Here is a 72,089-nt window from a genome sequence, read left to right as displayed (position 1 = left end):
GACCCATGTGAAGCTGCTGGGCAGGTTGAAGGCATCTGCTGTGCTGTTGAAGTGTCCTTGCTTCCTCAGACCTCCGGTCAGACGGGTTGACTGGTGCTTGGGCAAGGTTGAGGCTTGTACGTTACCTTGTTGGCTGAGATAAGGTGTTGATATCGCTCTCAGGTCAAAGTGTTGAGGTGCTTTTGAAGAATGTTGCCTGATTTTTGTTACCAGGCTCACCATCCAGGAATTTCAAATAACCTGTGGGTGGTGGGGCAGTGGCGACAGCCTGGGATGAGGGTGCTTTTCCCACCTAGTAACAATGCTAAAGCTGTCTGAGATGTAGACCACAATCATGCCTTCCGTGGCATCTTTGCAATCCTTTTGTGTTTGATGAAAGTCACTTCTTTATTTTCACCTACAAAAGGTCACAATCTAGACTCCAGAGTTGCAAAGTGCCCCAGAACAACCGTTCAAGACTGAGCTGAAGTTATTTTGACAGTGAAGTTGGTGTAACCACAGCAGTGAAACCATTGCTTTAGAGAGCAGATTTCATCTTCAAGACCTACAACCTGCAACTCAAGCTATAGTAAGTTACACATTCTTTAGTACCTTAGAATGTCCTGTGAATAGCCAGTTGTCATTAAAACCCAAGATACAAAGGCTTAGAACCAAGGCAAATCTGTCTTAAGACAAAATAATTTGATTTTTTTTTTTAAATTGCCTGTAACCTTGTACGTGTCCTTGCTATGCAAATGTTATGATAAGCACACTAGGGCAACTGGGACCCTGTTAGACTGTTAGCTTTACATCCCCAGTAGCCCTGACAGGCAGTATTACTTTTTCTTGTATCAGGTTGGTTTTGTGTTCAGCACTTTTGAAGTTCTCATCAGGCAAACTGTTGTTAAAAAAAAAAAAAAAAAGAACACCCACAAAATTATCAGAAGTAAACTTTTAAACAGAAAGCTGGTGTAATTCCAGGGGGCTGTAATGTAATAAGGAACTGTATTAAAATGTTCCTCTCCTAATTGGTAATAAGCTCATTTACATCAGAACTATGAGACCAGAGTTGCCAGATTGAATGCAATAATGGTCCGATTTCACAACATACTCACCCTGATGTGCACTCTTGCATCTGTTAGATATCTAAGTAGTTATTAAAGAATTTAAGAAGTACAAATATTGCAGGTAGCAGACTTTTCATGCATAAACTACAATATTCATAGCATACCAGCAAAGCCACCTAATGAGTAGTAAAAATGAATCATAGTCCTCTCACAAGACGCATTATGCGCAAGTATTATAATGGCTGTGAAGAGAACCCTGCTAGTCCTGTTATATCTCATGGGCCTCACATACAAGTGACAGTGATAGCAGTTACTAGAAAAAAGGAGGAAAACCAGAAATACATTGATGTAATATTTCCTCTTTTCTGTCATTGGAAATTACTGTAACAGTGAAGCCTGAGTCCTGTGGAAACCGATGGGAGTTCTGCTGTTGACTTCAGTGGGACTAAATTTTGTAGACATCATGATGGTCATAAATGTTTGAATGCTGCAAGAAATTAAATAGACAAAATGTGAACCAAAAGCCTCCTGTACGTAGTTTGCGGCCTCAGTGCACAGGTGAGCTGAGAAATGTCAGATACAGGTAATAGGGAGAACATAACCAGGGATGTGCTAATGGTACTCAACTAGTCATAATTATTAGGTTACAAATAACTCAAAATTAAGCATTATGCCAATAAACAGACAGTGAATGTGAAATACTGTCTGGAATGCTATTTTTGAGTAGTTAAATAAATAGTGGTTCCATACTGAGCCTGTATGTGGCAAACTTGATAAACAGACCGTTATTTTAATAAGCCCTTGGAATATTTCTCTGTGGTAAATCAACCTTGTTTGCAGATGGAAAATGGAGGTGAGGATTTAAGCCAAACTTTCACCTGTAGCATCAAGATTTGATCCCTTGCGTTGTGAGCACCTAACTTCAAAGTTCAAGAATTACCACTCATACGCTGTTGAAATTCCCTTTCAAAATGAAGTGGATAGAAATTCAAGTTGGAATCTGACATGAGAGTTTGTATTTGCATGGTTAATACGAGTGTGGACTGAAATCCCCCTTAAACCCGTACTGCCTGCCCTAATAGGGTACGATGGTGAGCCTACATGGCCCATTCAAATACTGTGTATGTATAGCTGTAGATAAGTTGGCCAGGGTGCGAGGGGCAAGATAAATGCCTTCCATGGCTGGGCAAAGCTCTGCAGGTGTGGAGAACGGGTAGTTGGTGGTCCCCAAGACAGGTCTGGCTTCGGTCAGGCCGAGGCTATGTACCTGTCCACCAGGAGGGTGGTTCTCCCACCTGTAGGATCATCTGGCTTTGGGCTTCCTGTGGGCAACAGTATGGATGGCTTCATCTATTTAGTGTGCACTGCTGGTAGCTCCTGCTCCAGTTTCCCTCATCTTTCACTTCTCTATGGGTACAAAAATACTGCAGAGCAGGTTTTTATCTTTTTTGAGGTTTTCAACCCGATCTTGGAGAATCTGAGCCCTCTGCGAGCACAGGTAGATCATTTTCTCTGAGCTAGCCTGTAGGAGATCCCTAGGTCAGGTGAGCGTGGCCACAGCACAGTCAGTTTTTCGTTGGGTGCAATGTGTGCCGTAAGCCCGGGTCCTGTGTTTTATTGTGCTCCTATTGCATTTGAATGTGCTCTGTAAATGCAGTTGTGTAACCTCTGTAGAAGGAACCTACAACAAGAGTTTGCTTCACCTTGAACAGAACTACAACCACCTCTGGAGGGAAACATGACAGCTCAACAGCACGCAGCAAAACAGCGCAGGAGACAGGGACAGAAAACGTGTGTGGGTTTGTGTACATGTACCTCTGCGAGTAACATAGGAGTCTGCAGGAGCTGATAGCTGTGAGGTCGTTGTATGGCTGTAGAATGCAATTACCCAGAAGAAATTTCCCTTTCTTGGTAATAAGCTCGTAGAGCATTTTGCTGCCTGGCGCAGGCGCAGCAGCAGGCAGCAGGTCCCAGCATCGAGGGGTTAATGAGAACAACTTGCTCTGTTCGTTATCTCTGTTAGCAAAGAAGTGCCAAGAAAGGGACAACTGGCACTTTTATTATTATTATTTTTTGATTTACCTTGGATCGCTAGGTAAATACAGCTGTGTGTTAACTGTGTGTTAATGCTTTGTGGTTTCTGTGGGTCCCTCCCTTCTCCCTGTTCCCCCTGTCCCCTCCGCCCGGCTTTGGCAAGGTGCACAGAGGTGGTGCACTGCTCATATATTTACTGGACGCGGCTTAGAAGAAAAATGCTGAAGCCACTGACCAGCATTATTCATGGGAGACAATTCCCTCCCCTCTGCTCCTGTTCCCCCCTCCCAGTGCCTGCAGAGAGACTGCCGTGCCCAGGGAAGGGTGCTCCAGGCACTAATTGCACTAATTGTCTCAGACTGGGGTGCAGCTGAACTGGAACACGGAGAGAGAAATGGCAGCATCAATACCTCCAACCGGGCTGCTTGTCTGCTGCAGAGCTCCGCAGAGGAAAAATTAAGAAAATGCAAATGAAAATATCACTAATTAGTGTTTTGAAGTCCTGAATTTTTTAAAGACTGTAGGTAATTCGTGAATTGCTGTCCCGTCTAAGGACCCCTGGCTGCCCATTTCAGCTGCTCCAACAAGGGCTGCCCCGTGCTGCGGTGGCTGCGGTGCCCCTGGACAGGGATGGGTCATTCTCATGTCCATCCTGGGGTGGGTAGCCCACCTCTTGGGACAGGCTTCCCTGAGGGAAAATTGCCTTTAAAATAAAAATTATAAATACATATATATTTAAAGAAGCCTGTGCTTTCTGTTCCTTTATGTGGTACAGAAGTTTCATGCAGAGCTGTGAACTAGTAATTAAAAAGAATTCTTTTCTGTTGTGCATTCTTTTTCCAATTTCTATCTTAAGCGTGCTATAAACTTCACTTCCTGGAACATGCGTTTCACCAGCTCCTGCGCAAGCCTGTTTCGGTCACCACTGTGCAAAGGTGACTCCCTGGCAGAGTAGCCCCAAGGCAAACAGTTTTTTCGTTTCATACTGGCCACTGAAACTTGGGGGCGTGTTGCACATGAGCCAGATCAATGATAAACCGCTGATGGGGCAGGAGAAAGAGGCACGTTGTTTGAAAATAGATGTCTATTAAAAAATAGCGGTATAACTTCCAGTCAGGTGGCAGAGGGGAGTGCGGTGGGCAGTGTGCCGCTCACCCAGTGCGGTCACACTAGCCATGCTCTCCATCGCTCTCCCTTTTCCCTCCATTCCCTGCATGCACGCAATGTTCATGCTTCAAGCGAATTATTTTGAGCAGAAGCTAGGGATCGTTCCTCATCCTCGTGGAGGATGCCTGGCATCTGGGGGCCCCCGGGGGTGTGGGTGGCCACCAGCCCTGGGGCATAATGGCCCTGGGCGCTGACTGCAGAGGGGCCAACGGGCTCTGAGGAGCAGGAGGTTTTGGTACCTTTTGGGCTTCCTTGTCACAAAAGAAGCATTATTCGTTGTGCTTTTTAATTATAAGTAAAGTTGTGTGAATATTTACAAGGGAGAGAATGTCTTTTTGCTTTTTATGGAAAAACATATTGCTCTAAACCTTTTCTTTTTTTGTGTGTGTGTGGACTTCTTCAAAAGTTATTTCTAAAAGACTGTTCTCTTTCTTGACTTATATGAGCACAGGCACATATATGAAAGACTGAAATTATTAAGGTTTTCTCTCTAGTGTGAGAATAGTTTGCATATATATATGTGTGTGTTTTTTCAGTGGTTTTGGTGGACCAGGCACCCATAAAATCACTTTGACGCATGCAAGCAACAGTATCTAAAACTAGTGTATTAAAATCTATATTTCAGAAAGACAGCAAATATATTAGTCCAGAGGGAATGCATCATTTTAAGTGAAAAATCTATAAATAACAACATTTGGTGGGTTTTTAATGTTAAAATATGTTCCTTTTTAATTAGTCATTATATGTATTGATTGATGCTTACTGTACTTCTGATGCCTTTCCTTCAGGGCTTTGTGTATTTCATAGATTGTAAGATGTAAAAATACTTTAAATCAAAGCAGTAAAATAAGCGTAGTTAGAGGGAGAACATGAGGGTTTTTTCTTCATTTACATTCATTACATATTATGAGTTTAATTACCTCCCTCAAATAATACCAGTATGAAGGAATGATGCTAAAGAAGGCGTACTTCTATGATGATTTTATTGATTGTGACTGATGGATGGCATCAACATTTCATAGTGAAGAATCATGGTTTTGTTACATCAGGAAAATTAAATTGGGAGAGTTATTTTCTTTCCCAGTGATAGTGGCAGTTAGAATATTTCACCTGTAATGAGATGTGTGCGTTATGTGCCATAGTGAACCACTGCTGAGCCATTAAATATATGTAAATGAAGAGAAACACAAGAGAGCCTGGGCATAATAACGTGCAGAACAGAGAAATGGATCCTGGAAAGTGATTAATTTATTTGATGATGCCTCAAGTGAGGAATTTTAGGTCACAAATGAAGTGACAGAATGACAAATTACCATTTTAAAGAATTTACTGGGCATCATTACTGAACAATTGTCAGGTAGTTTATGGTGGCTGAGAAGATGGTATAAATATAGATCTTTTCCTTATCTGAGATGAATTATTAATCACCTTTTTAAAAATCTTTGTGAGTGATGGTTGGCTGTCTGATTGGAAATAATGTGTTCTACAATTTTAACTAAATTCTAATATGATATGTAACAGGAATCTTTACAATTAAAGTCTCAGTGGAGAGTGGTAGGAGGTTTACAGTCAATTGCAGTTTTAATGTGATAAAAGAGGATGAATTCACTAGCATATTTCAATAGGTTTCCTTAGGTATATTATCCCTGCTGTGATGTTATTCAAATGTTTACAGTTTATTTTCGTTTGAAAAATGGCATTCAGATACTTAAATTGTTTTCCTTGGTTTATTAGTTAATGAAAATGAAATTCTTGTAATTACTATATTTTTGCTGCCTGCCACATTATTTAAAGTGAAGTGACTGGCTTTGTCAGCTGGGTTGTAAATGCCGTCGTCTTGTGTTTTGTTCAGCTTCTGTTTGCTTTATGTATGTCATGTCCCTTCCCTGCCTATATGTCACTGCCTGTGGTACCGGTAACAGCCGGAGTATATAAGGAAAAAAGTAGATATGGGAAATTAAACGGAAAGTAGTAATGCTTTTTTCTAAGTTCATTTCCCCTGTTTGATGAGGAAACCCACTTCAGTTTGTCTTTGAGCTGAAGTTGTGCTTTTGTCCCCGCTGGCAAATTTGTTGAAGCTTCTGACTTGACATATTATCAAGGATTTCTGAATATATGCATGCACACTTTATTGCCTGTTCATTTTTTTTCCCCCTTAATTGTGTACACCTATAAATACTTCTATACTCAGACACAGCCCTAGAGAAAGAGGTGTTTGAGTGTACAATAGGCATTCACAAAAGTGCACTAAAACCTGGTATGTACTCTTTATTTCTCAGTATATATTTGCTCGTTGATCTGCATCTCATATTGTTAAAACTGTGGTTTTGTAATCACCCTCCTTATTCAGAAGTATTGTAAGAATGAACTGCACCCTAATTAAAAATATTTAAGGATTTTCTTCCTTGTAATTTTGTTTGTTCATTTACTGACTGCTTTGCACTCTGGTGAGGTGGTGGGGCTCCACCTCTGCGTAGCTGCAGGGCTTTGGTGGTTAACTTCTGCTTCGGGGGCTCTGCTTAGGTTAAGGAGAGGGGTAGATGTACAGGAGATGGATGCGGGGTTGGGATTAACCCTGGGATCTGCCTGGAAAACTCCCGGCTGGGCTCTGCCTTCCTGGAGAAGGGTGTTGGAGCGGGCAGGGGGAGCTTAGCTGCTGCCAGAGGTCTCAGAGCCCTGATGGCCCAGTTCCCTTTCGTGCTGTCACCAACCCACCCCACAGGTGTTATAAAGCTTCTGAACTCGTGGTGACATTTTTTAAATGTTCATTTTATAATTTAATGCTCAATTTATACTTTTTAAATTTTAGTCACAATAGTAGCTTATTTCATTCTCTTCCCATTGAAAAAGTAACTACAATTAAAAAAAATTTAACTTGCTATCACCACTTAAAGGTGAAGTAAATCCAAGTGAATTCATTCTTATCCACTTCCGAAAATTTTCTCAATTTTTTTCCCCCAACAGAGTATTGAAAATCAGCTGCTTTGCTTATTGCACTTTCCTTTTGTAGCTGATTACCTGCTTAGCATCTCCTGCTGCCACAGCCTTGTTACGTCTGGTTCTCTGGCAGTGTGTGTTTTCGATGAAAAGAACTACTTCTAAGATTCAGAATAAAAAATAGGTGGTGAGGCTGTTTGATTTAGGTTTGTTTGAAAAATAAGTCTTGAATGCATAATTCCACTCTTACTGATGTTTTCTTGGTATTTAGCCTTAACTCACCTGTCTTGAGTTCTACACGAAATAAGTTATAATAACCGAGTCTGTCCTGTATTTAACATTGAGGAGCAGCGTCATCTGTTGAATCGCTGCTTGTCATTGACTGTGCCCACGGGTTTGTGCTTTGCTGCAGCAAGGTCTATTCCAGTGACAAATGTGAGTGTTTTTGATGCTGTTGTATACAGCACCTCTCAGAGACATCGTGAAACGTCTGAGCACTGAAAGTGCTAATTACCTGTTTTGCTTGTGAGATGAGATACCAGAGATCCTCAAAGGACGCTCACTTAGAGTCACATTGAGGAATTCTTTCCCTCTCGTGGATTTTGGATTACTCCCTCTGGTTGCTCAGGTTCATGAGGAAGAGAAAGACCTTTTCGGATTCACACCTCATAATAGCTGTAAATAAAGAAGCAACACGGCTGCTTTGGGTTCCAGGCTGGCTGGGGCATAAAATGGATGTAAATGATCTTGAGTTTCTCTTTTGCAACAATAATTCCTAAAAGAATTGACATTTTGCAGGTAACCTAGCAAGGTGTTAAGTAAGAGGTTTCATTTCTAAGGACACGAAAAGCTTTTTATTTTGTTGCAGCCCACACACCCTCCACACTCCCAGCCCCTTTATGCTTGGAAATGGCTGCTTAAGGGTAAGGCCATGTTAAAGGGGAGTGCAGAACGGGAACTGGAGAATTTCAGGCATGCTCAAAAGTCTCCTTCAAGAACAAAACTTCTTGGGTGGATTAAGTTGCAGTCTAGATCAGCAGAGGGCTGGCTTTGCCCCACTGTCTCTTCGACCATGCTAGCGGGGCTGTTTGTTAAGGATTCCCCCCGGATGCAGAAAGGGCAACTACTAAACTTGGTGTCGCTCACAACAGGCACCTTGCCGCCTGTGGTTTCCAGAAATCCTTGGGAAGACCTGCACACGCGCAGGTGTGCGGAGCTCATGGCGGTGGGTTGGTGGGGTAGTCAAGTGAGTGTTTGTAAACTTTTGTTACAAGGATTGTTGCCATAAATTCATCTTAATTGTTACTTACTGATGGGATAAAAGAAAGTACATGATGGATGCAGCCCAGTGGAGATCTAATGAAATATATAATTTATTCTCATCTACAAATTCTGAGCTCGTAACTTACTGAGACTCGGATCTGACAAACTCCAAATTACATATACCATAGAAAATTTAATATTTAATAAAATCCATTCTCTGCCCTATAATCCTTAATAGACACACTGTATTTTAAGTGGAGAAAATAAGGTAGTAGAAAAAAAATACACAGTGTGTTCTCTGTGAAAGATTCAGTAATCACATACCGGGGCAGGATTTGCTCACACATTATTTATTTCAAAAACATACAGACACCTGAGGTGTTTCAGCACTGCCCAGCGCTGCAACACATCCTGGGATTTGGAAAGCTGCATTTTTTAGGACATAATTCTATTGAGAATTAAGAGTTTTATGTGGCAGACAGTGAATGAACTGAAAGTAAATGCTCTGCCGAGGTGCCATACGTAGTTTGTGATCCGTTGAACTTGTCCTCGCTGAGTCACTGGCGCCGGTGTTTGCAGAGGGCTGTGAGCACGGTGGTGTGCCAGCAGGCTGGGGAGCGGGGCTGGGGTGGGGGCGCTTTGTGATCAAGGGAAGCATAATTGTGCTGAATGGTAAAATGTACTTCTAAATAAAATCCAGATTTGTTGTGAAGTCGCAGCATCAGCAAAAATACCAAAGGGTGTGCTTGTGGATCAATGATTCCTGTAGGCCTTTAATTAAACTGAGGTCCATGCAGCCTGCCCATGCAGGAGAACCACCCTTTTTTGTCAGGGTGATAGGAGGGTGGATGGGTTGCATCACAGTCAATTTAATTTAGGTTTGTGATTTTTTTTGCTTGCTGGATGTGGAGAAAGAGACTCTGTTGTGTAGTGATCGAGCTAACGGCTGCGGTGCCCCTGGGTTCGTTTACAAGCAGCAAAGAGGCGCTCGGGAAGCCAGAGATGAAACTCTAGGGAAAATGAGGTGCTGAGAGGGAGAAACGCTGCTGCAGGAAGCAAGTAGCATTGGGTCATGGTGGGCACCAAGGTAACCGTGAGCCAGCAACGTGCCCTCGCCGCAGAGGAAGTGAACGGTGTCCTGGGCTGCATCAGGAGGAGTGTTGCCAGCAGGTCAAGGGAGGTGGTCCTTCTCCTCTGCTTGGCACTGGTGGGGCCACCCATGGAGTGCTGGGTCCAGTTACGGGCTTCCCAAGACAGACATTCCCAAGAGACACATGGGCGTGCTGGAGAAAGTCCAACAAAGGGCCACAAGATGATTTAGGGACTGGAGCATCTCTCCTGTGAGGAAAAGCTGAGAGCTGGGAGTGCTCAGCCTGGAGAAGAGAAGGCTCGGGGGGAACTCACCGATGGGTGTAAATACCTGCAGGGAGGGTGCCAGGGGGACGGAGCCAGGCAGTTCCCAGAGGTGCCCAGCAACAGGCACAAACTGGAACATAGGAGGATCCCTTTGAACATCACGACAAATTTTTTCCTGTGGGGGTGACTGCGCACTGGCACAGGTTGCCCAGGAAGTCTCTGGAGGCTCCCACCTTGGAGATACCCAGGAGCCATCTCGACATGGTCCTGGGCAGTGGGCTCCGGGTGACCCTGCTTGAGCAGGGGGTTTGGACAAGGTGATCTCCAGAGGCCCCTTCCAACCTCAGCCATTCTGTGAATTAAAACTTTGTTATCTGGCCTTATTCCTAGTGTAAAAGAAAACAGAACTCCAGTTTCTCCTTTGCCATTGCAGAATGGTGGAGGGTTCCCCCTCAGAGTCAGAAAGGAGCAAGTTTGGAGCACCCTGCTCAGGACTGGGTTTCCCCAGCTGTTTTATCAGGGAGAAGACTGTGGTCTGGGAACAGTGAAGGTTGTTCTGCTCAAGCACTTCCCCGAAGCGCACGGAGCTGTTGCAGAGGCTCCGTTTCACTCTCGCCTGTTTCTGTTAGATGTTCTGCTTTTGTTGGCCACAGTTTCTTTTATTCCAAAAAATGTTCTGTACCAGTTTTTCACTTCTGATACATGATACTGTGTTAATTGGTTGAGTTTTGGCTTTTTTTTTTCTCTGTGGGGAAGCCTTGATGAGAAATTATTGCAATTTGTGAAAGCTTTATTTGTGCTGCTGATGACTCAAAAGTTAGTAATGCTGCTTTGCAGTGATTGCTGAGTTTAAAAAAAACGACACAAAAGTGGGACTTTTTGATTTCAGAAAAAGTACTTTGTTCGAGGCAGAGAGTAAAAGTACTTTTTATCATTACCTTTTACTCATTTCAGAAGAGCTGTGCTGGTTAGTAACTTTAAAAGACTCAATGAATCTTAAAAGGATTATTAATCCACTTAGTGCACTTCTAACTGAAATGAATAAGCAGATGCCAAACAAGAAATGTTGGGAGCTTTGGGGAAGGCAGCGAGTTAAAAGCAAACTTAAGGACATGGAAATATGTTAGGTAAAGAAAAGATGCTGTAATCTTCCGGATTGCCTGAGAAGCTGTAACTGAAAGGAATCCGTGCACTGCCTGTCCTCAGCTGAATAAGATCCTTAAGATTTCATTAATATTACCCTTCACAGGCAAAAGCAAAGCTGTTTCACTAAGGCTGCAGGAAATGTTAATGTGTGAAGGGGTTAGCAGAAATATGAGGGCAGTCCCAAAGCCAGATCCCTGTCCCGGACTTCTGAGTGGGGTGTTTTGGAGGGAGTTGGGCAGAGCGCGTGGGTGGCAGGCTTGGAGGTGCAACAGAAAAGTAGAGACCCAGGGGAAAATGTTGCCGATTTCTCTTTCCATTTTTTAATTTTTTTTTTTTTAAGGAGTTTCAAAATGAATCTGGGAAAATTAGAAGGGGAATTTACATGGTATTTGAGGGATTTCCTTTGTTTTACAAATATTTTATCTTTTCTATTAAAAAAACCATTAGGAGGTCTGAAAGAAAGGAGAGAAAAGGTCAAGCTGTGTGCTCATTTGCTCTGGTGTAAGTCCGGACCAATACCTTTAATATCAGTGCAGCCGCTCTGGATTTGTCAAAGCACGGAAGAGCGAGATCCGAGCACGAAAGGTGTCTGTGTGGCTCGGGATAGCTTGCTCTGTGGCGTGAAAGCAGAAAATACGGATGAATGTGGATTTTCTGCAGCATGGTGTACAGCCTGTGGAAGGAAAGGGTGTAAAACACTCTAAGATTTGGAAGGACTGTGGGTTTTGTTGTTGTTGTTGGGTTTTTTTTTTTTTTAACAGTGTGTGATGCAGATAAACAGCCAGATCTCTGGTGTGGCACAGTTGACTCTATGGAGTTGGATGGAGCCAGGGATAAACTTGGTTTGGGGTGTTCATGGTAATGTCCTCACACACGCAGTTTTGGGGGGCCGCTAAATTAAAAATAGCGTTCCTGAGGAAACAGAATAAGGAAAAAACTGCTTCTTGGGTGCTATTTTTAATGTTTGAGGGTTTTTGAAAATGTAAATTGCCTTTGAATTGATACTTTTACATTTTAGCAAATAGACATACTTAGTATATATCTCTTACAAAAAAACTACTCAGGTATGTTGATAGGAGTGTGTGGGGAGGGCATGGGGGGGCCATTTCGGACATGGCCAACGAGCACATCCCAGAGGCTGAGCTGAGTGCTGGCAGCCTCGAGCTCCAGCAGGTCACCCACTGATGGCAGAAAAACACAGTGAGCAAATGGCTCCCTTGGAAAGGGGGGGGGGGGGGGGGGGGGCGCAGAAAAAGTAGTAGGAAGTGGTGTAAGCTGGCAGTGGAGCAGAAGGTGGGTGAGGCTGAGGGTCTGAGGAGCCCAGCTGCCTTCCTGAGGAGCCTGCGCTGGGCTGGACGCAGCATACTCTTGCTTTCTGCCTGTATTTCTCATCCCTGCGCCTACATTTTTAAGGAGTGAGTATTATTTCTATGGAGCAGCAATGTACTGAGATAATTCAGTGTATGCGTCAGTGGTTTCTTTAAAAACATGTTGTGTTTCTATAATTGTTGGTATTATCTTTGTTCATATCAGAGTATCAGAGGGAGTAATTGATAGATTGATAGATTTCTCCTCTTTTTTTTTTTTTTAAGGTAATGGATCTTACACTTGGGCTGTGGGTTTCTTTGTGTTTCTCTAGTTTGGGTTTGAGGGTTTTTTTCTGGTTTTGTTGTTCTTTGTCTCTTTTTTTTTTTTTTTTCCCCAACTGTGTTGTATAAAGCCATGCCTGGTCCAAGGCAGAGAAATAGAAAGCCTACAAGTGACAGCATTTGGTACCACGCTTAGAAGCAGTATCTTAGACTTTTTTGGCAACTAGTTTGTTGCAAATGCAGTTGTTCTTTCCCTTTGTCACTTGCTCAGGGGTGTGTGAATGATGTTTGGGATGTTCCTAGTCACTGACATGCCCTAGCAATTGCAGAATTGACAATGTCTTTCTGGATGGTTCCCTGTTCTCCTTTCCCCATTCTCCCATTTCCTCTGCTCATTTCCATATCCTTGCAACGTTTACCTGTGGCTTCCAACTAAAGAAATGAACTCTGTCTTCTTCAAACATCATTATTACACTGTTGCACAATGTTTTGCCAGTGTAAGCGTTTTTAAGTTGTGATGGGAGCGCGAGGAAGAGCATGGGCAGGAATGCAATGAAGTATTGGGTGAGTTTTCTTGGCAACGTTGAGACTTGGACCATCAAGCTCAGTAAGTGCAAGCGTTAGAACAGAGCGAGCTGCATTTAATAGACTACTTATGCAAATGACAGGAAAAAACATGACAATAAATAAAGGCATTTATTTTTTCTCTCGCATAGGCCATGCTGTGGAAAGGTGTGCAACCAGAGCTCTGGAAATATAATTTGCAAAGGTCAAAGATTGATAGCAGAATTCATAAATGCCCCTACTTAACAGAACTGGCCGATTATTCTTTGTGAGTAACTTACCAACAGTTTTGCATCGTCAGACAAATTATTAGCTATTGGAAAAGCCTTATTCTTATATTTCCAGTCCACTCACTTTCTCAGATTTCTCTGTCTTTGGAAGAGCAAGTTTATAATCTCAAAAGGCTTTTCTTTACAGGATACTTTAAAAATCCTAACCCAGAAGAGGAAATAAGAATGAATAGTGAGGTACTTGGGAACAGAGTTAATTTTCACCCCTTTGTGCAGGAGATGAGGCCAGATAGATGAATTTTGCGCCAGGCGCTGTGCTGGATATATTCCACCATATTGGATATATTCCAATACACATATCCAATACGTATTGGATAAATTCCTGATTTAGAGATGCGGAGGGTACTCACCTATCAAAGCTTTGCTGTTCCTGTCCAGCTTACCAGACTGGCAGAGCTTGTTCCCCACTGCTTGGTGTGTGCAGCCCCTCTGCCAAGCACTGCTTTAGGTCTCACATGCTCCTGTTCTGGAAGCTGTTTGGGAGAAACAAAAGTTTTCCTGTAGGATTTTCTCCCCCTCTCTTTTTATTTCAATAGAAATCTGAAGGACACATCCAGGCCTCAATGTTTCTTCTGCACGTACACTCCTCCAGGCTGGAGCTTTCAGGAGAGCATTTCTTACTGTTGGAAATGCTGAAACGATCTGTGGCCTGGGGGGATGATGAGCATGTGGGGCCGCAGTGAGGGACCAAACTGCGTGCGAAGGTGGTCAACTCCACCTGAGTATTTGCAGCAAGGATGCAAATCTGTCTTCTGTGGGTATTTCTTTGGGTGATCTAGGGAAATCTAGGTCTGAAAAAGAGGAGATGGGACAATTTGAAGTTTAGCGCTCTCATTCAGAGAAGTGTTTAAGCATATCTCAGGATTATTACAGTAGGCAGTGCCTGAGGACATCAGCTGAAAGCAAGCAGTATTAGCAGCTGTTGGGAAAGGGATGGACAGCACAGCCATGCACGCTCGTGTCCCGACTCATGTGTGCTGCTGTGGTCCTCACACCTCCTAAAGACTAGTGGAGCTAGAAGAGGGCCACCAAAATGTGATCAAAGCTGCTTGGCAGCTATGGTGGGGGAAATGACCCAGTGGGTCTGGTCTTCCCAGCTGGCAGGGTGACAGCTGAGGGGCTTTGATGGAGGTCATCTGGGGAAACCCAGGTCTGACTTCCAAGTGGTTTTCAGACATCAACTGCTGGCTGTCTTTCATGCCCTCTGGTTCTTGCACGGGAAAGCTTGCAGAGGCAGGGCTCAAAGCAAACCGGAGCACTCCTCTCATGCAAGAGGTAGTGAAGCTGCGTACCTCCTCAATGCTGGAAGTTTATGGGGGTTCAAATGGCAGCCAAGCAAGACTGTTGATGAGATGAAGGCTGTTAAATATGAAGACCTGACCTCTGGCCCAGGAGATCCCCGAGCTGCAAATAGTCAAATTACTGGGAAATTGTTCTAGGGAAATACCACTGGATGTTCACTCTGTGCTTAAACTCTTCCCTGAGGTAGGTAGGTCTCTGGTCTAAGCCAAGATGGCCACTTGTGTGCTTTGTTCAAGGCTTCTGTATTTGTTCCTGGCAACTGACTTCAGTGGGAGTTAAGCCGAGCTGAAGTGGGCTCCCCATGAGTTCCCCCATTTTTCCTAGATGAGGACAAGTTCTTCCTCTTTTTTACTTTGTATCACTGGACTCTTTTCCGGGTCAGGTCAAACTTCAGCGAGCTCAGTTTCAGAGCGTGAGCCGTACTGCCATAGATGAAGGGCACTATTGAACTGAGTCTAGGCAGAAGATGATGGGAAAGGAAAGAATGCAAGAAGTACTGACAAAATTATATTTATTGAACTTTTGTGTTTATACATCTGGCATGTGTGGCTAAAATACAAGTGAATGTGAGAATATTAGCAAATGAAGAAATTATTTGGATTTTAGTGTTAAGTACTGTAGCTCTATCATCATGTGGCCTGGACCATGAAGTTGAGCATGTCTGGAAGGCAAACCTGTTAAACTGCATTAAGAATGCTTTGCACATAGCCGTCCAGTAGCTTTTGTGGGGAGAGCGGGAGGGAAATCAGCTTTAGGTTGCAGGTAGCTATGATCATGGAAATACCTTGAAAATGGCTCCTCAGCTTTGTCTAATAGGCATAGCCTGAAAATAGTGTTTCTGCATATATTTTGAAAATTCAGTCTAAAGTCTCAACAATTTCCATGTCTTGCCTCAAGAAAAATAGCTGCAGTTGAAAATCAGGAATTGTCGGTGTGCATTGTCAAAACAACTTTATTTTATCAAGTCAAGATAATGTTGAGAGAAGTCTATACCCGCTTTAATTGCTTTGACATTCAATTAGCAAGACATTCTACTCCTCTCCAATAGAGTGAGCTTTTGTGTGGCTCATAGGAAAACACGGCTGGAAAAGCACCAGGGGATGTCACTGGGGCCCTGTTCCCGGCACGGCTCACCTTGCCCATCTCGCTGCTGACAAGGTATACATGCTCCCTACTCTTACAGTGTTAGAAATCCCCCGAGAAACCTATTGCAGTGCTTTACTCACCGATGTTGTTCAATTTATTTCTTCTCCCCTGCCACGAGACCTGAGTCTCCCTTGTGGCAATTTAAATCCCTTATTTTTTTGTCCAATCCACCATAAACGTGGAAAACGGATTTTCCTTCCATCTTTGCTACAGTTGTCGACATACTTGAAAATGGTTATCATGTTCTCTACTAAATGTTCTCTTTTAGGATAAACAACCCCAATTCTTTTAATCTTTCCTCAGATGTCAGGTTTTCCAGACCTCTGATTAATTTCATTGCTTTCCTTGAGATGCATTATGCTCAGTGAATAATGGCTCTTGTCCCCTAGGATAGGTCATTTATACATATAGCTGAATATTTATTCATTTAATCATTTTACAATATGTCAATTGACGTAGCAGCTGAGCACTTGCATAGTTCTTACAAGCATGAGCACAAGACTATGGAGCAGAACCTTAAATAAGTGGTAGCAATTAAATCCAATTAAGATATTCATTGTGCTCTGAAACTTGTTAGACTCTGGCATTAGCAAACTGTTCAAGTGAACCTTAATTCTGATGAGCTGGACTTGTTGCACATGGGCATTCAGGCAAACACCTCTGGAGTTAATGTGGTCCTGCTGCTGGAAATACACCGAGCGTATCCAGGGAGTGGCAAAAATCCTAGCTCATGGAGGGGAAAGAAATGGAGAAGTTTTTAAATTGTTCTGTCTTTGGTATTTAGGCTTGCCTAAGCTTGTGGTACAGGAAACTTTGCTCACCCTGTGAAATTGTGGAGGACTTTAAATGCATTTCGATATAAAATGTGTGTGTGGGGCTGATGTAGGTTTAAGTGACAGCTGACAAAAGGAAATGGATAGGCTTTGTAGATGACTAGAAAGTCGTGAAATGCGCTGTAATTAATGAAAAAGTTATAGACCACCACTATTATTTGGTATTCCTAGTAGTCTTTCAATAAGGATGGAAACCACAGGCTACTAAGTTGCAAATATTTTATGTTCAAAACCCAGTACTAATACATTTTAAATGGTCTGTAATTTTTGCTCTGCTGACCGTGTCAACAGACCTTGTTTCTGTTTGCACTGGCCATACTGAAAGCAACACCCAGTAATGTGTTCCTGGGTTGTACAGTCTTCCTCTCTAAAAAAAAATGGGGGTAACCATATTTTCCTGCTGTAATGTGTTGGGGATTAACTCATCCATTTTTAATTAAACCATTTGAGCTTTCCAATGGGAAGCAGAACAGAGAGGAGGCAGACGGTTGGATGCAGTTTCTTCATTCCATTATGTGGTGTTCTGACAAATGTTTAATTTTAGAAGATTTAATAATTTTATTAGCTTCATGAGAAATTTGATACTCAGGGGGAAAAAAAAATCCCAGGGAGCAGGGTCAACGGCTGAATGTTGTTTTTCCCAAACTGGTAACAACCTGAAAACCAGAGGGAAGGAAGACAGAACAGGAACTGAAATAAAATGGTTGGGTGTGCTTTCCACTCTTCAAAGCTTTCATTTTGAACTAAAATATTTTCTGGACCTAAAGTAAAATACTTAGTTATTTTTTCCCAGTTATATAACTTATTTAAAAACTTTTTTCATCTTCTTTAGAAATGCTTTAGGAAAATTTTCACCAAAAAGGTAATCAAATGAAACTTTGAAAAAAAATTTTTGCTTTGAGTTGACCAAAGTACTTGCAATTCAACAAAAATAATTATCATCTCCTTTTATCCTCTGTATTTTAATAATTTGAAATAATTATTTTTTGTCAAAAGTACTTGTGTATTTCTAGACAAATGTGTCTATTTTGGGGGGGTGGGGTGGGTGTGTGTGTGGTTTGGTTTTTTTTTTTTTTTCCTTCCCCCTTCCTCTTTTGGAAAATATTGGCAGCATGTTGAAAGAATGGACCAGGGTAATGTTACAGGTATGGGCACACTCACCCCAAAGCAGCTGCAGCCCAGGAAGGACTTCAGCGCTGGCATGGCACCACCAACATGTGGGAGGACACCAGTCCCGAGTCAGAATCTCTTCTGCCTGATCACCCCTTCCATGGGCAACTGGCAAAAGGCTTTGTAGCACACTGTTTTCCTGTGCTTTTTTTGCTGAGGTTTGTTCAAGGAAGTGGAGAAGCCAGATCCCTCCCCCAAAAACAAATGGTCAGGGACTCTTTTAACAGTGGGTTTTAGGATACATTTGTCTTATGAAAATATAAGGGAAGCCATAAGGGCTTTCATAAAGGCAGCCAATTTCTGACTTACGCCCCCTGCCCTGCCTTCAGCAGAAGTTCTAAAAACACTAAACAAATCATCTTGCATTAAATTAATCTTCAGTAGAAGAGGCCACAGACCAGATCATTCCAGCTGTGTACCATCACTGATAGAGCATCCCCGCTCAGCAGAGACCTGCCCCTTCCAGTGTTTACTCAAGGGCTCTTACTCTTCCTCCCTTGTTTCTTAGAAATACGTGGGTGTCTGGCTTTCAGAGCGCCTTTTAGGCCAACAACCAGCTCTTTGTGTCGACGTGATAATAACCGCCTTTAACTTCTACACATTTAAGTTATGTTCCTTGATATTATTCAATGCAAAAATCCCTTAGAATTTATTATTTATTTACCTTCATCATGCAAAATGTTCTCTGTTGTTTATATAGTTACAGAAAGAATGATTTGAATTTGGAAATTGCAAGCTTCCTTGGGGAGCTTGTTTCTTTACTCTGTTGATAGGGTAGGCAGCATCCCTACCCTACCCCTGCAAGCAAATAAATGAGCAAAACCAGCACTGGGAACTGCTGGCCTAGCATACTTGGTCAAAACGGCAATAAATTTGAAACACTTCTTAGTATTTTGCATGAGAGGAGTAGAGGGCAAGATTTTTTGAAGGACTTGGGTGGGAATGGTTTGCCTGAGCTTGCTAGTAGAGGCACACTGGGGAAGTCCCTTACTTCTCCCCTGCTTTGTCTTCGTGTCCCTTCTAACATAGTGGCAATGTATATCACTGCTACTATTGCTGGAAGTCAATGTATATCACTGCTACTATTGCTGGAAGTCAATGTTTATAGTGTTGTATTCTGTGCTGGAGCCTCTTTGTCCCTGATGCCCTAGAAACAGGGAACAGAGCCAGCTGACATCCCAACAGCTTTTGGAAAGGTGCTGGCATGGTGTGAACATGCATGGGAAACGTGGACTTGGAAGGTGTTCTCTTTCTGAGCACCAGGGAAAGGCTTTCAGGCAGCAGATCTGTTTTATGCTGAATCCCAAGTTAAATAGCGTATGATAGCCCCTCCTTCATCATCTCGCAGGTGACGGCCCCTTGGCTGCACTGCTCGCTGCGTTCATGCATCCCTTCCTGCATCGCAGCAGTGGTGCACTTTGTCCGGCCCTGCCTAGCCGGGGTCTAATCTGCATCAAATTTTAAAAAGAAAACACGTGTTGTGCATTTCGTATCTGCTCTGAATGATTTGGTAATTTACACTAAATCTTAGCCTGATGTTAATTTACTTAGCTCTTTCGTTACTAGATTGAGAACTACCTATCAAATTTACATGTAATGAATTTTTAATAAACAGGTTAAGTATAATTATGTTTATAACTGGGATTGTTCAGAGGGTGTGGTGGGAAAAGCTGCATCACCAGTGCTTGAGCAGCACAGGAGACCTTGCCACACATGTCAGGAAGGGTCTCCTTGGTGTGCCTGGGGCTTTGCTGAGGAGCTGGTGAGCACAAGTATGTCCTACAACTGGCTGTGAGTTCTCTCTGATTACAGGAGGAATAACTTTTGTGCTGGGTTAGGATTATGTGCTCTGAAAAATGTCAGACAAGGCTGCCAACCGATAGCTCCTTCTGGGAATCTTCATTTTTAATTTTCCCAGCTCAAGTATTTTGGCCCTGATTTTGAGAGGTGCCAAGTGCCTCCATCACGCAATAGTAGAAGGAAAGGGAAGGGAATGCGAGACCTGAACAAACCAAAGCACAAAACTTTCTGGAAAACTAAATTTTCTGTTCTAGGCCTGCATGTGTTGAACATTTGATATTTTGAGTTGGAAAAGCAGAATTTGGAATTTGCAAGTGCGGTTTATACATGTACATATAAAGCATTTGACTGTCTCCAAAACAAACCGGCAGAAAAGTGGTTCTCCAAAGTCTGGAATAAGGCAGTGTGAGAACCATTAGTAGAGCTCTTCAAATTACAAAGTCTCTTCTTTTAACCCATAAATATTTACACTTCACATTTCTTGAAACATCTGTTCTAAATACGCAGACAAGTAGCCTCATAACCATATATATGACACTAATATTTAAACTGATAAAGAGTAATAATTAATGTGAAACTTGCAAGAAATTAACTGGCTAATTTGCATTCTCAGATTGTGCCATATCAGAAAGTGATAAAGTATGGCTTTGGTGTACCTCTGGCCTCCTGGAGTGGGTTGGGAGGTGGTCTTGGAGAGCTTTTCCCTGCAGGTTTCACAGTGTGAAGGTACCCTCAAGACATTTTCCAGGGTTTGAACAGGTTTTGCCTTGAAACCTGTCATTTTGCAAAGCTATTTGAGTGAATATGTTGGGTTTTTTTCCTCCTTTAAAATGTGTAAAGCAAAGAAATTTCTATGATGTAAATTGACTTGTGTGTTGATGGGAGGATGATCTTCCTGTCGGACCAGGTGGTGTGTGTTGTAGCAAGGTAGGGGCTGTACAGGTTTGTTGTACTAAAAAGACATTGTCCTTAATGAATACCAAATTTAATGGGCACATGGCAAATCAGTTACTGTTGCCCTGAGGCAATCCAAACATGTAGATCCTTTTTTTTTTTTTTTTTAATTTGAGACTATTTTAATTTATATGCATACTTGAAATGTTAGGACACGCGATATCCTTTTCTGGCTGGTATTCTCATTTAGTGCCAAGTGCTGAGGTGCAATGAAAAGACAGAGACGTGTGTCGAAGTCTAAATGGCCACAGCGTTTTTCACGCAGCCACAGCATCCGATCACAGCAGCATCGCGGCAGTCCGTTCCCAGTGAAACCCGTGCTGGCTGAGCTATCCTGGACCTCGCCGGGGGTACCTCGCCCCTGGCAGAGCATCACCGCCTCCCCGCCGACAGCCGGTGGCAGCTCTGCAGTCTCAGTTCATCCTCTACATCCAGTTCAGTGTCCTTGTAGCCTTACAGGCTAGATTTAGATTGCAGGCTGCAGACCTGGGATGAAGGACCACCTGTGGGACTGGCTTTGGGAGCAGTCTACTGGAGTCTACTGGGAGGTGTCTCAGCGTGGTGCTGGAGAGCACCACATCTGAGGACAGCTGCTGTGGTGGGTTGACCACCATCCAGAGAAGACATGAGTGAACAGCGCTGTTGATTTGCTTGCTTAAAGTATTCCTGATACCCTACGTGTGTCATAATGCCTCTTGAAAATATGTAAAAAATACAACCGGTGGAAAAGGATGTTGAAATGCCGTCTGATGCTTAACTTGCACTGCTTGTCTTCTCCAAAATCCCCATTACTGTAGAAATGATGCTCTGTGAAACAGATTTTCCAGGTACAGTTGTGTATGATATTCTCCAGGTAAAGGTACAGCTGAGCTGGAACATAGATTACCAGACCTCATCCTATTTATCTTTGATATTTCATGTAACAGCTCAGCTGTACTGTTTTTTTTTTTTTTTTTTTTTTTTTTAATGATAAATTGTGGCTATTGTAAACAGAAGTACTCAAATCATGGTCTCACTGCACATGTCTTTCATGACTGTGCTGCCACAATAATGAGGAATGGGAGATAATGACTTAAGGAAAAAGTGCTGGATTAAGTGGGACAGTAAATTAGGCATTTATCTCTCTCCATTGGAGGCCTGTTTCCAGTTCCCTTCTAGGTCTCAGCTGAGCTCTATTTAAAAGTAAACCACGTCGTATTTCACAAAGCCAACCCACTCCATAGAAATCAGCATATAAGCACTCACATTAAATTACCATATTACCCAGGAGGTCCTGGTTTTCAGGAAGGTCAGAGTTGAGGTGTATTAGCTAGAAAAAATAAGGTTATATCATTCTATCTTTTTACTATGCATCCAGAGTATGGAAAATTCCCACTTACTGTCTCTCTTTCTGTTTTGTTTTTTTTCCTCCTGTGTGTTTTAAATTCTGGTAATTTTTAGACCATAAGAAAACTACTGTGTACAGAAATCGCATGCCTGCAGTTTCCTCTCAAGGGGAAAGGATTGTAATGGTATTAGATTCAATGAAGTGTGTTTGACTATGCATAGGCTGGAGCATTTTATTCGGAAAAGTATGGCAAAGATTATTATTACGGTTGCAAAGTCATAGGACCCTTGCTTTATTTAATTCAGAAGGTTGAGCTACTTAGAGGATGACTCGAGATTGCATAATGGAGAAGTCTGTTCTCTCTTGCCTTATTTGTTGCAAACGTGGAATGGGTTTCTGAGGAGTGAGATCTGGGCAGCTGAAGCTGGTTTTGATGTTTTTGATGCTTTCCCCATGGCTGGGACATATTTGCAGTGTGACTTACAGGGATATAGGATCAGAAAGACGATAATGTTTAGTCTTCTGCTATGTTTTCAAGTAGCTACATCATATAATTGTATTAAAATTCACTAGTCTTCCCCCTTATGAAATGCAGTTTCAGGACTTTACCCTGACTGCAGGAAACAATCATTCATCTTTTAATGAAAATATTTTCATGGGCACATTACACCAACTGGTTACACCAACTGTTCTTCTGACAGCAGTATTTTTAAAGTTGGATAAATGTTCTTACTTCCTAGCTGTTTACTACCACCTAATTTATTTCGTTAACAAAAAGAAAGAAAAAAAGAAATGAGAAATTACATCCCTTTTCAGTCTTCATTTTGTTTATTGAGCTGGCCAAGCTTTTTTACTCCTCTTTCCACAAATAGACTTCTGTTTTCTTTCCTGACCATCTTTGTAGTTCTTCCATTTTGAATTCGTCTTTCTCGAGCACCACACTCCAGAACTAGACGTGCTGTCCCACAAATGCTGTGTGCTCAGTGATGGATAGAAGAATGGTAATGGTGTCCTTATAGGGATTGCCTGATACACAAAGTCATGGTAACTAACTCTTTAACTTTTATGGCTATGTGACTTCCCTCTGCTGTGAAGAAGTGCAGAGCTCTTTACCACAGCTTACATTTATGGGAGCTGCGTTTTGAATAGGGAATTGTAAAAATATGAGCTGTTTATGAGCAGCAGTTCTCAGATTTACCAATCTGTTTCCTACGCTGATTTTTCTGATGAGTATTAGGTCAACTTATCAACATTTTTTTTTCTTTTTTTTTTTTTTTTCTTTTTTTTTTCCTGGTGTGTGGGGGCAGAGTTTGGAAACCCACTGCTATCTAGACAACTAGGTTCATAAAACTGGAAGAACTGGAGAACTTTCTATTGTCTACCATTATGTTGAGTTTGACAGAAATTAGGGGATGTCTGCAAAGTTATTAGGAGGGGACACAAAAAAGAATTTGCTTCCTTGCACGTTCGCTCACAAGAGCGATGTTGGTGGCTTTGCAGGCTAAAAGTGATACACTGTTATGTAACTAAAGACTAAAGCATCTCTGTTACTCAAGTCACTAAGTGTCTCACAGGCAACTCTGGCATTTCAGCTGCGTCCAAGGTGAAAAGGGTACTAAATTCACATGTTTCTGTGTGAATTATAAACCGTTGAGACATGTTTTCAGTTCTAATGGCTCTGCAGCCACCAACCTCTTGATCAGGAAAGATGATTGAAAGTCGCTGAAGTGATGTTCTGACAGTTCCTGTTCCCCCTGTTTCACTGAATTTCCATGAGTTCTTACATTGAAATGCTGACGGGTTTGTAGATGGACTGTATGTTTGTCAGTGTTGATGGAGGATGTTGTTTGGGTTTTTTTGTGTGGTAGCTTTAATCAAGGATCTCTTGAATCTGATGCCAACTGCCATCATGACTTTCTTTTTGAAGGGATCTCAGGGAAAGGCGTTTCTTTTCTCTTCAGGCCTCCCGTGACCAGATGAGCCTTCTGTCCTTGCTTTCAGTGAGTAGCCAAACACTGGCAAGCTTATACCCAGCAGTTTGTGCTGGAAGTTGGTCTCCTAGTTAGTTACCTTGTAGGTCGGAACACCATTAATAAATTGCATTAAGTTTTGAGGCAAAGGTTGGAGATGGCAGAATCCAGATCAGTATTTTACTTGGCTATAATATTTAATTAAAATATGTACGTTTATATATTTCTGCATACATATTTTCTCTTCATGATGTTTTCTAAAACAAATTTCCTTTGACTTACAAAAAGTGATGCAGAAACATTCTCAACATTACAGAATCTACATCTAAACTCAAGCAGGGTCAGAGGGGCAAACTTTTTAGGTGTTAGCACCATGGAAGTTGATAATCAGGAAAAGGAGGCTGATACCATGAAAATATCAATGATTCTAATTGCTGTGAATTCAAGTCCTGACCTTAATTTCTAACAAACTTTGCAGATTAATTCAGACCTGAGATATTTATATAGCATGATCTACAGTTTATAACTTCCAATTTTTCAAGGCGAGAATAATATCTTGAATGAAACTTTGAGAGCAGCTCCTGAACACTGTAGCAGTACCAGGTACCAGGAGGTAAGACTGTCATCTGTGCAAAAGAGAGAGTTAGAATAATGTATAGCCGAAACAATGTGCAAGTCATACACACATGAAGGACTGTAAATGGAGCTTGTTTTCTATTACCCTATGAATGGAAGGAAACTCTGAGGTGTTGGATAGGAACAAGGAAAATGTGATGTATAGTGCATATCATATAAATTACCATAATGCAAGTTTCTCTGAAGTGCTGCCTATTTCCCTGTATCCACCTGGACTGTTGAACCCAGCGTTAGGTTTACCTGCCGATGCTGTTGGTACAGCTGTGTTGTGTGTTGATGACCTGCCCGTGTCAGCAGCACCAGCATGTCCTGGTCGCTGCCGGGACCTGGCTCCTGGTACAAAGTGGGGGTCTGTGAAAGCGCGGGAAAAACCCAAGGGTTCTGTCTCTTAACTAATGTGTGTGATATTAGAATAAATACACCAATTACAGACAATACATGTAATAAAATGTTAAAGTATGTTACGAAGCCAAGGGAGGAAGGTGAGGATAAACCAGGAGGAAGGAGTATCAGCTCTCCAACCTTTTCTTCCAGTTCCTTGCTTGCTTTTCACTGTCCAGGTTTCTACTTTCTTTCTCAAGACATCTTTATCTTAGCAGTTTTATTTGGTTTATTGTAGCAGAATAATGTGGGGGCCTTCCTGCCTATCGCAGTATCTTAGCTTTTCCATGCTGCTGGTAGCACAGCTGAGTATGAGTCCAGCGCAGGGAAGGGATCCTCTGACTGCCTGTGAATGCAGTTGGTTCTGCTACATGTTTTTTTTACTTCATTCCTTAACAAGAACATACAGGGGGTAGACATGGCTTAATTATCAATGTCACATTTCTGTGTATAGCCTTACTGTAGGCACATGTAGACGTGGCACTTAAGGACGTGGTTTAGTGGTGGACTTGGCAGTCCTGTGTTAACAGTTAGACCTTATTATTTAAAGGGTCTTTTCCAACTGAAGTTACCAGAGCTGCACTTCCCAGTCAGTGCAATGCATTCCGTGTTTTCACATTGGTCAATAGAATGCATGTGCCACATCTGACAGTGCAATCCAATACCCTAGCGCGGCACAGCAGGTGACAGAAGCTGCAGCTGAGCTGAACACAACTGGACTACTTCCAAGGTGGTTGGAAAGGTGGGCTGAATTTTGGGATCACAGCACTTGGTCAAATAATGTTAATTGAATCCATGTGTTGGAAGAAGTCTTTCTGTGTCAGCATCTTTGCTTTTACCTATGAGAGGAAGAGTCGTCTTCTTTTCTAGATTTTCCATAGTCTCAAGACTTGACTAGTTGTCCATGTGCACTGAAATTCATAAACTACCTATTTGCCAAGATTTAAATACCTAACCTTTCTGATGGCACTTGGGATTGAACTATGGTTCTTGAGAGAGGTTATTAAGCCACCGTGCCCGTTATGCTTAATTTTTGAGGATAGGAAGTAACGTCTGCACTGTAGCCAGAACTCGTCTCTTTGCCCAGCTCAGCATATTTTTTAATGTCAACAATTAAGAATTGCCATTAAAGAGTGTCACAATCAAAGCATGTCTGCAATCCAGGACAAATTAATGAGATACACTAAAACCTCTACCACGTTTTCTTGTTCTTTGAGATGCTTTTTCCCCCCTCTTCCTTAGAAAATCCACCTGTAGCCATTGAGCTGCTTCTTAATAACTTTAAATGAAATTATCCAGCTATATAATGATAAAAAGTTGGCAGAGGTAATATGCTGGCAATAAGGATATGGATGCATACATTTAGAATATACATGTCCGAAGCTGTTAATTTGGTGGCCACATTATGGGCTTCCCATGTGTGACCTGGACAGAGTGAAGGTCGTTGAATCAGATGAGGCTGATGCTGATGGAGAAGTATGGCCCACAGAAGTAACAGCCCTGGTGCTTACAAGGCTAACAGGCCTTCAGCAATCATAAAATTAAAAACACAGGTGGCATCTAAGGTAAAATGTTGAGTTCAGTGCAATGGTTTTATTAATTTGTATAGAGTCAAGGTTTTGCCCCTCCATAGTCTTCCTAGTTTCTGTACAGATTGGGGTCCCTCTGATCTCATCTGTAGAACCGAATCCGTGAGACTTCTGCCATAATGACAGTTCAGTAACTCAGGTGCAATGCTTAATTCCTATTTTTATTTTAAAAAAATACAAAAGAAAATTATAGATATTTTTTCCATTGTATATGATATTCCTCTAGCTCTGAGCAGCCTTTTCCTGTTGACAAGCAGGATTCAGATCCCGCTCTTTCTGGGAGACTGCTAAAGCAACAGTTTCTACCTTGAAATATTTTTGTTTCAGAGTAAAACTGTGTCAGCAGGAAAAAAAAACAACCCAACCAACCACCAAAAAACAAACAACAACAAAAAACACTGACTGCTTTGCTTGGGAGGTGTGAATAGCATTTTCAAACAGATTTGAAGCCATTTGCTTTTTAAATTCTTGCGTGCACATTTTGCCATGCTTTCTGATTAACACCTTGCAGAGTCTTTCATTTCCTTTCCATTTGCCTTTGTGATGTGCGTTTCTCAGATCGGTGTTTATCCTCTGGGTGAGCATTACTCTCAGGAGTAAATGATCTTAGGCAGGAAAATTTTATTTTCAGAAAAACTCTTCGTTGAATGAATTTATATGAAACTTTGTGGTTTATGCTACTGAATTTCTGGTCAAACGATGATGAGACAGGAGGAGGTGATGCTGGTGGTGAGATCCAGGGGAAGGCTGGACTCTGTTCACCTTCTCTAATGTTTTCACCCTAAGACAGCAACGGGTTAAATTGTAAGAGTGGGCAGTTTTAGCGAATGAATAACATAAATCTCCAACAGCCCCTGAAACCCACTGGGGGATGTGATTCATAGCAGCAAAGAGGAGAAGTGAGCTGCTGTAAGATGAGATGTTCAAATGAACATCCCTCCATTTCCTTACGGAATGCCATGAAACAGCCTGGTGGGGGCATGGACCGAAAAACCCTTGTGAAGCAACGCTTTGATTTGAATAGCTGGGCAATGTTTTGATTTGAAGCAGTGACCAAAGTGTGTAAATGGCACAATTTTGTTTCCAGAGAGCTCTAAAATTAATAAAATAGAATTGAGGATTATTTTTTTTTTTTAAATGAAACATTGGTGACCACAACCCCTGGGGAATTTTGATGCAGAGTGGTGGGAAATGGTTGCAGTCTCATCCCAAAGCTGGCAGAGCTGAAGGCTTTGTTGTGAGATGATGAGATATGTGGCTTTACCATTAAAGGATTTTAGAGGAGAAAGAAAACAAAATTACAAAATTGTACTTCAGGCTTAAAAATTGTGTTTTGTTTCATGTGTGGCCAAAGGAAAGATGTATTCAGGCGCTCTTTTTTTTTTTTTTTTTTTTCTCTCTTCACTCTTCAGAAAGCACTGGCAGCTGGATTGTTCTGATCAATAAAATTATAGCATGGTAACAAGTTGCAGTTTGTCTGCAGGTTCAAATCCAGCTCTAGTGAGGTAATCAATAACTTTGTTTATAATGACATCTAGCTGGCAATGTGTGGCTGTTGCTGAAAAGCCTTATAAAAAAGAAGTTGGACCAAGTAGTAGTGATATTTGAATTACTGTATGAGACTGGGCATGGTCTTTTCCCATGCAGATTAAGACAAAGTACGAAGGCAGAAAGGGAAGAAACACAGGTATGATGACTTCCTTTCTTGCTTGAAAAAAAGGGTTTAATTTTGTAATTCTTCCTGATACTTGTGAAGAATTACGTACCTATCCTGTTGTGATGATGAGGTCATACATCCCACTTCCCTGGCAGTCCAGGACCACTGCTCCTGAAGGTCTTTGGCTGCTTGCAGGGAGCTTTTCTGCTCTTGCCTCTGTTTTTGTCAAAATGCTTTGAAGTGTCCATGTGCTCCTGGGTCCTCTCTGATTTGCTGTTCTCAGCCTGTTCCTTGGCCACAGGTTAAAATCCCGGTCTCTGCTTAGTCTGGAATGTATGAGGATGCTGGATCAGGCTCTGAGGTATTGGACTATTGTATGGGGAAAGCAGTGGCGTAAGGCTCTTTAAAAATAGTTTTGCTTTGTAACTATTAGGAAAGAACCTTTGAAATAACACAAGGAAAACAAATATTTGTTGGTCTTTAATTACAATGTGGTATAAAATAATGGCCAAATGAAAGGTGTGCCATGCCCTTCTGCACGATGCGCTATGTGTATCAGTGACTAGTTTCTGCTCCTTGAGTTTCTAATCACTTTAAAAAATGTTTAATTTAAGTGTTTGGGCTTGATCCTTCATTACTTGGTGCACAGCTGCCATGCTGGGCTGTGGGACAGGGCTGGGGAGGAGGAGGATGAGGAGGTGGCCCCTGGTCAGGCAGCTGGCGCTGGGTGTGATAGTGCCGCGCTGAGGCGGTGTACTTGAGGCATGGGAGCAGGAGGATCTGAGGGCTAATTGTCTGTTTTCGGGAAGTTGGTGTTATTGGCAGCTGCCATTACCCCATCCGGGCAGCTGTCACCGGCCAAGCCGACCCGCTTGCGCTAATTGCAGTGGCCTTTTCATCGTGCAGGATCACCCGGCTAACCGCAAAGAGCTGTCTCTCCATTAGCGCTGGTGGCCGCTGGCTCGATTGGCCGGGCTTGGCTGGCATGATTGGGCTGTCAGCACGGCGGTGATGTGCCAGCGTCGGGAGCGTTTAGCCGGCACCCTTTGCCCCTCTCCCTGCACCTGAACCCCCTAACCTGGCCACCCCGCTCGTTTCCGAGGGTGCTCGGGCTTCACAAAGTTCAGCTAGGCACAATTGCAGGCGGGCGGGCGGGCTCTGACAAGAGATCAATACTGTCCTCCCCGGCGCGGGCGCGGGCTGCCGGCCCTGTCAGGGGGATGTGTGCCGTAATTGGATCACGGATGCGGGAGCCATCCCAGCCTCCCGTCAGCACTGTCACAGCTGTCAGATGTCATCCCTCCGTACAGCTGTCACCGCAGGAGGGCCGGGGCTCCTTCTCCCTTCTAACCCAATGCAAATGTCCACTTAGTGGATGAATATTGAAGATATTAGACACTTCTCTATGCCTTTATGCAAAATAAAGATCTGTGTCATCTGTGAATTTCATGGAAATAAGTTGCAATTTATTCACTGTGAGAAAAGTGAAGTGAAGCCTGTAAAAATGAGAAATTATTTGGTTCAGGCTATTAAAAAAAAGAATATTTTCAAGAATAAACAAAATATGCAGATCTTCTTCTGAAGAGTAAAAACTGCCAGATAAATACATTTTTATGAGAATAGAGTCACAGCTTTGTATTAGAATATTATTCTAGGCAATTTTTTTTTTTCCTTTCTGGATACCTTGACTGAGAGCAATGCGATTGGAGTAAACTTTGATTTCTGGGGGATGGGGGGGACACACACCATTATTACAAATTACTGAGGGATATAATCCTAATATTTGTTTTAAAATATCTAGATGATGAAGAAATCTGAGAGGCACACTGATAGGTAGAAGGGGAGGTTGCTATCCAGCTGCCAGACGGGAAGATAAACCTGCGTGCATCTGCTTCTGCAAAGCTGGCTGCTTCCAGCCGTAGCTGCAGGGAAGAGCGGAGCCTGCCAGCCGGGAGCAGGGATGGGAAGGCTCCGCTCTGCCACCGCGCTCCCTGTTTTCCCGTTCTCTCCATACTGAGAAAGTTTTCAGAGAACCTGCCGAAGCAAATGCAAGCGGGAGCAAGCGCGTGTGGTTTTGTTGGGGGTTTGTGTTTTTGTTTTGTTCTTTCCTCTTGTCAGTCCTTGAACTTGCGTGTGGATGTGGCATAAACCAGACCATTGTGGTTAACTTTAAAACACGATTCAGTGAAATAACAGAACCTGTCAGTCTGTTGGGGATGAAGCATGAGCGGTGGCGTGGGTAGGCTGGGCAGCAGCCCTATGGTGTTATTGTTCCCTGTAACTGGGAGTAGTTTGTATGCGGCAGAATAGGATCCAGATCTCCCGTGCTGTCATTCGTGAGGAATAAACTACTGTATTATCTGTTAAGGAATTTAAACCCCATAGATTACTGGTTTTTTGGACCCCCACCTCCTGATGATGTCAACATCATCCCTGGCTTTCGGTCACGGCTGTTCCCGGTTTGGCTGGCTGCTTGGCTGTTTGTTTATTTATTCATCGCATTTCTTTGCCCGAGCCTGGAGCCCGGGGCTGCCCCGCTGGCGGAGGAGTGGGAACTTGATATCCACCACATAACCCCAGAGCTTGGTGAAGGACCGTGGGAGCCACAGAACCTGCCCTGGCCACTTGTGCCCAGGGGCCAGGGAAAGCCCCAGCCAGGCTCACTGCTACGGCCGTGCGCGATCTGCGGTGCAGGAATAAATAACAAAAAGGCAAACTGGAGAGAGCAGCAGTGGTGGTCCACAGGGGCAAACCCAAGCCGTAGGGGCAATTTAAAGAAGGTGGTTTGAACACTAAGCTAAAATGCAAAATTTTCACTCATTTGGATGGCAGCAGGATCAGGCGTTAGTTTTTGTTACTTGTGTCATTTGCAAAGTTCAGAACTAGCTAGGCATTGCTTCACCTCCAGCTTTTTCCAGTGCAGTACTCAGAGAATCAAACAGCTAATCCAGGCCCAAAGAACCCAAGAGGCTGGGGACAAGGACCCTGCTGCAGGCTGGTGGCTGTAGTCCTCTTTGGAGCACCTCCATCTCCACGTGCAAGTTGACATGCAACTGTAGTGACAAAGGAAGGTGGTGGGTTTTTTTTTTTTCCTTTTAAATGTGGTTTATGGCTAATTACATCAGAGATCCCAAACAATCCTTCTTACATTTGCATTAATAAGGTGTATCACATGATCCATACTGAAGTAGGAGTATACATCAAAGGTAGATTAAAGGTTGGTTAGGCATCAAACTATGTTCTATATGTAAATTTATAGCAATGATGTGCTGTGGAAAGATAGCTTACCCTCTATTTCTGTGCTACTAAATAAAATTAAAAATTCACAACTCTGGTTTATGGGATTTTAAATGAATTTGATCTCTCTTTTGGGCAGGGCAAATAAGTGTTTTGTGATGTATTATTTTACAAAAAAAAAAAAAAAAAAAAAAGACCATCGTTCTGGCTCATTTAATTTTGCAAGTGAATGATCTAAGATTAACTACAGACTAGTCAGTGCAGTTTAAAAGCTGAAAGCAATTTTCAGCCATAGATGGTAATGCCACATTTAGTCCACAACCGAATGACTCTAAATGACTAAGCTGCAAGGTCTTTGTATATGACCACAGGGCCTGATAAAGCCATAGGAACACAGTAAAAGCACAAAAATAGTTCCAATTTATTTGGTGCCATCACCTTAATGAGATTAATACAGACGTGTTCATGTGCCTAATTGGTGATTTTGTTTTAACTGGTAATGAAGGATTAAATCTTCAGGCAACAGGCTACTTGCAGGAAAAGGGGATTGGAGAAAAAAAGTTTTTAATTATAAAAGGCAGCTAGTGAAATACACCACTACAAGGTTAATAATGCATCTTTAATAATATATATATGTGTGTGTGTGTGTGTGTTGCATTTGTCACTTCACTGTTTGTCTGAGCGGTTTTAGGGAGTGTTTATTTGGAAGAGAGAGATAATGGTGATCTCAGTCATGCATCGTTGGCATCTTTTGGTACTGAGGAAGACAAAAGCTGGGCATGCCGTGTGCTCTGTTTCCAGACTTTGGCATCTGGAAAACCCACTGAGTCCATAGATTCAACATATTTCTAGGCATCCTATTTTATTCCATAGACCTTACATTTATGGAATGGAGTTTGGGGGAAAAGCTGGCTCCCAGAGGGCTGGACTGAGCTCTGTCCTGGCTGATGGCAGCTTCTCTGATGAGCAGCAGCACCAGAAGGATGAACTTCACCCTGAACGGCAGCAAGCTCTGCCCTTCCGAGTCCAGTTGTGACCATTTAAATGCTAACACTATTAAATATGCTGCCAAAACACAAACACCCAGCCTAAGTCATTAAAATGTAATTACGAGGGGGCAGCTGAGCCTGGTTTGAGTTTTGACTCAGAGGAATCTTGCAAAAAGACACCAATGCACAAACCCAAACCCACCCCAGCTTCAGGCCGAGCCCATGGACTGTTTACAAGGAATAATCCTGTCTGTCTCTTAAAATGGCTCTTTGCAGTCATTTTATTAAATTTAGCTATTTCCCCCCCCCTTTTTTTTTTCTTCCCTTTTGTACCTTTCACAAATGGATGTGTAGCGTGGGCCTTATGGCCATTTCATTTAAGCTGAACTTTCAATAGAGACAATGGCAAAAAGGTCTTGAACATGTGCGATGTGAGATACTCTTGCATTTTTAAAGTGTTTATTACTTTAAATTGTGTGTATAAGGCAGCTTTTATCAAGCAAATGGCTTTTTATACAGAAAGCAGCTTTTGGATTTGTCTTGGCAAAAGAGCAGCTCTGTCACCTTGTTTTATAGCTTCTCCCCTGTTATTTGTAAAACCAAGAGTCATTGTCTCAAATTCAAATTTCTTCTTCTTTCCATGTTTTTATTCTGCCACTGGCAGGGCTGGGTTAAAACATAGCCACAAACCAACCCCAAACCCAACAACAACCCCCCCCAAAAAAAAAAAAGCAACCCGTCAGTGCATTGTATGGTAAAACAAACTCTACCCCAATACTGTGAGTGCCTGTAACACCTTTAGGCTTCGATGATATGCTAGGAAGCGCTTTAACAGGACTCTGGGTAGTGATGCCCTGCGCTGCAAGATGCTACCTTCCCGGCGGATGAAGATGGAAATATATTTTACATTTCTTGTCAGATTGAACTTTAAGACATCTTGACTGCTTTCTCTAATTTAAACATCGCAGCCCAAATGGCAACACGCTTTGCTCGGTTCCAGTTGTGTGGAGCCTCGGTGCTCCACTGGCTCGGGGCAGCGGCAGCCAGCCCCTCTGCCGGCATCCCACTCTCCCCGCAGCGTGTCAAGCCATTATACTGGGGACCAGAATGTCACCCTGGTCTCAATGGTTCGTCAGCTGAAGGATATGGTTAACAAATGTAAAACCAAACTTCAGAGGAGCTGCTTTTCTGTGCTAAGTGATCTGTATTCCCTCTGAATTTACTTTCCCCTAACCCCGTGAAATTAACAGTACTTTCTGACATTCGACCCCCTGACCTCACATATAATAAGAATTTAAAAAGCACCATGCATGAGTGTGTCTGTGTAATGCAAAACTGGGAAAAATGACCATGTCACCATTTTATTATACAAAACCTTCTCCATCTCCATCGCATGCTTCATATATGAGTGCTCGGTTTAAAGTTATTATAAAGAAAAACACAGTTTTAACTGTAATAATTCACTGCTCGTGACTTTTATAGACAATAAATTGTAGCAAATACATATTGCTGCGCAAGAGCCCTGTACTCCATTAATGCAGATATTTACTTGGATAAGTGTTAAAAATAGTCTGCGGGAAGAGGCCGGTGGTTCAGAGACAGTGGCTTCTGGGGGGCTGGCTGCCGGGGGTGCAAGTGCGTGCACAATATGTAGGTCTCGAGGTTTAAGAGGCAGAAGCAGAAAAGTGTTATGTGGAAATGATTTTGCAGTTATCAGGCTCAGGGGATGACAGCATACAAGAGTAAGAACAAGGTGCTATGTGGCTTTTTCTTCACTGTGAAGTAAAGATTGGCAGCTGGAAGTAAGGCTTACAGGCAGACCTGCACACAGGACCTCTTCACCCAGGACTCATAATCACTACTCAAAGGAAAACGCATTTACCAGTAAAAAGCGGCTGTAGCCATCAGAAGTGTGCTTAAAACACCACTTAAATATCACTTTATACGCTATTACTTGCAAACTGTGGCTTGGTATTAAATTATACTTGCATAGGCTTTTGCTTAGGTGCTGATAATGCTTTTGAGGTTGCATTGGTGAAGAAGAATTTAGGCTGCTTTACAAAGAGACGTGACTGGAATATCCCCCGGTGCTGACAGTGACAGGGTGAAAAATTGCAGAACTGTACTTTCTTTCCCCATATAGATTGTAATTTTAATTGTCATTGTGGCCCTTCTGTTTTAATTATGGGACTTCTTTGATATATACCAGGACATCGTATTGAATGAAAATATGGTGCTATAATAGTCTCTTTATAATTAATGACCACATGTAGATCTTGGTGCATAAAAGGAAAGGAATAAATGAACAATTTATTTAACTAGGTTTTGGATTTCTTTCTGTCTTCCAGTGAATATAAAATGATCCCGGGGCTTCTGAGGCTGTTTGATGTAAGAACTGCACTGAATATCTAATAAAATTACATTGGTGTAGATTACAAAACATATTAGGTGGTTTTATTTAAAAATGTTCCCATTACAGATGGTGAATTTCTTCTATTTACTGTGTTAGCCTCCCTTGGCTTTAGATTTTGAAACAAATGATCATTTTCTTTAGTTTATTTGCAGAAGTGTTAAAAAAAAATAAAAATTAAAGCACATTTTACTCAGGAAGGCAGCAGTTTTGCAGGTGAGTTCTTATGTGAACCGTAGGTGAGGTCTCCGCTGGAAGGTAATTTGTATACCTACTGCACACGGCAAATAGCCATGCCTCCCCCCTAACTTTTGCTTTTGAAATACGATGGATTTATGTTCTATTAATTTCTGGCTGAAGAGCACCTTCTATGCGTCCGGTCCTAAGCAAGAGCGGCTGTAGGAAAACGCAATAAAAGTGACTGGTAGTTTAACGTTTGGATGCAGTCTAGGAAGGAGAAATAAATAAATAAATAAAAGCCCCAAATAAATGCCTGCGGGGAACGCCACGCCATCCCGCAGCCAGCCCTCACAGGTTTTCCCCAAACAGGCACACGCAGACTTGCAAATACACCCGGCTGATATACATTTCAGGAGAGTGGAAACCTCTATGGATTTCTGAAAAGCAGACATATTTGTCCAGTGTCTGTCAGTGTAAAACTAGAAAATATACCCTGACAAGCTTCTGCTAATTTTATTGCGGCACGGCGCAGTGTGCATGCATCCTGGGCGGGCTGACTGCAGTTCAATTGCCGAGCAGGATGAAATTGGATCGGCAGAGACAGGGACTACCCTGGGGTCAGCCGCGACCATGCCACTTCCATGTGATGTCTAGTTGGGGTGATGGTGTGTAAATAAACGTGGAGAATTGCAAATCTTGTCATGGCCACGCAGAACAGCTCAAGCATTTAAAGATGGTTGCCCGCAAACCTAACTGGAGGGTGGTTGCTCTGTGTGGTGGCTGAAGAAAAACTCCCTTCTTCGCCCCAGTCTTCTCCTTCCTGACATCTCCGAGAGCACTGACCCAGCACCGCATCGCTGAAGGGATTAATCACCAAATTGTTTTTCATTTTAGTGGAAAGTAAAGAAACTAACTAACCGCGTTCTAATATTGTTCTTTTAAAGCCGGGCTGTGCTGAGGCTGGCAAATGCTTTGTATTTATGTTATCTGACTTGATTTATTTGTTTTTTAAAATGAGGTGAGGAATCTTAATGTCCTACTGTTTAATGAATTTAGGCGCATTAAAGTTCCATGAGGTCTTTTCATTATTATGAACTTTACTAATGTTAGAAAATAAAATATTATAGAATTCACATTTCCTGCTTATGAATCTAATTTTATTTAAATACTACTTACAATGGTCATTAAAATACACTTAAATTTTGCTACCTTCGACCAGTAAGATGTATTTTTTACCAGTTTTACATTTATACATATCTGTTTTTCTGTTACTTTTCCCACATGACAATTACCTTTCATTACAAATTTATAAAATCATTTACATTTTAGCAGTTTAAATGTTTCTGCTGACATTTTGTAACTATTACCCTCTTCTAGAATGGCATATGTTCAGGCAGTTAATAAAAAATTAAATGGAATAGCACTAGACAAGGTGAAGCTTTGTATCAGAGTGTTCTGCACATTTCTGAAAATACCATCTTTGTGTTGCAAACTGTGAAGTGAGGTTAGGGCTATGCCAATATGTGTATTTGTCATAACTGTCACAGAGTCCATGAACTAGCCAATCATTCCACTCTTAATTAGACAGTTACATTTTGCTTTTTAGAAAGCATCCCCATGTAAAATGGTGTCTGAGATTCGAGAAAGGTGCTTGGAGCAAAGGGGGCAGAGAATACGAGCATCAAAACACTTTTTATCTGGATGAGGCAGAGTTTTTAACTGCTGCCTGACTCGTAAATGGGGGGATATAGATTGTGTACCATTAAGAGTCCTCCCTGATTTTAAACAGAGGAAATGTCGTCTTAGACTTCTTGAAGAAGGGGGCAACGAAACTGCTTAGGTGTAGCACATTTAGGTACATGCTGCGTGTGTAGCATAAATAAATCAGAAATGCCGGTGGGAAAAAAAAAAAAAAGAGAGATGTACTATTAGCTTACTTGGAGATTGTTAAGCATCTGAGGACTGTGCTTGGGTCGTGTGTGCTGGTATGAGGCTAGAAGGGCTTGTCTGCATAAAACCATGGCTCTCATCAAGCACACTTTCTCAGTCTCATAAATCTGGTCGGACTTCACAAAGATATTTACAATACTTTCTGCTAAATACAGATTCTGTGGCCAGACCTAGGGTAAAGAAAGCAAAAAATAGGGATAAAAATAATCTTGCCTGCCTGTTGTATTTCAGTTCCCCCCCCCCCCCCCCCTTTTTTTTTGTTACTATGTCAATAGGCATTTGGGATTTATTTTTTTTTTAAAAAAAAAAACAAAACCAAACCCAAAATTGCAGTTCTTCATTTATGACTAAATATGCTGTTTACAGCTCTATTGTAATCCTAGGTTTAAACATAAGGTTCAGAAAGATCCTTTAAAAAAAATAAACCTTGATTTACGCTGCTAGGAAGGAGGGTTTGTCTAATAAGGGTGAGGTGTCCAAGAGGGATTATTAGTGTTTGCCACTAAATTCACCTTGGGATGTGACTGTGATAAATTCCTTGGCTCCTTATTTAAGCAAATCAGTGCTAGATCGGATGCAGAGAGAAAGAGAAATTCCGTTTCCTCTCTACTAATGGCCACTCTGCTTTGTTTTCCAGCATGAGTGCTTTGGCGACATACAAAATGTTTCTAGTAGTCCAAGATTCCCCCTTTGCCTTCTGCTCAGGGTGGGTTATTCGCTGTGGGGTAGCTTGAAATAAGCTGTTGATAGTTGTCAAAATCTGAACAGTTGAGCAGCAAATGCAAAACAAGTTCTTGGGGGGGGGTGGTGTCTAAAAGTCCAGCCCAAGTGGGGGATTTTCAGCTCCCCTTCTGCCAGTGGGAGATATTGTCATCCAGGGCAAAACTTTAAGGAAAAGATGAAATAGAAAATACTTCGGGGCAACTCGGGCAGTTCATCCTATTTTAAATCTTTATTCAATAGGAGTATCACAGAAGTTTTAACAGTCATAGCAGATTAACCTTGCCTGTGCATTTGGAGGCTAGTCATCTGATGAATTTACATGCAGCCGGATGAAAATGCTATTTGGAGAGAGATTGAGAGTTTATTTGATTAAATCCCTTTCTCCAATACCTTGACCTCTTTCTTGTGAAGTAATCAGAACTGTTTAGCAAGAATATTCTGGCATTAATAATGAATTGCTTTGGAGCAGGTTTTTCCTGCTCTGTAGCAAACCCATTGGTGCCTGTGCTTTTGGGGGGAAGTGGGGATGCCTCTGCGTGGAGGGAACGCCACTCAGAAAATGCTGGAAAAATGCATTTTAGTTTTTCTTTTGAAATGTGCAGTCTGATGGACAATTTACAAGCCGATTTATTATTTAGAGAGTGCCTTCTCCTGGCACGTCTACCGGTAACTATTGTTTTTCTGTGATGCTTGCTGATGAAAATGAAGACGGAAAAGTGCGAGTTCTTTGCCTGTTGGGGTGGGTTACAGGTCTGCGCGTACAAAGGGCAGTTTTATCTGCAGTAGCCATCATCGTGAGCCAGCGCCAAGCAAGCGGCACCGCACGGCGACTGATTTTGTTGTTTTTAACTCTTGTGTTGACTCTGGCTCTGCACTTGATCCTGCGCCGTGTTCAAAGCGGTTGAAATATGCCTTCTGCCCAAACTTCGCTCCAAGTGCGCAGTATTTGAATACTAATCAGCTTTGTATTTGTTATTTTGAAAAGAGCATTTGTCAGTCGTGATCACAGGGTGTATTTGAAGCCAAATTGATGACTTTATAGTATTACTTGACTTTAAGGTAATGAGATCACATGCAAGTCTTAAAAGGTATGGTGCTGTTGCCTGTGTACGTTTGTGCTGGAAATACTTGAGCTGCACATAAGTTGGTATAATAGCTCTATAAGATACCTTACTACATTGTCAACCACGATAAGGCTATGGTATCTTGTCTCCCAACTAAATTAAGCTTCATTATAATTTGTTTCTTAATAACATGCACTTCAGTGTAATATGTAAAATGCTTGGCTTTCATGAACAACTCTATGGAAAAGCTGTACAGTATCTCATTTGCATTTAGCAATTATATTGTATTACAATATATTAAGCTGCAGAAAACCTAATCTAACATCATAATTTAAAATCATAATTTATAGTACTTTACAAGGAGCATACAAGGCAGGTTACAATAACACATTGCCTTTCCATATCAGCCAGTAAAATTATTTACTCATCTATTGTTTAGTTTTCCAAAATGTTCTGGATAAATTTTATTCATAAAATTCAGGGAGTCCTTACAGCAGAGCTCCATTAAGATGTCCAAATATACCAGCGTACTATTTACTGAAATTTAGTGACTGGTGCTCTTTCTAAATAACTATTTGGGTTGAATGTTTGCATTAAAAGGGGTGTGGTTTCAGAAAAGGAAGGTTGTTCGAGGAAGTTTAGATTTATCCAGATATCCTTTGCTGCTAAAAATCAAACGAAAGGAGGAAGAATCCATTTTTAAAAGACTTTTTATACAGGTTGTGACACAGCATTTGATGAATCATTTAATATGCGACACGTGATGCAGAGTGTCAACAACTGGCTCCTGTTGCAGTCTTTGTTTGGAGCTCAGTTCCACTCGGTCTCGGATAAACTTCAGAAAGCAGCAGATTGGAGCCAGCTCCCAGTGTATCTAGTCATTCGAATATTTTGAATAAGCTTTTGTCAAGTATGTATTACTGTTTAAATCTAGCATTAAGAATCTAGTATTAAAAGGAATATGGGCTACTTAACAGCTGATTTGCCAGTTAATGGTTTAATTCTAGTACAGTATCTGGCTTAAATTTATTATTCCAGTTAGCAATATTTTATCTGAGTATGTATTACATAGGGCTACTCAGTTTGCAGTTCAGAAGCAAGCAAGGTGCCTGTCTCAAGTTTATATAAACTAAAGCTTTTATATCATAAAGAATAGGATATGCTGATGACCAGCACTGTGACAGTAGCTCAGTCTCGATGACCTCTGTGAAACACCTGCGAGTGTATGCAAGCCCCTAGACGTTATGGGTGAGGAGGCTGCTCCCAACCCTGAAGAGAAGTTGGTCCACACTTGGCCACCTCAAGCTGGCCGCACAGGGTTTTGGTGACGCCTGGAGATGTGCCACGCGCTCTGGGTGGCACACTGCAGAGCCTGGTAGGAGATCAGGTCTTGTCTGGCCAGTGGTCACCCATAAAGGAGTTTTGCAGAGGCTGCCTGGCCGCCAGGTTGCACTCTGTTTTTGCTCTGAAAGTGAGCCTTGGTGAAAACATTACAAGATGACAGAGTGACAAAAAGGGAAGAGGGAGAGTCTCTTTACCTTCAATAAAGTGAACAAAAGCTCCTTCTTGCTCTCGTCCCTCCCTACCCAGTCCCTGCCAATCCTGTGTTTTGGTGCTGGTGTGTCACATCAAGGTATGAGGTGCACAGCCCAGAAAATACCTGAAAATAAAAGAACCTTAGATCTAAGCCTAATTTTTTTTTGTTTTAAGAACACATTAGCACTCTGACAGTTTGCGCTGATATGGGACCCACCTCTCTGGAGGGGTATGTTCTCTGAGAATAAGCCAGATGTTAGAAAGACAGGGAGACCTCTGGTTTTGGGTGCAAGGTCTCTTATGTAGCAGGAGTGGCTCTGTACTTGCAAGTGTGTGGTCTGTGCTTGAGGCAGCATACTGTACCAGTGAATGATGCCTCTGGTCTCTGTTGTGCCTTACATAAACAAAAATACTTTGCATACTTTAATTAAACTGTATGCTGAATCATTTTGCACAGTAATATTAATCCTTCAGTCTATGACATTAGTGTGCTTTCCTTGTTTAGAATATTAATGATGTCATTGTGCATTTGCAAGTATGTTGGCAGTTTATGTGATAATTGTCTAATTGTCAAAACTAGAAATTGCCCCTGATAGCATGGGATGCAAAGGCTGCAAGATTTATTTTGTGCCTCTGAGCGGAGCATTTTATTTGACATGACCGTCTCCATAATTGTGGTCTCACTAAGGCATGCATCTTTAAGTTTGGGTGACTGAAAGAGGTCGCTGCACTTTCCAATGAAACTGGTGGGGTCTTTCTTCCAGGGAGATGGATTTTTGGAGAGTCCAGCTCATTGCTAGAGAGAGAATACAGGTTAGATCTTGATAGAAAAGACAGCTGTCCCACAATGAAGCTTTCCAAGTTCACATTCATGTATTTTATTTTCATAGTTCCACTGTACAAGTGGTGGAGGCAAACCATTAATTGCACTTAGTCTTTTCTTTAGCCCCTTGCTCTGACCTGATGCTCCAATATGTTCTGGCTCTTCTTGTCTATCAAGGTGTCTGTGATGGACAATGCGAGAGAAGCTCTCTCATCTACATCTTCACTTGCATACAGTGCTCTGTCTCTTCAGACCCTTTTAGGGTTTTTTTTTTCCCCTTTTATTTCCAGAAGAATAAACTTTCTTTTTCTAGCTTTCCTACAGACTTGCCTTTCACACCTTTCCTTTCACATACAGCAGGTTGGTTGTACCCAGATACTGCTCTTCAAGCTTTCCTCACTGTGTCATCACACAGCACCTTCACATTGAGCTCTTTGGTCTTTCCCATGCTCTCATGCACGTTCTTTGTGCCTGCTGAATACCTGCCTTTCTATTCCTATGAACACTTGGAGCTAGACCAAAGTTCGGTTTTCTCTTCCAAAGGCTGAAATGGGGACAAAGTCTGAGACTTTGCTAGATCCTAAGCCAGCTTCTTACCACCTGGCAAAAAGAAATGAGATGCAGTTTTTCCACCTCACGCTTCCAAGCTTCATCTTGCACTGAATCCCAATTGCAATCTGCGGTTCGCCCTACATTCTTAGCAAAGACAGCAAACAACATCATTTCCATGGAAAGCCTATGCTCCGTGATGTCCTGGCGAAGTCTTTGGTATAAATGGGGTGGGTGTGCAAATTGCCACCTACTTTTAAAATACTTAATGGATTCCACGATTGCAGGTTGTAAATCAACTCCCTTGTTGAACTTGGTCTTATATACCAGTAATTTTCCTATATTGTGATGAAGAATAAACAATACTCAGGGAAATAAATGTGTATAAAAAGAATGAAACTAGGAATTACGTGTACAGCTAATATAGTGTACTAACGTTGTTCAGTGATAAAGTTAACCAATGGAGCCAAGACGTGAAAAGATGAATTACAGCATCGCCTGGCAAAAAACATACGATGAAAATTTGCCCTTGCCTTCAAAAATGTTCCAACTCAAGTTGCTTTTCTGGGGTTTATGGCTACATTTTGGAGCATTGTTCCCTAAATTTGAAGGTGTCCTTTGTTTCCGTGTGTGATTCTGAGCCCTGGAGCTGACTTCCAGAGTATATAGACTTCTACAGACTTCAGCAGGTTGACTTGCAGCCATAGCAAAGCCCTAGGTGAAAAGTCCTTGAACTTTCTATTCATTGTCTGTCGTCTTCTTTATTACATTTAAATTGATTGACTCTCCAATGCCATTATAAGTATAATATTTCCCAGGTTATTTAGCTGTGGTCTATTTTTGCTGGGGACTTGTAATATATTGAATACTCAGCCTGACAGACCCCCTTCTTTATCGAAGTCTGAGAGATTTCAGGTCACGGGTGCAAAGGTCTCCCTGATAAATACCTTTGTTTTGGGAAACCCATTTCACGTGTGTACTTATGACAGTGAAAAAAAGAAGAGAAGCGGAATCTGAAGAATATGTTGTCTTGAGCTAAAAGATAACTATCGTGTCTAATTTAGTAATTGTTATAGAGACAATGTGAGTGCAATCAACAGATCTCTCCAGTCAGAGAGGAAATGTCATTGCGCAAATAAAGACCTCGGAATACTTTTGTTTGCTCTTGGGGCTCAGGCAACCCTACTTTGGAAATTAGTCTCAGCTATAGGCTGGTGTTATACAAATTACAACAAGAAAATTTCCCTTTTTCTCCCCCAGGCACCAGCATGCAGCACTGCCAGCACCCTGGGGTCCACACAGGCAGGGTTAGGGGTCCCCAGGCTTTGCTTTCCCACCTGAAATAGGCTTAGCTACCACCATTTCGTACGTTAGCAGGATGACAGCTAACAGACCAAACATAATGCTTAGATAATGTCATCTCTTGGTCAAAATAGTAGCCGTATGATCAAGTGTATTTCAGTGCACACAGCAATATACAGAACTGTTTGCTTGGGCTTTTTTTGTTGGGTTCTTTTTTTTTGTTTGTTGGTTTTTGGTTTTTTTTACATATAGCTGTAATAATGAAATATAAAAGTGACCCTTTTGGCTTGTTTGTTTGGACATACGTTTTAATCTTGACCCTCCTGACAAAGCAAAGACAATAACCAGGTACCACTGAGCACATTCTGCCTTTGCTTTATCTGTGCAGGTATCTGTCCTTCCCTTCCTCTGTGCATCCTCACATCTGTAAGACAGTTGACATTAACAAGACACACACACACACAAATTGCACTCAGAAGTGATTAAAAGGCATTGCATTATGTTTTAAAAGGTGGCTTAAGTCATTTAGTTACTTTCTGTAAATTCAGCTCTTGGATCTCCAAACTTTCCACCCCCTCATAGCCCCTGTGCTTTGCCAGTGGGAGCCACAGCAGCTTTCCCACCTCAGCCGAGGCGGGGGAGGGAGGGGGGAGCTGGAGAGGAGGTGCCGCGTGCCCCAGTGCGCACAGAGAGATCACCAAGTCTTTGAAAAATAAAAGTGGTACTATTTCAACTCAGCACAAAAATGTAAGAAAAAGTTGCTCTTTTTCTGACATATTTTTTACATCTCCACGTGAATACAGATGTGTGTGTGAGTCACCACAATGTAAATACACATCTTTTGGCTATAAGACAAAACTGACGTCTTGATCATTAAAGATTGCCTGACATTTTTAGAGTGGTACAGCTGTTAACCTTTATGTCTTCACTGGGTGCAAATGTGGGTAATTACATCGTAAGCGATTCTAAGATGGGCTGAGGGCTTCCTGACAGCGCCGAGCACTTCCAGTCCATGCCAACACCAGGATCCACTGGTCCGGCAGGACAGGGCTCTGCACTGAGCATCACTTCAGGAAAAGGTCTGTATTCATCTGAAACTATATAGTCAGCTTCAACTGGGGGCCCAATGTGTGCTGGCTTAAGTTTGACTTGGTTTAAGTTACAGGGGAACAATTATCTCCTGTGGAAAAGGCCCAGGTGATGAAGGAACGCCGTAACCATCTTGGCAGCTGCTGAGAAGCAAAGTCGGTGCCTGTTATTGCAACAGCGAGTGCATCAGACCATCTTATCACCAGCCAGAGCGGGTGAGATAATGCCGATAATCTCGAGTTTCTTGGTTATATCTGATGTGTTTTTAACACCTCGCCGAGTTTTGAGATGGAAAGAACCATGAGGGAAGAAAAAGATATGTACATATATGTATATGCAGAGTATCTTCTACCCTTTATTATGCAGGTATTTTCAGAAGTTTTAAATGCCGTCTTTGGAGCAGATGATTCAGATAGCACGTGGAGGGAAGGGAGAGAAGCTGGGAGGACCTTCTTTTCAAGCTGACTTGAAAGAGCACAATATAGGTAAATTAATTGCCACAACATTGCTGTCGGCCATGGATGAGATGATACCTTCCTCTGGTTGAGGGCCTGTAAGCCTCTATGGATGGTGCACGAGGCGTGCATGATTAAGGGCATCTCTAACAGCTTTTCTACTTTGGAAGACTGTGGATTCACAAGTGCCATCTTTACATCTGCTCGCTTTCGCTCACGTAGCGCTATGTTAATTGCAATACAATTTAGAAAATTCAAAAGTACCGTTTGAGCAAAGTCCTTTTTCCCTATTCAGGGTAACCTCCCGTGTGAGAGTACACTTGACTGCTGGGTTTTTTTAAATAAATTAGGACTGGTTTTAATAGGGTTTAAGCAATGAAAGCACCTGGTTCTGGGTATCACTGTGGCCAAGAGTAGCCTTACAAAGACATGCTGAGGAGAAGCTGCATTGGCTCTGAAGTTAACAGCCTTTCACCACAGCGTTTAAATTGAGATGTTTTTACCCTGTGTTTTCCTTCCCATATTTTATTTTATTCTTCTCTCATAGTTTCCTCATCCATGCAGTGATCAGCCCTGATATATGATAGGGATTTTCACTTGAAGGACTGTGCATCTTTAAAATGTCTTCCCTTTATTCTTCCTAGTTCTTACACATGTAATTTCCCCTTTAATTTGACATCATTTAACGGCACATTACACGTCAATGATGTGATCTGTGAATATTTACAATGTTCGTGTCATTTTTATTTTCTAATCCAATTTAAGTAGCTCTGCTTTTTATGACATCATGAATTCTTCAGTCTTTTTAGTCTTTTTGGAACTAATTATTCCATTAGTTCCTTTGAACTAGCTCCGTGTTGTCAGTCATTTTCTTCCCGTTTGATCATAAGACCTTTGCTGCCCTCCTTTGCATCTGCTGCCAGAGCTGGAGGAGGAGGTGACCACTGCTAATAACTGCGCCAGGGGCCTCACCCCCACCCCCAACACATTTTTACAACTGAAACAAAATTATATATAAAGTCTTTTAAATATATTTGACTGAGCAACTTTCTTCCGATTCAAACTTTTATGTCTTGACAGTAAATGTCGTTGTGTTGTACTTTATGAGGCACGGTCTCCAAGCTGTAGAGGACACTCTTCCCAGCTGTTTGGCTTTTTGCTTCTTCATCTACCCAGGGATGTAACAGAAAACAAAGCAACTGGTTTTGAGTGTAAAGTGGAGAAGAAAACACAAAATGAATTTAACTTGCTGCCATATGGCCCAGCTCATATATTATGACTCATGGTTTATGCTTATTTCTAATATCTGGGTTTGAGAAATTAACAGAAGATAGCCTTAACTTATTAAGCAGTCCAGGATTCCCTAAGACTTTCCAAACCTGCTTGCCTGTTAGCATCCAAAGGAGGCTGAAACGTGTAATAAACGGTCTCGGACCACACGCCAGCAAAGATCCCTGATCTGCCCACAGGACCAGCCTCTCCTATCTCCCTTGTTTACTGGGAATGTTTAACATTTCCTCTGTAATGCTAAAGAGCTCTGTTGTCTGTTGCTGCCCTCTGTAGTGATAGAGTAGAGACCACAAGATTTCTCTTGTGCAGCAATAACTCTGTTTATTAGCAATTGCAAATACATTATGAAATTAACTGTCACTGCAGATCGAGGGTTTTCCTAGTTTTTGATTCTGTTGCTTGCTTTTGTTTGGGATTACTTGATCTCCACAAAATTACCAGGTTGATGGGTCTTTATGTTTGGTTTTTTTTTTTTAATTATTATTATTTTCCCAGTTAACGTTTAGAATAAGGCAGGTTGATATTTTTAGTATGTTGACCTGCTTTAAATACAGTATCTTAAAAAACATAAAAACTCAAATCATTTTACACAGACCATAGAAAAGAGAGAGGCTGCTGTAGATTTCACAACATAACATTTTTTTTTCTAAAAGAAAAGGGAAAATTCACAGAAAATCCCATTGCCTCATTTCTTCAAAACTTGTAACTAGATAAGTAACTTTTTTTGTAAAGTCGGATGTAAAATGCACACTACTTGGGGAATAAAAAACAAATATTGACATGTCTGTTGTCTGGCCTCTTACATTGTTAAACAGATTTCTCCTCTGGACAGTGGCTCGCTGATAACCATCAGTATTTTATGGTAGCAGCAAGTGCAATATAAACTGTGTCTGCTGAGAAAATAATGCTACCAGGTAGTGTAACTACCCTACCTCCCCATATTGCACTAATTATTTTATTTTCTCGTGGTATAAAAACCAAGAATAATTAATCTTTGAATAGAGAAGAGTTTATAAAACTTTGAGTAAAATTAGACTGTGAATGATAAACAGCAATCCTCACATTTTAGTTGGTGGAAGTAGAAGTCTCCTATGCTGTTGTCTTAGAGAGATTTTCGAAGAGTGGTAGCTGTGGACTCTTAATTTTTGTATAATGGCAAATAACTTTATTTGCAAAAGACAATCTCGAAAGTCCACCCTGGCCATCTTCCAGGTAATACAGCAAACTTAACGTGAGCTAATGATTCATTTCCAAAGTCCAGAGTGTGTGGGTTCTGATGTTTGCAACACAGGCACTTTGTTGCATTCAATGACACAGGGTGTTTTCATCTGGAGATCAGAATGACTGCGCTCCTCAAAGGGGATCGTGTGTTGTGTCAGCCACACGTTAAAGAAGTTTAAGTGTCTGTGATGTCCATATGCTTGCAGCGTTTGAAATGGCTCTTCAGTGTCTGTGACTGGTGCAGTTGAAGTGGCAGAGTTCACATGTGGAAATGACTTTTAAGTTTAAACCACAATAGAGGAAAATTTACCTGGGAACTCCAGAACAACTGGTTTTTCTGTGTCTTTTTTTTCACAGCCCCCAGTTTTCTGCAAGATAAATTTCACACTCAGATCTTCTATTAAATTTCCTCTCTATTTCCATTGTCCTCCTCCAGTTCCACCTCTTTCCTCTGTTCTGACGTTACTCTTTTCTTCTCAATCTTTCATCTTTTATTCCCTCTTTGCTTACAAAAATGTTTTTCTTTTTATCTTCCTAAATGGTGCTAGTAGTTAGAAAGAAAAGCCACCTGTATCATTTATGGTGGCTCAACTTGTATTAGATGTAGATGCTGTCCATACTGCTGTCTTGCCCTCGTAGGTATAATACGTAGAAAACGAAGCAGTGTGGGGGGGTGGGGGATGAGGGGTGGGGTAGAAAAGAAAAAAAGGAGGGAAAGCAGAAAGCTTATAGTACTTTTCTTTCAATTTCTTTCTGTCTCCCTGAATGTACCAGCCAGGAACCTCTCTTTCTCCTGGTGAAAATGGTGATTCTCATGAGCTGCAGATCTTTGTCTATGGACGAGGGAGGGATGATATGTCTCCTTCAAGTTCTGCATGCTGCTGTGTCCCAGCTGCATCTCGTCTGCACCAGGGATCTGCTGCTCCTTTTTCCTTCCATGCTGCCTTGCCTGGTGAGCTCATGCTTGGCAGGCATTGAGAAGGTGAAGAAAGAGTGAATTTGTATGATTTGCCCACCGAGACAGTGTCTTTAGGCAGGTGAGGCCTGTTATTGAATAACCTACACGCAGAATGAAGAGAGATGGTGGACCAGACTCCTTCACCCAGAGCTGAGGTTGTTTTTATGGTGGTGGGTATAAGCATCTTCTCGGAGGCTGTCATGATTTCCACCCACAGGTGAACCTTCTGTGGGCTGTGTCAGCGCTTTGGACTTTGCAGGCCAGGAGCAGCTTTCAGACCCCCCAGCCCAAGAGCATCTTGACATGCTTGTAGACCAGCCCAAAGCTTCTTAGGAACGTGTCTTCAAGGGTGTGTACAGATAGAGGTGCCCAACTTTGTCTGGGCTCCCAGGTGGTTGACTTTGCACCCAGTCCATCGTGGTCTGAAACGGGTGCAGGAGCTCCTGGACAGTGGCCTGACACCCAAAAGCAGGGCATGCCAGCTCCAGCATGATATTTCCACTCATTGTCTCTTACAAGACTCATCAACTTAAGCTTTGCTGTCTTTGATTTAAAGCTATGAACATGTAACAACTACATAAAGAGTTCTTCTTGGCAGGGAAGTAGGTACATTGAGCAGTTGCCAGAAGTTCTCTTTCCAGTTCCCAGTTGAGCTTCCTCTTATTTTTGCTTGTACTACAGCAGCAGCTACAATATTTAAGCATGTCCAGCATGTCCCTGTCGTTGGAAAACAGGATTTGTGTCCCCAGACGTTAACAACTAGACAAGATATAACATTTTCGCCAAAGCAATGTTCACGCTGGACTAAAGTCTAATTCTTCTCACTCTTAGACTGGTGCTCAGCCAGGAGAGCACATGGTCTCACAACAGACCACAGTACATCCAACACTGTTCTCCTCCTAAAGTAGTGGAGAAGAAAAGGGAATGTATGTCTGAATACTCAAGAGCAAGGTATCAAAAAACCCCAGATTTGGACAATTATCCTCAATCTTATAACATTATTTTAAAGATATCAAAAATTCAAATCTACAGGTATGTGAAAGCTAATGGTATTTTGAGGATTAAATAACATTCAACAATAAACCCCAGAAAACAATAATGCCAGACAAATAACTTTCCATATTAAGTAAATAAAGGAAATAAATTGTCATTATAGCATAGCTAGGTGTTAAATTTATATGCTAATAATTACGTAGTTGTTAGAAAGAATAGTTCAGTCTGATCATGTAGAATCAAAAGCAGTAAGATGCATTGTGGAAAGGGTTTTCTTTAATCCTCCTTGCCTAGCCTATATGTATGTGTGTGTTTGTGCTCTCTGGGAAAGAGTGATGCCCCCCACCAAGCAGAGTAGCTTCCTTTTCCTTTCAGGAGGTATCTTTTGAAATATTTCCTGTGCTCAGAAGTTTAAAAAAGAGCCACCAGATCCTACTGAATTTGTTAATAAATATGGAGAACAGGGTGGATTTTTTTTCCTCCACCAAATTGTCTGCAGTGGGAGTAGGAAAAGGAAAAAACAAACCCTCAACAGAATAAAATTTTTGTAACCGAGTTACAATGTCAAAATCTTTATTGATGACATATTGCAAAAATAACCCTGTGTGTTAGTCTTTCACGTGCAAATGGGAAAAAGCACATATGCTTCTTCTAAACTGAGGGTATTTAGTTTGTAATCATTTAGGAGCAATGAAGTGGAACTCCATTAGGTCCATGGCCATTTCAATGCAGCCATGCTGATGCTCAGGGTAGACAGTGCTCAGCACAGAGGCAGATTAAACAGAAAAAGAAATGACAGCAACTATCTTATAAAAAAGTCTATTTTGTGTCATTAACCCAGCTCTTGCATTCATAATAATCACTGTGATGGCCGCAGGTAAAGCAAGCTGCTTGGTTAAGTCCCTCTGTAAAATTTCCATGCGTTTACATTGGGTGTTTTGTGTTGAAAAATTATCAAACAATCTGGTGAACCCAACCTTCATCTCACATGGGACGAAGAGAAGTACCAAAAGTTAGTTTGGAATAAGACATTTTAAATTCAGGCAGTTATTGAATTCCTTTTCTGTGCTGTTTTGATGAAAACAGGATTACTAGGAGATCTAGACACCATAAGACCCATAAAATTTCTCTTAACTTAAGGGAAAGCTTATACGCATAAAATCGCACACGCATAAATCTAGCCAAAGCATTCAAGTATCCCAATTTTTAAATTTCAAATGTATTACAAATAATTTCTCGTATTATAAATCCAATCCTCAGCGTGCACTGAAATGCATTTATATTATCTGAATATCGATTGTTTTCCCAGAGGAATTGCAATCCGGATTTTTCGTTTTATATATATACCTGTCTCTGTATTTTGCTATTTATTGATTGAACCCACTGGCAAATTAACTGTATTTTTATTTCCCTGAAGTTATGTAAATTAGTCAGGAAAGTGTGAAAAGCAAACCATCACTTGGCTGCCCGTGGCTGGCTAGAAGAGCGAAATCCTGGATTGCTTTGGTATGCGGTGCCGTGCCGGAGGTCTGGCTGTGCGGCACAATGTGGGTCCGGGGCGGTGGGGCAGGTGGTTGGGGTGGTGGGGCAGGGATGTGCCCTGGGGCACTGGGTATCCTTGGCACCTGTGTGTCCATCGGACCCCAGTGCTGGAGATAAGCTCATATGGGAGGGCGGGCCGCTTGTGCAGGGGTTTAAAGCGTGTGCTTTGGACATGGGCGTGCTCTTAAGCAGTTTAATTATAAGCAGTTTAATTATTTGTGGTAGAGAGGATTTACTATTTTCCTCCTTAATGAAATAAATCGCTTTCCAGCCGGTCTGCCTGAAGGGCCCAGGGTGATCGAACGGTGCTGAAAGTTTTGAGGACGTTTTCTTGCAGTTTTCCTCAGCTGCAAAATGCATCAAATAAACAGTTTTCAACACTCCCAGCTTCAGGAAATGCTTGAATCTCAGAAAAGCATATAATTGAGTGTACCTGTGGTACAGGACTATGTCTAATCAGTCGGCTGTGTAGGTGGGTAGTGTCAAGTGCCATTCAACTGCTTCCCCTGAGGTCTGGGGAAACAAGGAGGAGGGGTAGTGATAAGACAAAGATATATAACCATGTTGACCACTGAAGTACATGGTTAACAACTTAATTATCTGAGTTCAGCTATCAGTCAGAAACAAACCTGTACAATTTAGACATACTTTATAATTTGCTATAAAAACGGCATGATAAGGACAGTGTTTCTAGAATTAGAATCTGCATTAAGTGTGTTTAATTTAATTTTTCTAATTATATTTCTAATAGCTTAAATATGTGCACTGATAAAATGGTTAGCCACCTGCATTTAAATGCCACCTGATGCGTTTATTTTGGAACAGTGGAAGATTGATATAATTTGAGCTCAAGTTCCTCTGAAAATTCCTTTATTAATGGGTGTTAAATGATTCTTTGTGGCTATGCTGCACGTGAAATTATAGAGCTGCTATCATTGTGGGAATTGCTGTGAAATGCTTTAAATCTGAAAACATTTATTATGTTTTCTGAGCTGTGGATATGAGTCTGTTTAATTAAAAACTAAAAGTTGCGTTGGCATTTCACAGTTCTTCAGTGTTCATTAATTGTGGGATTTTTTTTTTTAATCAGGTGAGTTAAAATTTTTGTATAGTAGTATGCGGATTAAGTGTATTTCCATATTAAGCATCCCCATAAGACACAGATTTATCAAATTATTTTAATAGCCAAAAATACAACTAACTATATGTTACAGCTTCAGTGATAGCTGCCTGTGTTCATATGTTTGAGGTTTACTAAATAATTCCTCTTTTAAGGTGAAATTGTGCACTTTTGCCTAGATCTCTGCATCAGATCAAAGTGAGTATTAAAAAAGTGGTTAGAAAAACATGAAAAAAAATCTCTCTTCCTTTCATATGAGTAAATGAAAATTGACTTTTATAAAAACTTCTGCGCAGCTGATACTGAGAGAGGATGTCTCCAGGCCAATTTGAAAGGTATAATAAATTACAAATAAAATAATGATCTAGAAAACGTTATTTAAAAAAAAATCAAAATAACTTAATTTCATGAATTGTACACTGCAGATACTGTTTACAAGGCTATGAGAGAAACATAAATCCATAAAATCAATGTTTATTAATTGTTTATTTGTACGCTGAGCTCCATTTATTTTTCTGTATTTTACCACCAAATGATGAGGTTGTGCCGTGATTGCAACGTGGAGGAAACCCAGCAGAGCAGGTGCCTTTCTGCTGAGACAAATTAAACACAGAATTGGTGTGAAAGTAGAACTTAAGTTTTATGAAACAAGGTCAGATAAAAAAAAAAAAAACAAACAACAAACCCAACTCTTTAACGAGTATCCTAAAAGACCTGACAAAATGAAACTAGGCACATCCTAGCAGCCCCCACAGCTGCCCTATGCACCTAGGCTGGGCTCTGCTGTGGTACCCATAATAACTGGTAAGCTGGTAACTGGTAATCATGGTTACTAGCTGCAGGCAGAGCTCAAGCAGGGCAGATGGGCGAAGCAATTGGTATCTGCTCCCAGGATGCTGCTGGAGAAGCTGTGCTCGTGCAACGAGGGGCCAGACCACACGCCCCTGGTCTTTCTTTGAAGTTAAATACTTATTTTCTGCTTTCCCCAGAGAACTTCACCATCTGATGTGGCCTCAGTGAACAGTTTTCTCTCTCTCTTGTGTCTTAGGGTGCTGGCTGGCTTGGTGCGGGAGCTGCTTGCTCCATTGGTTCTGCTGTGTGTCCATGTTCTTCATTTTTAAATGCTTGACATGGTGCAAGATTTTAAAAAAACACCCAGGAACTAACTTATTTGATTCAAGAGCCAGTGTTGGAAAAAGCCAAAGTGTGCAAATCTCATCTTAAGCACTTTAAACAAGAGGAACACTGATTTTTCAAAACAAAACATGACAAAACTGTGGGCTCCCTCTAAGCCCCTTGAAGTCACTGGGATTCCTTTTATTGACTTGGCTGAGCACTGGATAAGGCAGCAGAAGTGAATGCCACACGTACAAAAGGACCCCGACTAGTTGGCATATGATTGTTTTCAATTTCATGGCCCTTTGATCTTGTATGGATTCCCTTAACATTTACCTTGATAGAAGAAGTATTTTCAGTTGCTTGCACCAGGGGCGTGTTAATCTTTACATATTTATATTTTGACTGAGGGTACATGCATAAGCTGCTGGGGGTGTTGGGGTACAAACCTGTGGCAAGGCAGTGGGGCATCAGCAGCTGTACCCGTATGTGGTGTCAGAATTCGGGGTACGGCGGAGGCAGCCCCAGCATCTCGCCCTGCCATGGGCAGGATGCTGTCCCTGTGTGCATGATCACCTCTGCCAGCCCAAACCCCTGCTTACTTTGCAGTATTTTCCTCATTTCCCTGCAGCCATGTTACAGTTTTTCTGGTTTTCTGGTCTATCGATATATTTTCTTTTCAAATCAATCCCATAGTTGGTTAAAATTGATAAACTCACTGGCAGAGACTAACGCTTTTTTTTTTTTTTCTGAGCCCTTAGCCAATCTTACCTATCATTGAAGTTCTGCCATAAAAGATCATGTAGAAGCCGATCTTTTGAGTGCGATGCCAGAATGTAATTGGCCATTATTATGCCCACACCTGGGTTTTCTGGGCTGCATGCAATGCTAGCCCATGGCACGGCATTAGAAAAAATAGGCAGTTTAGATCATCTGGCAGAGAAGGATGATAAACCATAACTAAGCTTTATTGTCTTTTTTTATGAATTATAATGAAATGAATTAATCTCCATAGAAAAGTAGAAGTTTTTATAGCTGTAAATGTATATCTGAAATGAACTACAAATTCGCCGAGCCTGGCATAGGGCAGGTGCTTTCTCACACCAAGGATTTTGCCTCCAGCCCTGTTACTGTTTGGTCATGTTCTCTGTCTTTTTGGCAGTAACATGCTTTATTTGAAAGACTTTATTAGATGATGCTTTATGCCTATGCAATATGGCCAACAGTGTCTGTCCTAAACACTTCCTACCAGAGAAGCTTTGAATCATTGCCAAAAAAATGGTTTGCATCTCAGGGTGCTGTTATCCAGGTATTACCAGGAGTTTAAACATCGGAGTGGAGCTGTGGTGTGGCATAGGCTTCCTCCCCAGCACCCAAGGGATGCTTTGCTGCAAGTTATCCCCAGCCGCGGGCTGACGCTAACAAATTCCCCAATGAGGACAAGGATGCTGGGGAACACGCTGCCTGTTGAAACGTGCTGAGCCGGGGGAAAGCCTTGGGTGTACATGGGATGTTTCCGCGGCTCAGCTGTGCTTAAATCCTTAACGATGTGATGTTGCTTTGCTCAGCGCCTTCTCTGCCCGCTGGCTAAACGATCCCTGTCCTGCGCTTCCGTGACAAACACTTTTATAATGCTTCATTATAACAGACGGCTGAGAGACAAGTGAGATGTACAAGTACAAGAAAATGAAATCAGTATTTAATTACTAAATATTCTACATCTAAAATAAAAAAAGCTTAAATAATTCAGTTTGATTTGGTCTAATTAGCCTGATTTCCTAGTATTTAGCCCTAATTATGTGATACATAAGCCCTAATTATGTGGTACGTATACAGTGTGCTCTCTAAAGTTAAAGATCAGAACGGATACTGACTTAAATGATAAAATATGTTAAATTATTAATTATAATTAATCTTACAAAATAGGCATAATTAGTTTAAGTACTTTAGATATTCTACTTAATAGCATTACGCATTATATGCAAGGTTTGAACATTTTACGAATACTGTATCAAATGGAAAATACTGGTGAGTACTTTGGTTTGATGATAATCTTCCCCTGTAGCAGGCTGGGCTGCTGCGGCGTGCCAGGCTCTCCCTGCTGAACTGGGCTGTGTGTCTGAACACCTTTGGTGCCCTGCCCTCTCCCACCGCTGACGAGGGCTTGCAAAGCCTGTTCTGTTTCCCCTCTCGGTTTATCAGATGGCGTTGTGTTAGAAAAGCCATGGAGGATACCAGCCTGCCTCGCAGTACCCAGTGTAGCAGGGCTCTAGGTGTTCAGAAACCACTCCTTCCTTTTGCTGCTTTCATTGAGGTTACGGCAGATTTGCTGGCGGCGGGAGGAGATCAGCTCACGAACGCCTTTAAATTCTTATTTACCGAAGCGACTTGTTGCTGATGCGTGCTCGGCATGCAGCCAGCGGGATTGCTCGAACTGGTACAGGCTTTACCTTTGAATCATTTGTCTCTTTGCTCAGGAAACAGCAGAGCTGCACCAGAGTTGAGGCTGAAAGGTAAAGCCCTAACCCCCCTGGGACGGGGAGCCCAGCAAGGCACAAGCTGAAGGCCATGGCAGCACCGGGTAGCATCGTCCAGGGGAGCCCCAGCCTGCAGAGGTGGGAACGGTCCCTCGAACAGGGCTTGTTCTTTACAACAACTGCAGGAGCTGCTGTTAGTTGAAATCAATCAGTGCACTAAAAAAAAATGGTGAGATATTTATAGTTCTTCTACTTAAAATGTGCTTTACAACTCGTTTCTCTAATATAATGTAGGCAAAATTGGGCTGGAATTACTGTGAAAACTATGTCTCACCAGAATTCTTTTTTTATAGTTCTGTCTTTTGATTAGGTCAGAAGTTTGTGGGGTCAGCTTTGCTGTGGTGCTTCAGCACAGCCCTTGTCAGGAGAATGCAGTAATATGCACTAGGGTCAAAAAGAGGGGATTCCAAAATCACCTGAAAAAGGGAAGGGGAGGGAAAAAAAAAAAAGTTATGAGGTTTTCCATTTCAACATTTTCAGAAACAAGGGCAGCAGGAATACATTCAAGAATATTTTTATAAACAGATTCGCTCCTTATTAAAACCAGTGTCAATGATTTACAACACTTTCGCTGCATTCGGGCAGTAACCCTTTGTGTACTTAATGAAAGATCGTAATGAGTTCACCTTACAAACAGTCACATTATGAATATTACAAAAGCTCTGTTTATTTTTTATCTTTAAATTGACTACTGTAAAAAAAAGACCCAAAATATGCTTGAAAACATTACTTGAAGATTTTCTTTTGTTAGATTTTGATTGCATTTATAGCAAAAAAATCCCACACTGTAATCCATTGCAACTTCCTTTCTTTTATGGCAAAACTTGTAAATAATTCTTTTCCTTTTTATCTTTTCATGAGTGCTTGCATACGTATCCTAACACAATGTAAAATGCACGTGCTTTGTATTGATATGTATTGCAAATTGTGCATGCATACAGCTAAATTCTCATCTCTACCATCATATCTTCATCTCAGGTAAGCAGGCAAAGCGGGCAGTACAGGCAAGCCAGGCTCAGAAGCCTGAAGATGTACTATAAAACATAAGGGATTTTATTTGCCATGCGTTTCTGTTTCCTATATAACAGCAAACAAAATTAAATTATGGTGCAGAAGACTTGCAGATAGGAAACTAAGTATAGTAACACTGTACGCGTATGTGTTAGAAATCGCTTTAAATAGTTCAGACTATTTATACCGATGCAAGATTCGAGGTGTTGGCAGTGCTGGGAGCGTGAAAGGGGGTGTGGGGGTCATTGGGAGGGGGTTCAGGACCTGGGACCCGTGGGTCAGCAACCAGCCTGGCCCAGGGCACCCAAGCCCCTGCCACTACTGGGACACCCTGGGAAGATCCCATGACCAGGGGAAATTGCTCACAAATACAATCTGTTGCACTTCTGGGAACATTAAACCTCAAATCTTTCGGATGTTGCAGAAGATATGAATAGCTTTCTTCTTATTTATTCAAAATTAGTAACAGTGTGGGGGCTAGATGCGGAAATCACAGAGTACTAGAAAGAGTGGTTTTGCAGAACTTGTTTTTCAAATATTATAAATGAGATTTTTTGTTACATATCCAGCTAAATTTTTACAGACTGAGGGTTTCACAGATGCACTTGAGTAAGTATAGAAAATACAGATTAACTAAAGGATGTGTTGAAACTGTTCCAATGGACCACGGAGTACATCCATGAGAAAAATAAATTTTCAAATAAATAAATTTTCAATAAATTTTCAACTTTGAAACACCTTCAAAGCTCCATTAAAAAGCACATCGTATGAGCTACATTTCCATATGAAGCCAATGCCACATGCACGCTCCTCTCGTGCCTGTTCTTCAGCTGGTTTTAGGCACCTGATTTACTAATGCACTTTCACTTGCATTATTTCCTGTGTGAGCTAAATTGAATTTTTCTGAAGAAAAATTATTTTTTAAAATGAGCTTCTGTACAGAGCAGTGTTCTGCCTGAAGTCCATCATGTCTTGCGGGGAACAGCCCATCCCCCCACCGTAAAGCCCACTGGGAGGTGATCTGTGGGACCGGGATGCAGTGCGGTGGTGCCAGGTGTGGTGATTTCTTCTGTCTGTATCTAGTGAAGGAACAATTTGTAGATAAAAAATTAAAGGCGCTAAAACTGTAGTAAAAATGCTTCGAGTGTATGACTAGATGATAAGCATTACTTTGAAGTTTTTGAAGATAAATTCAAGAGAGAGTTAAATGGCTCTGGGTTTCCTTTGCTATGAAAAAAATCTTCAAGACAAGGGGGACGACCTGTGGTTTAAGTGCAGTGGGCTTTTAAAAAATGGCTATTTAATGACTATCTTTGCTCCAAATCCCTTCCAATATTTGCAGTGGAGAGAGATGAGTGCATTTGGACTTGTGGGCTGGCCGTCCTCCCTTGGCTGATACTAGCAAAATGTTTTCCTTTAATTTTCTTTGGATATCTTTTAGTGCAAAGTAAGTCTCTGCTTCTTTGCAGTCATTACAATTTATTTGTCTGAACTGTGGTGATACCAGGGACTGTGACCCCATTGTGGTAGATCCTGCATGAGTAGACAGAGGAGACCGGGGGAGGCTCATGTTGAGCCTCTCTCTTGCATACAGTGTGCTCACTGGAAAATAATTTGGGAGCCAGTCAAACAGGGCATGATTTCCAGCTAAATGGCTCCTTTCTCCATTAGATACAGGTCGCAGCAGATGGGGCAAGTTGGAGATGCAGTGAGTGATGTCTTCTCCTGTCCAGAATGATGTGGAAGAAGGAAGAGTGAAGTGTTGCAAAGCAGCGTAAGGCAGTGAGATTCTGGGCTCAGGATGCTTTGGGCCAAAAAAAAAAAGCAAAACAAAAATAGCCTTGTTTAGTGGAATTAGACTGGGACTCTGTACTTTTGGCTTGGGATTTGGGAGAACTGGATTTAGCTCTCTCAGCAAACCTTGCCTATATGTTCTCTTTTCCTCCTCAATTTTTGTCCACTCTTTCATGAAACAGTTTGGTTTCATTAGAGTTGGTGTGAGTGTGGGTGGAAGTGAATTACATCCTGGAGAAGATGCCCACCCAGACACAGGGGCCACTGCTTCCCAGCATCCCTCCCTGCCGTGGTGCTGGCATCCTGCACAGCCGGGGACATCTACACGCACCAGTTCCTGAACAGTTCAGCAAATATGATATCGTTTCATACGATCCTTATCATATCCTTGCAGGGGTAACCCAGACAAATGCTAGCCCATTCTCTTTTTATTTTGCTGATGCCTTCCTGTTTCTGCTCCATGCCGTATTCACTGTCTTCTCACCCTGTAGCAATTTATGCATTTGAATAATGGAAGGGACACCTTAAATTACGTTGTCTTCAAATATTACATGGAAGGATAGGATTTGCCATTGTGGATCAGAGCACTGGTCGATCTCACCGGGGCTTCTGCCCTGCAGCAGCCGCTGGTGACCAAGGCACGGTGCCTCCTCCTTGTGTCTGCCGCCACAGCATCCTACCTGCCCCTGCGCAGCGATGGCACTGTGCAGGGGATCTGCTTTCCCAAAACATGCCACGAGCACCTCACGCCCTTCAGCAGGGTATGTATCTGTACTTTAAGACCTGTTTCTAAGCTGGTAATTTGACCCCAAATAGCTTCTCCTTCTTAATTAAGCTCTCTTTAGGATTTTCTCAGATGTTCACGATTTACAAAGTATTTCTTAATAATCTTTGCCCCGCATATACATTGATTTAATAGTTTAACTGAGTTGGATTTTCTGGCTTGTCCTTTTGCAATATGAACTGTATTTTCAAGCAGATGTAAAATAAATATGACAAACCAATACAGTGCTTTAAATTTTACTGGGAATACTGGTGAGTGAGCCTGCAACGGCTGACATGTCTGAACGTTTCTGCGCACATGGATGCACAAAAGGGCTCGTTGCAGTGTTACATGTAACACTTGATCTTTTCTGAATTTTCTCATTCCTATTTGGGTCTCTCTTCATCACCTCTTGCATAATGAAGTCTTTCTCTCCTCTGTCAAACCAATCTTTCCTTAGGCTTCAGCCCCTCCCATAGACGCTGGTGGAACTCCAACAAGAAGGCTTATTTGCCATGGGTTGGGTTTATGTTTCATATCCATTTCAGTTCTTTCCCTGTGCTGCAGAAGGCGAGCAGCGTGCACGGTGCTAAGCAGTGTATGGGAATCGAAGCTGCCTGCAGATTTGCTTTTTACCTTGAGAAAGAGAGAGGATTTCCTTAAAGTAGCTCTGATGAATGCTGATAAATGATTGAAGGAGTTTTCTTGCTGGGGTTTAAGATGGGCAGGGACTGTGTGGAGAAGTCGTCCCTAGTGTTAGCTCTGTCTTTGTTTTTCCCTGAGCAAAGCCCCTCTGTAGAAGCAGATGGCCATGTGCAGAGGGACGTGGTGCAGCACTGAGTGTGGGACTCCAGCTAAGACCATGTGTAAACACTGTCATAAGCTGTGCTTTACCGGGGCGCTAATCCATGAAGATATTAAAAATGTTACCTGCATCACGTTGCAGAGGTCTAATTGCTGATCGGGGCTGCTGTGTGCTCTGCGGGATGAGTCCCAGGCTTTCCGTCCTGCTGCTGCCCAGGGCAGGGGCTGTGCTTGCAGGCTGCCCGTGGTGAGGCGTGTACCTGGGCTTGGGCTGGGGTTTCTGCTGCCGTTCCTGATGGTCATCAATAGCCACCTCGTCACTGCGCGTCCCCCATGGGTGGTTCCTTTGCTCCCGCGGCTCTGCCAGGGGGCTGCAGCACCAGGGCAGCCACCTGCTGAGGACATGTTTTGGGAGTAGGCAAAGGTTTTAGAAGATGCAGCTTTTTCTTTATCTAGAATAAATATCTTATACCACTTTCTAATGTAGAGTGGCATAGCCAACACAAAGCTGCAGAGATGCAAATGCACACAAGTATTAAGTGAACCCACTACCAGGAGGGGATTCATACAGTCCCAGATATAAAAATTCCTTCCCATCCTCTCCCGCCCGCCCTCCTTGCCGTCTACATAGATTTTTATTTTCTTCTTTGTATAACAAATGCAATCCAATACAAGATGAGCAGAAACAGGAGTTTAATTATGTAAAATGTTGCGTACAGTCAACAAAACTTCAGGCTCCTCTGGCTGCAATTTTAAGTAGGAATTGTATGTAATTGGGGAGCTGTGTGCTGAAGTTCATGGCTCTTTGTCAATGTCCAAGCTAGAAACCCATACATGGCGTAAACTCCAGGTGAGGCCATCTCTGTAGTGTCTGTGAGCCGCCTTTGACATCATGGGTTGTTCGTCAACATCAGAGAGACATTAACAAGTTAGAGAGCTGCAGCGCACTTTTGTTAAACAATTTTGAGCTTTCCAGTCTCTGCTGGTTATTTATTTAAAGGAAAATAATTTTTCTCCTTGACAACTATATGCGACTACTCAAAGTCCATCTACAACTTGGGTAAATAAATATTAGTTGAGTGGGTTATCCCACAAACCAGACATGAAACCAAGCATCTGATCCAGTGGCACATTTGCAAATACCTGGGGCTGAACCAGGAAGCACGGCGACCAGAAGTTTACCTCTGTTTTAAAAAACAGAAGTAAATCGACTAACCAGCATTTTCAGCTTAGTGGGGTGTATTTTTCCACAAGTTTTGGACAGGATGGATTTATTTCAGTAAATATTTTCCACATTACTTGGATAGTAGCAGGTAGTAGCACATGATGGGCTCTTTGTTCTTGCCCACGGGGTGTCGGGTTACCGTCTTCCATGTGTTTATGTACTTTTTAATCTATTGTTTGTTTTATTAAGTGGATGAATATAACAAAGTGGGTTTTTTTGTTGTTTTATTGAAACTGCGTAAGAAAAATCATTTAAACCAATGCACAAAGGGATTTCTAAATCTTGGTTTAATTTTTTTTATATTCTGCATTACAATACAGAAAAAAATCTGTCCTTCTGTCTGACTAATGTTAGTTTGATGATTATAGTAATATTAACTGCTTTACTTGAGTAAGCAAAGAAAAAGTAAAATACCAGTCAGACCAGCTGCTAATTCACAGTGTGTTGTACTATGGTTATTAAAAATACCCCAAAGATGTACCTTTGTGATTCAGTCTTTTGAATTAGAAGCAGAATATTAATTTAGGCCTGAAGCATGATTAAACATTGTAAAACCCCTTAAGAATTTTCACCAAATTTTCTTGGATTTCTCTTTATTGGGTCTTCCTTGACTGTGTTTAGCTCTGTAATTGCTTTGCTCCTTTGTTGATAGGTTAAAGCACAATGTGATTTTCTCCATGTCATAATATTTAAGAGGATGGTTCAATGTTCCGCATGTATGATGTGCAGCTGAGGCACACGGAGACATGACGGGGGGAGTGGGCTTTAGGGTTTTTGTGTTTTTTTCCCTTTTCTTTTTTTAATTCTGGTTTTTGTTTTCCCCCTTCTATTTATGAAACTATGCAGAAGTTGCAAGATTTCTGCATTTGGGCCACAACACAGAAGATGGAATAAACATCTGGGGGGGGGGGGGGGGGGGGGAATAGGAGAATCTGTGATGGTGCTTAGAGCTGGGGGGGTCAGTCCCCACCAGGAGGCACTTCCATGTCCCAGCCACTTCCCTGCCTGCCGCCTGCTTTCGCTTCCCCAGCCTGCTCAGGGGGACCGCTACTGGGCTGCAAATTTACCCACCCTTCCACTGCGGGTGCAGGCTTACTGGAAGTTCAGGAGGGCTTTTGTGGAACAGAGAAACTCCTAATGACAGATAAAATGGGGTAAAAAAATCCAGCTCCTTCCCTACTCTCAAGGATAAATTCAAAACATTACATTTTTTATATTCCTCAGTGAAAATGAAGAGTTCAAATGTAATTCTTGAAATCCATTGCTTGTATGCACCAAAACAACAACAAAAAATGTTATTTGGCATAAAGAAGATAAAAAAGATTGCAGAGCATGAATTGTATGCCACCAGTGCATAAAGCAAAATAATTTGGGGTCTAACACTGAGATAAGCAAACTGTTATGCCAGGACCTTCAGCGCGGGTGCAGCCTTCTCACCGTCCAGGCTTGGGGTGGCGGTGGCGGTGGTGGTGGTGGTCTGTACTCACAGAGCAAACATCTCACTGGGCTTCTGCCCCACCAGGAATGAGGTGAGAGAGGTGGGACTGCCCTCCTGGGCACAGGCTGTGGGTTGGGGACATCCAGGTTTCACCAGAGCTGCCTGGCTGGCCCCTGTGCAAGACAGAAGGTTGACAAGATCAAAATTTGCTACTCTGGAGCTGGATCTGTAAAATAGACATTGTCCATTGGAATGCTTAAGATACAAGCTTTGAGCAGGAGCTGCTGGCTCCTGGGGTATCAGTGGCTCGGGGAGAGGTGAGACCGTGCTGTAGATGCTTGGATTGGCCAGTGGTGCACAAGTACTGCCAGAGCAAGGGGTGGGAAAAGAACAAGCATCGGCTGGCAGACCTTCCCATCTCTCCAGGAAGGTGCCTGAGGGACATGGTCTTCAGCAAGAGCCTCGGTAACACCATGGAGGTCCAAGTAGTTTGGGAGAATGCATTGCAGCTTCTGTCACTGGCCGGCTGGGCGTGAAAGGAGCTGTCGCTAGGGCTTCCTGAATCCCTGAAGTGGTCCTGCCCGAGGAGGAGGGTTCTGCCCCATGATGCAGCTATTGCTCTTCAGCTCCAGTGCTTCTGCCAGCTTTTGCCGGGAAGCAGCTCGGAGAGTTGCTTCAGAGATTGCCAGGGAAGTTAGGATGAGATATGTGAGGTTGCAAGCTGAGGAGAGAGTTGGAAGAGAAATAAAGCATTGAGAGCTGGACCTGAGGCTGGTGGTGCTGGTGGCAAACACATGAGGGAGTCAGAGTTATCACATATTTTGCCCTTGTCAGGACTTCAGGTGAAAGCTTAGCTAGAAATCAGTTCACAAAAGTAATGTGTGTATGCCATGTATTTTTCTTCAGAGAAAAAGTGTAATCCTAAAAAGGTGAGGTATGATAGTTTAAATTTTAATGAGATTTTAAACATCCATATTCTTAGTGTTACAGAGGAGGCCTCATTAACAATAATGAGGGATATGCATGTATATCACTCCTTGATCCAGAATGGGTTTGAAAGGCCTAATATTTGGCTGTGGTTAGATAATTTATATATAGCACTACTAAAACTCTAATATGTCAGCAAAAATGTCAACATGGTTTTGGAGTACCATTAGATAAAGATATTCAGACATATTGATATCATTACTCAAGAAGGTAATAATCATCTTCTACGTGCATCCATAAAGACCTCCCTCTCCTCAGTTCTTAAAGAGCAACACTGTTTGCTAAAAATACTGGGATTTCCATTTTACACAATGCAAAAACAGAGAAATCTAATAAAAAGGGCTGCACTACATCTGAGATGTGCCCCAAGGCCACAAAATACATTTTATTTGAGCATCTCCCATGTAAGTTGATAAGAACAGTGAGGCTAAGCTGAAAGGAAAGGAATGCTGAATATTGAAGTATACCATCAGTATAGAGAATGAGCTAGCGATTCATTAATAGGTAATGGTTTATGGAGATAGCAGTGACCAAAAAAACCATATTTTGAGGCAGAGCACAAGAATAAGCCTTTTATTTAAATCCTTTATAAGTAAGGGAGGGAGGGAGGAAGGAAGGAGGAGGAGGAGGATGATATTAACTATGTGTAAAAGAAATTTAGAATCAAAAAGAAATTTGACCTGAATCAGGATACTAGTTTCTAACCAAGCAGAGGTTCTGCAGGAAGCAGTGGGTGACTGTGGTAAGTACTATTGATGCATCTTCAGTGCATCACAGCAAAAGCTCATCGAAGCTCAAAGCATAAAGTGTCAAAACCACTAGTGCGGGTTTCCGTGACTGCTCATGGAAGAGCAGCATGGACAGACGTGACCAGTAAACCTCAAGCACAGTCAGAAGAAAGAACTGGGTGTCATTCATGACTGTAACACTGTAATGAAGTTAACCTTGTTCTCTACAAAGTTGGCAGCAGCAATTAGGATTTCTATAAGCAAAGGAGTTGGGCTCATATAATTATAAAAATGCGGTGATGATAATTCCTGAAATCAAACAACCCGGGCAACCCAAAAAATATGTTGTCCTGGTCTAGCTAGCACAGATCAGCTAGTGCATTAATTAACAGTAAGACTAGTGCAGACGTTTCGCCCTCTGATTCAACAGTGAAATTAAAAACCTTCAGCTACCAGAATGTACCAGCTGCTTGTTGGAGTTTGAGATCAGTATCCTCAAACTTTATCTGCTTATGATTCATTCACATTTTGAGTCGCAGTTAAGTCATGAAATACCAGAAATTCATTTTTAAGTGCTAATATTATCTCAGTATGTTAAAATCAAACAAGCATTTTAATTTTTCAAGTTTCCTAAGACATAACAAGTAGTTTGTTTAAAATGTAATTAATAGCATTTTTTTTAAAATTTAATGTGATATATGTAATTGTGTAATTCTGGCATAACACTTGATTAGCTCATTTACCTATGTTAGCCTGTTTCCCTGTCCAGCTGCTCTGGAAGAGTGTTTCCTGAAAGCGTAGATCTTCACATTCACAGAATGACAAACCTTAGAAATACACTCATGAGATAATTTTGCATGAAGAATCCACAGTCAAGAAATATAATCTTCAAAACTCTCAAAAGTTTTTCTTTTCCTTTAGTAAGAGTGCACCATATGTTGTAAGTTACTGAGGCTGTATCTATTATTCGGTGATTTTGAATAATCAACATAAAAAATTGCTCATTGGGTTAGAGAATCCCTTCCCATAATACACAGGCTTCACTTTCACGAGCAGTTTTTGCAGTCTGAAGAATTTTCTTTATCTGAATTGTCATTGTAGGAAGGAAACCTTTTGCTCCCATTGATGGTTTGCATATAAAGTAAATTCTGAGCAAGTATGTTTAAAATAAAATAAGTCAAACTCAGTGAATGAAATACAGAAATCGATGCTTCGCGCTTCTTGGTGTTGTTTGAATCCAGCATTTCAGTAAAAAAGAATTTAGAAAAAACATTCTTGCATTGCTATATATATGCATCCTTATATTGCTACCGGTTTTGTCAGCAATACTTCTTTCACTTCCTTTGTTGACTTCTCGGTTATTCCAGTAATTTTTGCTGCATGTTTAATTCTGGCAGGCACTGGTTAATCAGGTCTGCGTTAACTAGATAATCTTTTCAGCAACTCCTGCCAGGTTATGGGGAGGACTCCTGCCTTCTACAGGGGTGCAGGCAGGGTCACTGCCTTCAGGGAAGGTGCTTGATTTGCTTCCCTACTATTTGAGATGCTAACGTTAATGATGAATGTTACGAATAACAATGCTGCTCGTACAGAACCACTCTGGAAACTTGCTGTCATCGTCATCTTTATACTTTATCGTTCTTCCATATGGGAGCTGGAAAATCACTCTGAATGTGTAACAGCAGATAAGTATTCTGGTCTTAGGTGTTTTCCTGAGATTGTTTACCAACTGCTTGGGCTGGAATTGCTAGATCTAATTGACTGGTAACAGTATGCAGCATCAGTGTGATTATTTTCGGAGTTATTGCACTAGGGCTGCTGTGGTGAGGAAAGGATGCTATAGATGGACGGTGACGTTTCTGCCACTTCAATTACGGCTGGTACCCGACTCAGCATGCAACTTGCCCCATTCTGCGCCGGTGCCAGCACAGCAGGCCAGCGGCCAGGGGAGCCATGGGTGAGGATGCTCGGCAGGAGCACGGCCGTGGGGATCAGTCCTGCTGTGTGTGGTGGCAGAGAGAGTTCCAGGGTGGGCCACTGCTGCCGCCCCAGAGCCAGTGGGGCATGCATCCCCCTTTGAGAGTGGTGGATTCCAGCTGGAAGGTCAAAAATCCGTGGATATTCAGGATTTCAGATTATGAAATATAGGTGGGACTTAAAAAAAATAGAAGTAAAAAAAAATGTATTTATTTGATTGTTTTCTGTATTTTCTGGCTCCCACCAACAAGGTGATAGCACCTATAGGATGCTTTGGGATGATCTGAGTTTATAAAAATGAAGTAATAAATAAAGCCTTGCAAAATTCTAGGAACCACTGTATTGGTGTCTTTTAAAATGGTTTTATTTTTAAGTGCAGAAAAAGTGGAGAACTGTGACCTATTGTACTACCTATAAATGAAAAGTAGGCACTAAATATTTTATTTTTCCCCACTGGTCTATTTATTCTTCTGACTTGCTTTTCAATCTTCATGTAAAGTTTGTGCATGAGTGTATGTGTACTTTCTCTCTATGAGCACATACAGTATCTGTAACCGTGGGCTGGATTTAATAATTCAAAGTAATATGAAACCTTGCCAGTATGGAAATAGGCTTGTCATTGGCTGTATCTGCTAGCTAGATAGGATGAAAAAATCTCATTTTTGGAAAAATAATCAAAGATTATCAGCTGCATCCAGGATTTTTTTGAGTCTTACAGAGAAGAGTTGCCGCCTCTGCCCACATGCGTTTAAACTTCCCCATTGACACACAAATATAGCGCTTATATTAAAAAGATATCTGCATATTTTTGTGTTATACTCATACATATATATATATATCTTTTTTTTCCCCAAGATACTAGTGAAAGGATGAGGTGAAATTGATGCTGTGGTAATTAGTAGACAGAGTCAGAGCATTGACAGAAACGTGGAGAGCACAATAAAGTGTAGGAAAACCCCCAAAACCTAGAGAGCAGAGACCTGGGCTTGACTTCCATCCCCTGCCCATCTTCCCCTGGCTTCAGCAATCACTTGGGTGCTCGCCTCTATTTTTGTCAGATAGAAATATGTTTAAGCATATGCTCAGTGTTAAACATATTTAAGCGCTTTGCGAAGTTGCAAGCCACTGGCCAGGCTCAGGGAAAGAAATGCCGCTTGTCACAAATATTAGCTGTAGTCCTTTAGCTTTAGCTCTCTTCGTGATGTACAGTAATATATTTGTAATCTCTTACGGATAAGCATTAATAACATTTTGCTACCAGAAAGAAATAATATTCAAGGAATATCACCTAAATTACAGCACGGATACACAACACATAAAACATATATTAAATATATATTTTTATATATATATATATGTACACACACAGAGTAATAGGCATTAGCTGCAGATCCCTGCACATCACAGAGAAAAAAGGTATCTGAGCACTGAGTAATGTGCTTCATTTTGAAATACTGCGGCCATCGTATTTTGAAGGAAAAATTAAACCAGTTAAAAAGTTATTGATCCAATTCAGATCCTCAAATTATAGTCCTGTTGCCCTTTATATTCCCTCCATTTTTTTAAAAATTCTTATATAAATATAGTTATAGAGCATCATGATTGGAATTCCCAGGGGGAATTTTTGTGGAACTTCAGAACAAATGTGGTTGACACTTGTTCTTTGTTACCCTTGGGCTACTGTTTTGATCATCCACTGAATGGATTTATTCTTGTCAGCACAATGAATTTTTCACTCTTGTCGTAAGTAAATTTTACAATCCTTTCTCATGTGTAAATGAAGTACAAGTATATTCAGGTGCTTTATGTTTCAACCAACTCTGGAAATTTAAAACAGGAATACCAGCAGATAGAAGAGATGAAACCTGGAATCCAAATCCCACTTTCATTAAGTGAGTCTGGGAAATGCATTGCGATTCAGAGGCCTGATTTTTTTTTTTTTTTTCATGTGGATGGTAGGCAAATGAAACTCTAAACAGCAATGGTGAAATAATTGGTATGAAGATGGAGAAGCTTAATTTTGATGAAGCAATTAGTAGTTGTTTCCTGATTGCTCTTACTACTGTGAAGAGGAGGTGAAGAAGATCGTGTCACCCCTTTCAATTCTGAACCATTTCACAGCTCCCAAGACCTTTTGCCCTGCTATTGGACACCAGCAAAAGTTGCTTTGAATTTTTTTAGAAAGTGTATTGCGACCATGGATTCTCAAGAAGGTTAAACATAAATTAATCATAAAGCCAACAAAAGAGAGAGGAAAAGATGAGGCTGTACGGTTATCGTCCGAATTTCTATGTTTTCAAAGTGCTAGTGTTTAATTAAAAAAAAAATAGAGCTAAATTATCTTGCTCTTTAGAATAATAATAATAATAATAATAATAATAAATGCTTTGGAAAACACTGCCATTTATAACCTTAAACATTAATGTGCAACGAGCTATGTAATGCTGCAGATCTGAGCAGTGTTTAAGACAACAAAGTGCTATTTGATAGCCTAGCCTTTCTGTGGAACAGCTCTTCTTCCTGCCTTTGATGTGTGGATGGTTTATTTAATCAATTATTAATCAAAGTTATGGCATTCTTCTTATATATTTAGGTAAAAACTAAAAGATGCCTTTTCTTGCTTTCTTGTTTAAATAAAAGTTTAAATAGAATGTGGAAATACTTGCTTTTGAACAAAAAAAAAAATCATCATATTGGAGAGCTTCCAGTTTCAAGTGTTTGAGCAGTATATTGCGTGTTTAGGAAAAAGGAGGAAAAAAAAGAAAAAGACATTTCTAAGTTCTGTAGCTCAGCCAAAGGCGCCAGAAGGTTTCTGCTAACCTGCCTTGATATAACAAAGAGCAGGACAAATAATTTGATTAGCGTTTTCTTCGCCCGGGTGCTGAACCCGACACGGAGGCACGAAGCGTGGCGGTGCTGGGGAGCAGGGTGGGCAGCCGGACACTCGGCGCAGGGAACATCTTGAGCAGTTGGTAACATTTGGCAGCTTAACATAGAAAAAATGACTGCTAGGGAAATCTCAACTGCTGCTAATTAGCAGCAATGAACTGTGGGTAAGGACAGTACATTTTAATGTGAGAAGAATTTTACAATAACCACCACGCTCAAAGAAATAGAAGGAAATGCTCCCTAGCTGACCCTTGTGGCAATCTAAGCTGCATATTGCAATAATCCTGTAAATTACTATGCTTTTTTATACAGTAACTTGGAGTTAATTAGTAATTTAACATTCCTCTACGCTATTAAGTGTCTTTCTTGCATTATATTATGTTGTTTCATGGTCTTACCTTAACACTAATGGGGTTTAGTTATATTTTCTCAAAACAGTAACAGTAAAATAAAACCGAGCTGGAAAATTAATTAGTTCTCTTTTACCTTTGATTTACCTGTTTGTAACAATTAAGTGGCAATGTACAGTTTTGGAGCAGTGCGAGGTTACGCAGAGATGAATGGACTCCCGGGATGTGCTGCTGGCGTGGGGAGGGGTGAAGATGAGGAGTGGGCGAAGGACTGGGGATGGTCCTGCGGCACCACGGCGGAGTGGGGCCTGGGCAGGCGGGGAGGCACCCCTGCCCCTCCCCCAGGTCACCCGTGTCTGGCCCCCGCGTCCGTGCCGTGCTCGGGGGTGGGAGGCGGGCAGAATTTGGCAGAGCATCACCAGGGGCTCGCGTGTTGGGGGAAGCATTTGTTGTGTAAAGCTGGAGCTACGTGCAATTTATTCCTTCTTCTGTGTCTTCGCAGCTGCAGGAATGTGTGGGCTAATTAGAGTAACCAACAACGATGAAACATGTGATCTGAATGAAAGTTTAGGATATAATTATGTGGGGCATCAGGTGAAAGAGTCTCTCCTAGATTAATCCAGCACAAATTAAAAGTTGGGCTGCTTTTTCATCTCCCTTCTTACTCAACAGTCATCTTTTCAGCTGCGATATTTGCTTCCTCGTAAAGCCACCGGAGTACTCAGGTTGATTAAGACAGGTTTCGTGCTGGCTGTTTACGAAACTTAAGTGTTTGGAAGTGATGGGAGGTGAGGGGGATGTTCTCATTTCCTATCGGAGAGATCAAGGTGGGCACCACAGTGGAGCGATTTGGTGGAAGCAGCTTTGGGAGGAAGGGAGAGCAAAAGGTGCACACTCGGGAAGGGCTGAATTCAACAGAAAACACTTCCTGAAGACTTTGTCTCTAGGGGCTCCTGCTAAAAGCAGCGCTGCTACCATTTAAAACCCCATTCTTTGCAGCTGGATTTGAGCATCCATAAAAAATTCATCCCTGCTTTAAGAGATTTCTGCTTTTCTGTCCTCCCCATTGTTAGACAAATTGAAGTGTGCACTCTGAAGGAGTGCGGCAGTGAACTGAGAATTTATTTACTCATTCGATTCTAATATTGAGAGAATCTGCTCTCCCCGTTCAAAGGGTAGAGCAACAATGCGAGTGACATCGGGTCAGCGGCACTTCACAGCTACCTGCGAGATAGAATTGTTCTCCTGGCAGATAGGAAGTGACTGAAACCTCTTTTTCTCATCAATGTCTATTATGATTGATGGCTCTATGGTCACACTGAATATGCCCTTTTTAAATAATTCACAATGTCATCATAGTACTAGTTTATAACTAGCCTGTTATTTTTACCTTTGTTCATTCACTAACAAGAGATTCGATAAATTAAGTACTATGGATTTTGGTAGCATTAGAACTGATTGAAACATTCATTTTTCCTTCTGTTTTCTTTTCTTTTCTTTTTTTTTTTTCTCTTTTTTTCTTTCAAGGCAAAGCCTTCCTGCACACAGTAGCAAAGGTTTTTTAAAAAGCCACAAGCTTCGTGTATGATAATTCCTTAAAATGCAGCTTACCAAATCAGTATTATTCTTGTTGATGACATTAAAATATAAAGAAATCACCAAAATAAAGTAGTTACCTTCACCTAGCTTGGATTCAAATTTGTCTAGCATTCAGAGTTCAGTGAGAATGTGTTTTAGACATCACAAATGCATATTCTAAGTTCAGGATGAGAACTGGTCATTAATTGATGCCGAGTATTACTCTTTGTGCACTGGATGTAGTCCAAATAAAGGGGGCTCAAATTGGATAGTTAAATTATTTTAGCAATTGTTAATGAGTAAAATATTTAACAGCATACTTTGCAAATCAGATTTTATTTGTTTAACTTTGAAATTGGGGCTTAGTAAGTCACATTAGATGGTAATGGAGTATTTATCATCTCTCACTTAACTGTAGAAACGCTAATAATTAATGGATGATAGGAATAATCTTATTGATTTCTTTGCCAATGCTTTTTGATCAGAAGGCTTTAAGCAATTTTTACATTGCTTCAATTTATTTTTTGTTAAATAGCTGTAAGTAAATGTCTAATTCATGCAAAATTTCTGAATTTTTGGTGCCATCCATCCTTTGTCGTAAGTCGTCATCATCCCCCCCCCCCCCCCCCCCCCCCCCCCCAGTTATCGCCTTGTGCCTGTTCTGCAGGACCCCTGGAAGGCATAAAACTGTGTCAGGGCATTTGCAGCAAGTTCCTGACCAGGAGAAAAAGGTCACAAGAAGCTTTACTGGTTGACGTGGGAGCGTTGCCTTTCATGTGAATGCAAAGGATGAAGGTGCCCCTGGAAGAGGATGGACTCCACCGCTTCAGTGGGGCTGATACTGTACCCAGAATGTGAGTGCTGATGCCATTGCCCCTCAGCAACCCTTGCTGGGCCAGCTAGCAGGAGCATTCCTATGGCTGATAGGAATGGAAAAGCCTACAGATGCAGTGAGTACAGAACTAGCTAAGATCTGTGGAGCTGCTTCTCTGTGTAAGTTTCCTCTGTCTAAGTTACACTTGCTCGTTGGATTTTTACCTCTCCATGATGGCTTAGGTGTGAGCCTTAGGAGCACCAGTGTAGTAAAAAAAAAAAAAGAAAAAAAAAAAAAAGTCTTATTCTTGATGATGGTTTCCAGAATCAATGTATTTGGTACTTTCTGTGTGTGCTGTGAGTGAGGCAGGATGCTTTCAAATAGGAGTGGGATTTTTTAAGACTCTGCAATTACAGTATAGCAAAGTTTTACATACTAAAGCAGACACTAAACTTTTGGAAAGTCAGCATAACTTCATCACTAAATATGT

This window comes from Falco cherrug, chromosome 8 (assembly GCF_023634085.1).
Source record: "Falco cherrug isolate bFalChe1 chromosome 8, bFalChe1.pri, whole genome shotgun sequence".
In the NCBI taxonomy this organism is placed as follows: domain Eukaryota; kingdom Metazoa; phylum Chordata; class Aves; order Falconiformes; family Falconidae; genus Falco; species Falco cherrug.
The sequence above is the reverse complement of the archived record's forward strand: the minus strand, read 5'-3'. Positions refer to the sequence as shown.